The sequence below is a fragment of the Macrobrachium rosenbergii genome, chromosome 47 (genome assembly GCF_040412425.1).
Source record: "Macrobrachium rosenbergii isolate ZJJX-2024 chromosome 47, ASM4041242v1, whole genome shotgun sequence".
In the NCBI taxonomy this organism is placed as follows: domain Eukaryota; kingdom Metazoa; phylum Arthropoda; class Malacostraca; order Decapoda; family Palaemonidae; genus Macrobrachium; species Macrobrachium rosenbergii.
The window spans coordinates 24,267,204-24,338,441 of NC_089787.1; the positions used below are offsets into that span (position 1 = coordinate 24,267,204).

At 35.8% G+C, this 71,238-nt stretch overlaps 5 protein-coding genes and 1 long non-coding RNA gene across 13 annotated transcripts in view; 4 read left to right on the forward strand and 2 right to left on the reverse strand.

Annotated features, from left to right (window-relative positions):
* Positions 1-8,874: 8,874 nt before the first annotated feature.
* LOC136830665 (protein regulator of cytokinesis 1-like) lies at positions 8,875-26,181 on the forward strand. 6 transcript variants are annotated; one of them, XM_067090273.1, is made up of 15 exons: positions 8,875-9,005; positions 11,274-11,424; positions 11,977-12,075; positions 12,229-12,372; positions 13,401-13,514; positions 13,961-14,140; positions 14,434-14,571; positions 15,466-15,613; positions 16,585-16,694; positions 17,147-17,257; positions 17,630-17,788; positions 18,099-18,239; positions 19,846-19,947; positions 21,495-21,566; positions 22,970-26,181. In XM_067090273.1, the coding sequence occupies exons 2-14, from the start codon at positions 11,287-11,289 to the stop codon at positions 21,561-21,563; spliced, it is 1,653 nt and encodes a 550-aa protein (XP_066946374.1). In that variant the 5' UTR covers positions 8,875-9,005; positions 11,274-11,286; the 3' UTR covers positions 21,564-21,566; positions 22,970-26,181. The 6 variants fall into 6 exon arrangements, with proteins under 6 accessions (XP_066946374.1, XP_066946370.1, XP_066946373.1 ...); XM_067090274.1 differs by having other exon boundaries at positions 8,930-9,081; XM_067090269.1 differs by lacking the exon at positions 21,495-21,566.
* Positions 26,182-27,314: 1,133 nt separating this feature from the next.
* On the reverse strand, positions 27,315-35,035 carry Vha55 (V-type proton ATPase subunit Vha55). 2 transcript variants are annotated; one of them, XM_067090276.1, is made up of 8 exons: positions 34,932-35,035; positions 32,814-33,041; positions 31,918-32,089; positions 31,382-31,472; positions 30,455-30,641; positions 29,932-30,120; positions 29,128-29,278; positions 27,315-28,679 (listed from the first exon to the last, which is right to left on the reverse strand). In XM_067090276.1, exons 2-8 carry the CDS (start codon positions 33,036-33,038, stop codon positions 28,225-28,227), a joined length of 1,470 nt encoding a protein of 489 aa, XP_066946377.1. In that variant the 5' UTR covers positions 33,039-33,041; positions 34,932-35,035; the 3' UTR covers positions 27,315-28,224. The 2 variants fall into 2 exon arrangements, with proteins under 2 accessions (XP_066946377.1, XP_066946378.1); XM_067090277.1 differs by having other exon boundaries at positions 34,850-34,988.
* A 4,100-nt stretch (positions 35,036-39,135) lies between these two features.
* RpL9 (ribosomal protein L9) lies at positions 39,136-43,937 on the forward strand. Its single transcript, XM_067090278.1, has 5 exons — positions 39,136-39,253; positions 42,424-42,569; positions 42,709-42,834; positions 43,265-43,478; positions 43,816-43,937. Exons 2-5 carry the CDS (start codon positions 42,432-42,434, stop codon positions 43,920-43,922), a joined length of 585 nt encoding a protein of 194 aa, XP_066946379.1. The 5' UTR covers positions 39,136-39,253; positions 42,424-42,431; the 3' UTR covers positions 43,923-43,937.
* Positions 43,938-47,497: 3,560 nt separating this feature from the next.
* LOC136830668 (prefoldin subunit 3-like) lies at positions 47,498-52,610 on the reverse strand. 2 transcript variants are annotated; one of them, XM_067090279.1, is made up of 5 exons: positions 52,442-52,610; positions 51,137-51,264; positions 50,677-50,842; positions 50,218-50,330; positions 47,498-49,928 (listed from the first exon to the last, which is right to left on the reverse strand). In XM_067090279.1, exons 1-5 carry the CDS (start codon positions 52,511-52,513, stop codon positions 49,829-49,831), a joined length of 579 nt encoding a protein of 192 aa, XP_066946380.1. In that variant the 5' UTR covers positions 52,514-52,610; the 3' UTR covers positions 47,498-49,828. The 2 variants fall into 2 exon arrangements, with proteins under 2 accessions (XP_066946380.1, XP_066946381.1); XM_067090280.1 differs by having other exon boundaries at positions 52,284-52,535.
* A 1,871-nt stretch (positions 52,611-54,481) lies between these two features.
* On the forward strand, positions 54,482-66,203 carry Mtap (Methylthioadenosine phosphorylase). The gene is made up of 8 exons (XM_067090281.1): positions 54,482-54,673; positions 57,687-57,832; positions 58,969-59,136; positions 60,195-60,346; positions 61,707-61,810; positions 63,443-63,561; positions 64,411-64,501; positions 65,511-66,203. Exons 1-8 carry the CDS (start codon positions 54,659-54,661, stop codon positions 65,550-65,552), a joined length of 837 nt encoding a protein of 278 aa, XP_066946382.1. The 5' UTR covers positions 54,482-54,658; the 3' UTR covers positions 65,553-66,203.
* Positions 66,204-71,061: 4,858 nt separating this feature from the next.
* The window catches only part of LOC136830670 (uncharacterized), a 5,523-nt gene continuing 5,346 nt past the window's right edge, over positions 71,062-71,238 (forward strand). The window contains exon 1 of the long non-coding RNA XR_010850703.1: positions 71,062-71,121. This is a non-coding gene — a long non-coding RNA (uncharacterized lncRNA). The remainder of the gene's footprint in view (positions 71,122-71,238) is intronic.

The window sequence follows — 71,238 nt, forward strand, 5'->3', positions numbered from 1 at the left end:
CTGAAGACAAGGACTGGGGACATTGTGGCATTAAGTAGTTTTAACTAAACAGTCGTGTAATCACAAAAATCCTGTCACGAATGTGCAGCCTAGCAGGCCAAGAGCAAATTCAGTTACTAACAAACCTTCTAGCCATAGGCTGAAAAGTGAAACGAGAATGGCGGAATGCAATGATTATCGTAGACAAATCATCGATAATGAAAGGGACAGGTTTAGTTAATAGCCATCGAAAAACAACTGAATATCAAATAAAAATGTCTAGGTTGGAAATAGAGTAAAGTGTTGCATGACATGGCGCAATTATCTTTTGGGGGGTGGCCTTTCTGTCCTCATAACTGTTAGATAATTCCTATAGTTTTCTTGTATAACCTTTTCTTCTAGGTATTCACTGTTTCAGTGAAGGGAATGTCTTTAGTTTCACCCTGTATCTCCCTAATTTATATTTCTATTTATGTATCAATCTAGTGCTTTATCTTTTTTCTCATAACTGACCTCTTCTTTCTATATTTAATATTATATCTTCTGTAATTTCTTTCTAATGAACACCACATTCTTTGGAAGCTTGAATCTCAAATCAATGGCCCCTGTAGGCTTATTCTATATGAATAGGGGTTTATACTCTGAATAATAATAATAATAATAATAATAATAATAATAATAATAATAATAATAATAATAATAATAATGTAATAAAAATCCACAATTATATAGTAAATATATTACTATGTAAAAGAACCAAAGACTTTCGAGTACCTGAAAGGTGTTCCTCATCAGTGTTAACGTTAAAATGCAAAGTGAGGGTAGTTTTCTTATGAAATAGTTTTTAAAAATTGGGGGCGGGGCGAGAAGATAACAGCCCATCACGGAAGTGCTGGTTCGGGTGTTAAGTAATACCAAAATCCAACAGGCAGTTGCGCCAATCTCCTTGATCTTCGTACTTGCGACGTTGCACCTGCCTGCGCTGCATAGGTGCCATAGTCGGAACCATCCACAGGGACGTCGGCTATTACTTAACACCCGAACCAGCACTTCCGTGATGGGCTGTTATCTTCTCGCCCCGCCCCCAATTTTTAAAAACTATTTCATAAGAAAACTACCCTCACTTTGCATTTTAACGTTAACACTGATGAGGAACACCGTTCAGGTGTTCGAAAGTCTTTGGTTCTTTAGTAATATATTTACTATATAATTGTGGATTTTTATTACTCAGATTGTTTTTCACGAAATTGTGAATCTATTAGCAATAATAATAATAATAATTAAATCTAATATGTAGAAGGAGGAAAAATTAAGTATATCTTAGTTTAACCAGACCACTGAGCTGGCTAACAGCTCTCCTAGGGCTGGCCCGAAGGTTTAGATTTATTTTGCGTGGCTAAGAACCAACTGGTTACCAAGCAACGGGACCTACAGCTTATTGTGGAATCCGAACCACATTATACCTGCTGTTACAGAGACTATCTAGTTGTTCTATGACAGATACAGATGGCAGATTCTGTCACTACAAACTAATCTAGTTTGAATTTCGAGATGCTAATCCGATTTTTTCCTACCCCAGAGATGATTTAAGAATTTAGGTGAACAAAAGAGATTTAGATCTTATACATAGGCAACAAGCAATTCATATTTTGGTATCCAGGACGCATTGGAAAAATTCCCTTTATTCTACAGCTGCTTCTTTCCTTCCTGTCACGATTCTGTATTGAACTGAATATAGAATTTAGGCCAAAGGCCAAGCACTGGGACCAATGAGGTCACTCAGCGCTGAAACGGAATTTGACAGTAAAAGGTTTGAAAGGGGTAACAGGAGGAAAACCTCAAAGCAGTTGTACTATGAATCAATTGTTAAGAGAGGGAATATGAAGGGAGGTACAGTAAAAAGGAACGAAAGGGGTTATAGCAGCTATAGGCGCCTAAGGAAGGCACGCTATAAAGAATCTTAAGCAATGCCTACAGCGTCCCGCATGAGGTGCACTGTCGGCACTATCGCCCCCCTAGAGGAAAATTATGATTTTGACTTCACGTTGGTTTTCGTGTTTGTTTGTTTTGTTTGTCTTTTGTTTGTCTTTTGTTTTCTATGGTGACGAAAAATCAGGTAAATTTATGTAACAAAAACAAAGATAAAATGCACTACTACCCTAATACAATTCTTCTCGTATTTTAGTAATTTCCGTGACATTTTTTTTCTGTCTATTTATTACTCTGTTAATTTATTTTTCCTTTTTTGATAAGTTATCTCTTCTTCCCGTATTTCCCATTACTCTTTACTTCACTGTAATTTCCTTGGAAGCTTGAATTTCAAGTTACCCCTTTGGTGGGCTTGTTCCATATGAATACCTCATCTTCTGAATAATAATAATGAACACTGTAATATTCCTTGGAAGCTTGAATTTCAAGTCAGTGACCCCTTTGGTGGGCTTGTTCCATATGAGTAGGGTTCTTCTGAATAATAATAATAATAATAATAATAATAATAATAATAATAATAATAATAATAATAACAACAACAACAATAATAATAATAATAATAATAATAATAATAATAATAATAATAATACTGTAATATTCTTTGGAAGCTTGAATTTCAAGTCAGTGGCCCCTGTGGTGGGCTCGTTCCATATGAGTAGTGTTCTTCATCTTCTGAATAATAATAATAATAATAATAATAATAATAATAATAATAATAATAATAATAATAATAATAATAATAATAATTAAGCGAGCGCTTCAGCTTTTCAGTTGTAGTTTACACTTTTCCTGAATAACTTACTCTCTGTCATATTTGCTCATAAACAATGCCTAAGTTCAGGCGCTGAAGCCGGTCTCAAGTCCGAGTTAAAAAAGGACGATGGAACTCGGTGTTAACTGTCCTGCGTCTGAAAAAATGAAGATCGCGTTAGCCTATCTATTTGTAATTCTTTTATAGATTAACACAATTCAAAATGCGATTAAGATTCGGAGCAATATTGTTTTAATAGTGATATCTTTGTCTGTCTGTCAGTCTCCTAGTCAAGAAGCTGGGTGGGCAAGATTTTCCTCTTTGCAGAAGAAAGGTCCAGAATAGGTCTAAACACGTTTCTGATTGACTATAAACACGGTTTGAGAGCTGCAGCAAGTGAAATCATACATAAAATGTCCAGAGAGAATCCTTGGTGTCACCTCCCCCCAAACCCAAACCACATGGAGAAACATTTGAGACAGAAAATCACTCAAATAACTGAGTTTGCTCTCAAATTTCCTAAAGATTTCCGATTCAAGAAAGTGGCAGCAATGAGTGTATACTTAGCCTCATGAAAATAGATTCAGAGAATCCAAGAGGCTTATTTTAGACCTAGGTATCAACTTGGATGAAAAAAACAACAAAAATCTCTCAGGAGTTAAGGGAAAACTAAAATCGAATAAGCCGATGTACTGTACAGTCTCCAGAAAGTCAAGCAAATTCCCAAGAGCCATTATGCAAAAACCCGTCATGCACGGGTGCAGGAAATGCCGAGTCTCTTCAAAGAAGAGCTCTGGATACTACGTGGGTGTCAAAGTTAAAAAAAAATCGTAAATGCGTCTATGTATAATGAAAGTATGGTATTTAGAAAGCTTTCGAAAATCCGTTACTTTCAGAATTATCAATGGCATTTCAGCTTATATCAGTGTGTTTACCTGCGTTCAATGTGTTGCCACTGTAGCCGACCATTGTGAGTCGAATGGTTCACACTGTTTGCTGGGGGCGTATCTTTCACTTTGTTTGGTTTTATGTACAGCCCTCCACAGGGATAACTCCCTCTCTGCCAGGCCCTTGTACGTTTTCAAAATAAGGTCCTTCTTATATTTTATAATTGTCTTTCAGTGTTTTCTCGTCAACATCGTAGCTCCTGCAGAATAGGAGATTCTTTAGTTCTTTAAATTTGCTTTCTTCTTGTATCAAATTGCATAGAAGATTATTAGTCAAAGCCATGATCCGTATTATTTTTCACTTTTGACAAATATTCTTTATATACTGTGCACTTATTGCCATCATGTGTTTTATATTTAGTATCACTATGGCCTTTCTTTACACAAAATTTTTACACTTGAAGATACTGCTAGCACATTCATTTGATTTGTGATTTTCACCGCATCTGGGCCAAGCTTGGTCATTTCTGCAATTTGTTGCGCTATGACCAAATCCCTGACATTTAAAGCATTGATAGGGCATGTAATAGTCGTATACTTTGCAACGGATATGCAGTGTACACAATTTGTCACCTCTATCATATATAGCCTATGTGGTATTTGTTTCCGCAGATTTATGACTTGTTGCTCCCCCAGCCCGAGAAGCTTATTGGATTGGCAATACTGTATGGGACTAACGTTCGCGTTCTAATAGCAATAATGCCTTATCACCAACAATCGCGCTTTAAACTAAGTAGTTTTCCATAAACGACAAAAAAGCTCAGTTTCAGCAAAAGGAGAAATTACAGAGGTTTGCGTTATACGCCGGAGCACTTGTCATGCACATACAATCGCCACTGCCACTCTTACATCGACTAAATTTACAAGTGTTACCAGCTAAGAAACTCAGGATTCTCGGGCATTTTCCTACAAAAATGACACTTGCATAAACAACTGGACGACTATATTCTAGCGGAAAGTTTTAATTTGGTATGATATGAAAATAAGATTACTCTATTTCAGGGGCCGCCTCGAACGAAGAAGTTAGTTAGGCTGCTAAAATTCTACCCTTATTATTCCTCATTCACTATCACGATGGAAACTTCCGTTCAAAAGATAATAAAACGATATGAAGGGAAACTCATGAGACAACGCGACGTAAAAACCACTCGATAGAAACTCCCATTGCATGATGCCATTCAAGAAACCTCGTTGTAAGATACTGTCCTGACCTCTCCTTATCTTTAACCTCCTGCCGTTTTGGCAATAAAAGCCATCATGTCCAATCACTGATGTCAGTGCTTTATATTCATTATAGTTCTCCATGCGCGACATTACCAAGATGCTTTCGTGAGAGTAGGACGTGTCTGCGAAGTGCTCTGTGAAACGTGCCTGACTTACGCGATGTTCAGAGTGAATACGAAGAGGAGGTAGGGAAAAGAGAAAACAAATGCTGTACACATTAAATCAAGTAGAGGAAAGATCAAACTATCATACGAACATTATCTCATAATTATCGAGGCAGCACGTAAAGATGGAACACTAAAGAAAATACTGGAAGAGAATGAGTTATTCGACATCGAGAGAGAGAGTCAGCAACTCGCGGACATTGCTCTGAATTGAATTGAATATAGAATTTAGGCCTACGTCCGAGCGCTGGCACCTATGAGGTCATTCACCGCTGAAACGGAAATTGTCAGTAAAAGGCCTGAAAGATGTAACAGGAGGAAAACCTCAAAGCAGTTGCACCATGAATCAATTGCTAGGAAAGGGTGGACAGTAAGATGGAAGAAAGAGAATATGAAAGGAGGTACAGTGAAAGGAACGAAAGGGGTTGAAGCTAGGGGCCGAAGGCACGCTGCAAAGAACCTTAAGTAATGCCTACAGTGCACCGCATGAGGTGCACTGACCGGCGGACATCGCTCTGATGAAGTTGATGAAGAAGGAACCTGCCGTGAAATGTTCAGGTGTTGAGGACAAATACACACCCATACTTCAGAGTGACAACATATTGTACATCTGTAACAATTGCAAGAGGACTGAACAAAGAACGCGCAAACAACTCACTGAAGCTGATTTACGATTCAGGTCAGAAAACTAGTGACGTAATGATCAACATAAATGAAATTCAAAACAAAATTGACATTGTTGATAAAGATATAAAGACTATGACCAATATGGACAAAACTTATGCTGAATCACTAAAGACAAAGAAAAATGCTTCTGATCAAATCTACAAGCGAAGAGAGCACAGCAGAAAATTAAAAGAGACAAATTATGAGTAAAATAACGGCGCCAGTTGAACAGGTTGAAACAACAAGAGATGGACACTCATTTGTAAGATTTCCAGACAGGAAAAACTTAGAAAAGGCAAAACAAGGAGATTCAGGAAATCAGCAATATATCAGGGGAGGGGAAAACTTAAACCAAAAATAAATTAGCATAAGCCCCGAAGGACTAAGATGGCACTATCAATAACATTGTCAAGAAAACTCCATGGATAGGTAACCTCATTTCTGAAAATGACGACCTGAAGATTGTAAAGGAAATGAAAGCCAAAGATGACAAATATAAGCACTATATCATCAAATGCACACCACAAATACGAAAGGCGATCTATGATAGAGGTGACAAATTGTGTACACTGTATAGCCGTTGCAAAGTATACGACTGTTACATGCCCTATCAATGCTATAAATGTCAGGAATTCGGTCATAGCGCAACAAATTGTAGAAATGACTAAGCTTGCCCCAGATGTGGTGAAAATCACAAATCAAATGAATGTGCTAGCAGTATCTTCAAGTGTTAAAAATTATGTAAAGAAATGCCATAGTGATACTAAACATAAAACATATGATGGTAATAAGTGCACAGTATATAAAGAATATGTGTCAAAGGTCAAAAATAATATGAATCATGGCTTTGATTAATAATCTTCTATGCAATTTAATAAACATACAGTCCGTAGGAAATAAAACTAGCATACAAGAAGAAAGCAAATTTAAAAAAAGAACTAAAGACTCTCCTATCCTGCAGGAGCAACGATGCTGACGAGAAAACACTGAAAGACAATCATAAAATATAAGAAGCACCTTATTCTGAAAACGTACAGTGGCCCGCCAGAGAGGGAATTAAACCTGGGGAGGGCTGTACTTAAAACCAAACAAAGTGAACTTCTATGTGGGGTCGATGTTTCCGACAGCTCTCCTCCGCCTGGCTTGGTCAGACGCGTCGTCCTCTGACAATTGTTTGTCTCTCAGATCTTCTCTAACTACTTCCATCCACCTTCGCTTCTTCGGTCGTCCACTTGCTCCTCCATCTGCATCACTCTCCTCCCCACACTGTGGGGGTGGGGTGGGGGAAAGCCAGTCCAACTTAGTGCCGGTCTCAAGCCTGGATAAATGAGGAGGGTTGGAGTCAGGAAGAACATCCGGTTATAAAATCCACCCAGTGCCAAGTACGACAGTGGACTTTCCTCAGAAATCGGATAGCGAGCGACACACACACTATCCGGTGGTATATTTGTACTGTTCCTTTCCTGTTTAAAAATGACTTTTCTTCAGGCAATTAATGATCAGTTGCCTAAAAAAGGAAAACAGAGAAGATATATTATGAAATTAATTCTGTATATGCATACATTTTGTATAATAGCACTTTTAACATTTCTGATTAGAACTTGAGGAAGTTTCTGATGTCGTCTGACCCTAAAATGTATTGCAATTTTTTTTCAGCAGATGATGCTCTCAGAGCCATTTTCATTGTGTTCAGTATTAGAAAAATGTTCAAGAACGACCTAAAAGATAAAATCACTGACTTAAAAGAAATTACAAATTTGGACTGAAGTTAGATCCTCATCTTTTAGCATATTTTCTATGTATTTTAACGCATGCATGTAATATAATTTTTTTTAAATGTTCATCTTGCAAAAATTTTTTATTTTTCTATGTTTCGCCCCCAAAAATTTTTGAGTAATTTTCATTGAGTCATACTTTTATAAAAATTTTTGGTGGTCAGTCACCTCGTTGTATAATCTTTCAATTGTCCTGTCCCTGCCTCTGAACGGTTGAGCCTAACCCTTTGTAAAACCTCTAAAATATTTAACCCTGTTTTGGCAGTTCTACTAATACTTCAACTGTGCTGGATTCCAGGTGTGTATTTTTTCCCTTGTAATCCCCATCTGTCATTTATATGAGCTTTCTTTGTAAACTTATTTTTATATTTCTTCAGTCTGCTAAGTAAAGGACGATAAGTCGAAAGGCCTTGCAGCACTCCATTGTTTCTCTTTCCTTCATGGATTTTGTCTTTATATATTCATCTCATTCCATATCTTCGTGATTCACATATATATATATATATATATATATATATATATATATATATATGTATATGTGTGTGTGTGTGTGTGTGTGTGTGTGTGTGTGTGTGTATGTGTGTGTGAACTATGATGTGTGTGTGTGTAATGTTTAGTATAAAAGAACAATATGCTGAAGAATATAGATATCTGCTGTAGAATTATAGAAAGAGATCAGGTTTATATATATATATATATATATATATATATATATATATATATATATATATATATATTTGTTACATCTTGGATTCTTTGGGCTATTTTTATCTATGGAATTTTATCTATGGAATTTTAGTTTCACGCTATTTATTAAAACGTAGGTAAAATAAAACGTTTCACATCTCATTCTTAGCCTTACAGACCACTGGAACCAAGATATACAAAAATAGTTTCACTTTGATTGGTTTTATGTACAGCCCTTTCAAAATAAGGTGCTTCTTATATTTTATATATTTTATAATTGTCTTTCAGTGTTTTCTCGTCAGTATCGTAGCTCCTGAAGAATAGGAGAGTCTTTAGTTCCTTTTAAGTAAGTCTAAACACATGGCATCCAGCTTATTCAATGAGATGTTTCACAAATGAAAAAGATTCGAGTATAAGTAGAGGAATTCAAGTAAAATTGCCTGAATACTCAGAGTTGGGTAGTAACACCGAATTCAAAGTTATCAAAAAAGTATACTAACAAACAAAAAGATTCTCTCTGATAGAACAAATAAAATAAAAACAGATAGTAGGGAATAGAAGATAAATAGAGACCTCAACGCAACGAGAACTTATTTTAACACTAACAAAGCATTTCTTTGTTAGTTGCCAGGCGTCCGTAGAAATTCGAAATTCGCAAGAAGAAGAGCTTGCCTTGTACCTCTGGCAGTCACGCCTTCCTTTGCTCTCGGTGACGTCAGAAAACTTTCCTCCAATCAGCGCCGCCGGTTTCAGATGTAAGCACGTTTTGAAACAAGGAGGGCGTTGTGTCCGGTCGTATTTTAGTGAAATATTTGTGTTTATGGTTTGTATTGGCGTTTGTTTTCGCTCTGGAATGGTGTACTTGCTTTGCGTTGCATTGCGAGTCGTTAGGTGTCATTGTAAGTTCATTATTTTAGGCGTAAAACGGCGTTTTATGAGTTTGTTTTGGTGTGTTGTCTTTCTTAGGCCTGCTGGTGTCAGTTGGGCAGGAAAGGCGTTTGTTTTTTTTATGTTGGAGAAAGACGTTTAATTATTATTTCCGGTTTAAGAAATAGCAATGGCTTACGATTTTATTAAAACGTATAATTTTTTGGAGAAAGAATACTCGTACACGCCTTTTGGTCCTATTTATCTTACTGCTTTAAACTAGGCCTGTTCAAGTAGCGTATGCCTACCGTTAGGCCATTTGTTTATAATCTACGTTAGGTCCCGAACAGGCTATTATTACTTAAGCCTGCTGGTTAGTCTGTTCCTTACTAGCCTGACCTACGCTGGTTTAAAACGACGAACGAGACTCGCCATAGACCTTAAACTAGCCTAATCTTGTCCTGCTTAGGTTATATAGGTAATAATACCCTATGCCATTTTCTGGGTATTTTATAAGTTGCCAATACATGATATGAAATTGTACATTTTTTAAAAGCTCTTCATTTTCGTTATTTTGGATCCCATAAACACTATGTGCAGATGATAAATAGAAAATCAAAATTGTAACCAGTAAACACCCCTAGGTTACGTGAGGTTGGTATTTTTAGGTCCTTTTAGTGCCCTCTCATTTCCTGGCCATTTTTGCATGAAAAACCAAAAATTGTTTTTCATGCCAAAATGGCTGGCTGGAATCTTATTGGCAACTTATAAAATTTTACTATTTTTGTAGGCTTGTAGGCCAAGGTTTGCCTAACCTCACATAGGTAATCCACATTAATTTTTTATCTATTGATAGCCTAAACTGTATTTTAAAAATGAATGAGCAAATTATCCACATTCAAGTAGTGACTAGCCCACTGACGTTATTTTACTGCCAAAACCACACTATCACAAGCTGACACTGAGAATAAAGTCTAATCTCTTCTGAAAATACCTCTTAAATATTTTGATGTAAATGTAACTGAGACGGCTGCACGAAACTATCATTTATTAGTATTAATATAATATATTTTGACTGAAGACTTTGGAAAAGGGTTTATATAATGTGCAGTTGAGATAATTTTGAAATTTACCAAGATGATGAGAAATTTGCTTTCTTTTGTTTGTCAGTTTCATTCCTGAGTGGCTGGTACTAAACACAGTGTCCTGCGGGGCATCCCCTATGTTTAGTACCATCCCCTCAGAGATGAACTTAAAAACAAAAACATAAAATTTCTCATTATTGCAGTAGATTTCTCAGATTCTCACAAATGATATGTGACTGTTCCTTGTACATTTAAACATTTTGAAGTGCATCTTGGCTCGAGTAACTAATCCCTCTGTGGTAAAATTGCAGACTGCTTCTGTGGCCTGATTCCCATCAGTTGCCAACTAAAATATTTACTGGCTTTTGTGTATGTTTTTACATTCATCTTCAAGAGGCCCTTATTAACCATGACTCCCATTTTGCACGTAAACTGGTAATTGCCAAAACCAGAGGGACGCAGTAGTATTCTGTAGTTTTTCCCTCTGTAGCTAGTCTTGTGTTAACACTATTCATTGGCTGTATTGTGTGCAGCGAATTTCGGAAGTACTTTGGTCATACAAGTTGACTATTATTCAGTAATCTACCTCATACAGTACACCAAGTTGAATATTATATTAAAGTTAAGCTAATGGTGGTAGTTAACAGCTGGGGTGTCACTATGATGATGCAAGTGACCTATTTGTAGTGCAGAAGTGTTCTGCCTCTCACCTTATACTGGTATAATTGGCGAGTCACTTACTGGCCAAGTATGTTTGATACCCTAGTGTTAAAAGTTGCTTATATAATACGATGCAGTACAGATACCACCCTACTTAACGAACATTCAACTGACAAACATTCAGAGATACGAACAAATTGTGTTCAGAGCACTTCCTTTGCCACCCTTAAATTCAGATTTTGTCTTGCACACCCATTCTTTACAAACAGCACTGTATGTACAGTGTATCATATTTTAGGATAAAAAAACATAGAGCACTGTATTGATTTTATATCATAATGTACTTCAATAGGATTGAAGAATACAGTAACCAACTTACAAACAATTCAGCATGCAAATGGCTGTCCAGAACGTAACTCGTTTGTAAGTAGGAAGGTGTCTGTAACTCAAGTATTGAAAATTTTATTGTTTGTTTCCAGGTAAACCTTCAAAATGGAGAGTTCACATGAAGAGGCTCTCATAACAGAATACAGGAAAACGTCCCAACAGTTGCAGTTAATATGGGATGAAATTGGCTTCGATCCAGAACATCGTGAGGTTCGAGTGAACCATGTTAACGAAGAATTAAAGGTGAGAAGGGTTCTTTCAAATTAATTTTTGTCATAGAGGTTCTGGGATATGTATTTCATGCTCCATCATGTAATATTCTTGCCTGGGTGACATTCTGTATTTCACATTTTTCTGGATGTTTTGTTCCACTTCTTACCAAATGGTGGATTGATCTTAACTATGTGGTTTAATCATTTGAACATTGCAAGCGCAGTTTTGTTGAGGATGCTCAAATGACTAATTAGTTTGCATACTGGTTATGACTTACTTGGTTTCTCTATGATATTGATCTTGTTTTATGTAATTACTTCTTTGACAGCTTATTCACAGCATTTTAATTTTTCTCTAAAGGAGATAGCTGCACGAAGATCTTGTATATTAATCAAAATTCACATCAATGATTGATATCTTTACGTGTACCTTGTACTGGGCTTCCCTACTGGTTACAGTTTGGTCAGTAATAATTGTGATTAATATGGTACATTAGTTTTCTGGGATACCTTTACGTAGCTACATAACCCTTTGGATGCTTGAGAATACCTAGCTGAACTCCTGTCAATTTTTTTATTACAGGTTCTTTTACAAAGCATGGTTGAAAAAGAAAAACAGTTCAAGAAGAAGATGAAGTCAGACATTGCAAGATTAGGGCAGCAGTTTTACAATCTGAATAAAGTGAGTTTTGATGTATGAGCAGTTGTGTTATTTTGCAATGTGCTTCACTAAAATAAAGTGCAATATGCTTCATTGAAATATGATGTGCTTTTTCGTGTATTTTTTTTTTTAGATAACTGAAAAATATCTGAATCATTTTTACAAACTGAACAGGACCTACACACCAGAATTGCTGAACCAGCCGAGAACTTTAGTTTGTTGGACCTGGAGAACTTTCTGCGGAAGAACGTTGAGACACTGATGAAAGAAGTGAGAAAACGAACTGCCCGTCTGAAGGAATTACAAATTGTTGAGGAGGTAAAGCAAACTTTACGAAAGTAAATAAAATGGGACTGTTGTGTTGTTGTGGCTGAATATATTTACTAATGTTGTATTCTGATTTATTGTACCAGCAGTCCAGCAATCTGTTTTTAGTTCAGTTAGTATGTTGTTGCTCATTTTTTTATTATCCTCTCAACTGGTCCATAGCCTAGCGGCTTCATTTAAACTTGCACACTTGAGCACCTCTTGTGATGCTATCTGTTACCTTTGAGAAATACTGTAATACAATATTATATTTCCTGTCACAGTTTTCTTACAGCATTCACACCCCAAGTTACCAGACTTATCTTCTTCGCATCCTTTCGAATGAAATTTTCTGCCAGTTTTCTGACACCATTTACTTACCCAGTTACCAAACATCTCTTTCTTCTGTACATTCTTTTGGATTGCCAGAATCTTGGTTGTGTTTATGTTGTTGGTGTCTTGATGTGATCACTTTCAGTGCCTTGTCCTTTTTGTTTGATTGTCAACACCAAGTAAACCTTGCGCTCCTTCATCGCTGTCCCCATTGCTAGGGCATCTGCCTTTTATTACCCTTGTAATAAAGTGGTATTCAACACCACAGATGTATGAGACAGGTATCTCCTTTTTCGTATGATAATTTTTACCATTTTTGGTGCCACACACTTGCAGTTTTATTCCAGGTATCACATTCTTGATTAGTCTCTGTGCTCTTGAGAATATACATTTATGTGCTCTTAGGAATATTCATACATTTACCTGTATACCTTTTGTCGCCTAAGGAAGTCTATATGTTGTCACCATGTTTTTGTTGGTATCTAAATATGTTTGGTCAGTTGATTGCTTTTGCCAGTCCCTTTAAGATATGTAATTAGTGTTTAATGAGGTAACCCACTGATTTGATTGCAGAGGGGATGTGATAAGTTTATTCATTTACTCACCAACACTATCAGAATATCTTAGTGATAAAGTTTCTTAGCTTATATGTTATTGTGGATTATGCTGTTAGAATGTTGAGTCACAGAATTTTTACTTTATTATAGGAGCTGTGTAAAAGGCTGGTAGAAGAACCATTAGAAACTCCTAATTCAAGAGTTCCAGCACTAGATGATATTGAACACTTGGAAAGAAGAATACGGACGTTGGAACAAGAAAAGGTTGGCTTTGTATTTAATCTTTTTATTCTACAGTATTCTAATTGAGGTTGCATGTAAGATAGAATAGTGTTTTCTTAGAATTCAAAATGTTTATCTGTAATGTAAAATTGTATTTTCTTTACTGTTCAAGGCAATCTTCTCATCAGTAGGATTGCTAGTACAGTTAAAATTGTACAATTTGTAGAAAGTAGGACTTTTGAGCTTGTCAAGCGTTTTTTTAATGGTTTGGCCTTCGGTCAAATATTCGAGATTCAGTTGTGAAGTTTTCAACAATTGATTAGAAATATTTTTATTTATTAACAAATGGAGTATGTGAGGGTTTGTGTCAAATGCCTTAAAGTGTTGAAAGTTTCTTAGTCAAAATATGCTCTGAGCGGCTCCAGCACATAGGTCCATTATTTTTTTATTGATTTTGTAACTATTTGCGCTTCGCATGTCATTTGCAGGTGAATCGGGAAAAGAATTTTCAGCATCTCCAGAGTAGAATATCAGAGTTACATGAGGCCCTGGAACACAAGCCAAACTGTACTTTTGAATTTGACATATTAGCAGGCATGGAGTACTTTGTGCTGAGCCAGCGAAATCTTCAGAAAATGAAGGAGATGAAAGCAGACTTGGAACAAAAGGTAGGTACTGAGAGAAACACCAAGTTCACTGTGTGGTTACAAAGTCCTCAAATTGGTATAAAATAGTTTTCTGAAGTGACACTGATTTATTGATTAATATGTTTTTACTATTTTACTGTTATTCAGGAGATGAACCCTATTCATCTGGAACAAACCCGCAGGGGCCATTGACTTGAAATTCAAGCTTCCAAGAATATGGTGTTCATTTGAAAGAAATGACTGAAGGTAATGGGAAATGTATTATTTCTATGCATTATTTCTTTATCTAACAAGATGGCCATTGTATTTTACAGTTGGAACAAAATCGGGAAGAGAGCATGGACTTAAAAAATCAGATACAACGTCTTTGGGATCAGTTGGAAGTTGAGGAGCAGGAACGTAATGATTTTTTGGCAAGTGTTGAAGGCCATGCCCCGTCTACAATGACAAAGGTATTCAGAATACTTTTTCTCGTCATATTAGGCCATGTAGTTTAGATTTCTGAGGAACTTTTCTTATTTCTATAGAATGATAGATGCTTCTAAATTGTTTAGTATTAATAAACAGTACTGAGCTGACAAATATACAAGATTTAATATCCCAAGAGAATTGTATTTTGGAGCTAGTTTTGTACAAGTTGCAGGATTAACAATGTGATGAGGTTACACTAAAGGATAATCCTCATTTATGCATTACAGTACAAAGTAAAATAAGTGCTTAGAGCCCACTGGAAAAGGAACACTTCTGATACCAGTGGGAAATTTTTAAAAATGCTGCTGGAATACCCCAGCTAAAATCGACCAAAACCGCAAAGTGCAAGACATTTAGTCAGATATTCCTGGTTATGATTATACTGATTGTGTTTTAATATACTGCCGCAAAAGGCCAGCAATGTGAATGTTTTTAAAAAGGACAAGAATATCTTCATAGAATCAGTGCATTTAATTGTTAAAATCCACAAGGTCCAAGCAACCTCTATTCTAAGGGCAGGAATTGAGGGTACCACTCCACTTTGTTGTTGGCAGTATTTCAGGTTCTTGCGGTGTGCCATTGGTAATAACTGTGTTGCTTTCTCCCTTCTTTTCATAAGCTTTCTTTGGTCTATTCCTTTTTAACTTTGTCCTGTGCCAGTTTTCTCAGCTCATGAAAGAGCAAATTCCTTGGCCATTGTAATGAACCTGGAGAAGACTGTGATCGGGTAAAACCACTAGTAATAATTATAAGGATAAGTTTGTAGATACTTGTGTACTTTGTTGTTTTCTGTACTTGCCATTATTGTTTGAAAGCCTAGAGGACTGTAATCTATAATTTTATTTAATTTTGTTGTTGAAAATTGTACTTCACAGCTTCGTGAAGAACTCGGGCGTCTGAAGGTGAAACAGCAACAGAATTTATCCAAATGCATCAACAAAATGCGCCGTGAGATTGAGGATTATTGGGAGAAATGTTACATCAGTGAAGAAGAGAGAAACAACTTCACAGATTATATCTCAGGTACTGAATGTCCTGTCGTTGTTTTGGACTGTTTTCATAAGGAGTTTATGTGATGGATATTTTTATGATATTGATGAAATCTCTAGGGATTTTGTTTTTGTGCAGTATCTCTTGACACATCCCAGTCATTTCCTGTACTTCTGTATTTGTGTTGCTAGTTAATATTTAGGTTGTAATGGCCAGGGTTGAGAGAGAGAAATTTAGGATTTTGAATCTGGTATGGTAAAATCTTAATCATTTGCAAATCTTTAGGTTAGAAATTTCATGAGATCTTCCCACGCCCCTCTGCATACGATTTTAGTAATTTGTCTCTTTCCTTGCTCTTGTGTCCTGTCATTCACATTATCCCCTCTGTATCATTTATTCTTTGGTTACTCATCCCATTGGTCCTTGAATGAAAATGAGTAGACTCTTGTGTAGACGTCTGGTATAACATTGCATTCTCTTATTTTTATGTACTCTTCATTGTCATGAAATTTGATGCATAATTTCTCCATTAATGTTACTAACTTTGTTTACTCCTTAAACATTGTAGTTAGAATCTTCAATCCCTTTCTCTGGCTCCATTATACTTTGCTTATACACTTCTTCACTTGAAAACGACTTGATCAAAACTAACTCTGTCAGCTTAAGCACAAGTATTTAAGTCTTCTCTCAGTAGCATACCTTATTAATGTAGCAATTGTGTTAATCGTATGGTTATGATGCAGCTGAGTGATGTATGTACACTGTAGTGTATATTGTAATCACCATTTTGTTCAGTATTTGATAATATATTATTCAGATGATGAACCCTGTTCACATGGAACAAGCTCCACAGGGCCATTGAAAGAAGTAACAGAAGGTCTTAGGAAATACAGAAAAAAAGAGATCAGTTATTAGAAGAGAAAAAATTAATAAATAAATAGATAATTAGTTTTAAATTCAAGTTCTGTTATTAATTGTTATTACCCTTTCCATCTCTTCAACAGACGAATATTCCGAAAAAGTTTTGGAATCGCACGAACAGCAGGTTCGCAAGCTGACCAAGTACTATTATGACAACATAGCCATATTCGACAAGATTGAGCAGAGAAAGGAGGTAATATTCTTTGATAAATTTAATCAAGGATATGTATGGTCCATTTTGTTTTTCTTAGGTTTTCTGCTCTCTCTCTCTCTCTCTCTCTCTCTCTCTCTCTCTCTCTCTCTCTCTCTCTCTCTCTCTCTCTCTCTCTCTCTCTCTCTCTTTCAAGCATTGTTTGTTGTTGTGTTACTTTTCATACATTGCTGTTGTAACTTTTACTTATATCTGTGTTTTTTGTCTAAGGATGAATATAGCTTGTGGAATTCTACAAATTTGGAGTAGTGATGTGGTTCTACTATTGAGTAATGATTATCATAAGAATTGTAATTTGAAGGATTAGTATATTGGAAGATTCCATTGATTTGGAAGCATTGTTAAATTGCGAGTACAGTTTCTATTGTAACGAAATTGTGTTACTTTAGAGCTTTACAATTTTCAATTGTTTTATTTACCACTCTCATTTCCAGTTGTGGGAGAAGTTTGTTGATCTTGAGGAGCGAGCGAACGATCCCAATAGATACGGTAACAGAGGCGGAGCATTGCTCAGGGAAGAAAAGGAAAGAAAAACTGTAAAAAAAGTAAGTACAGTTGTCTTGTTTTGCCGTAGTGAAGAGACATTCCTAAACCATCTGTTGGTATGGATCACTTACATGGAAGTGTGATTTTGTTAGAGCTGTGAGTTTGTGGTAGTTTTGCTATTGCAAACCTGGACAGGAGTTTATGCTGTTTATTGATGTCTGTTAATCCTCACTTTCATTACCATGATTGTCTGTTTCATGTTAGATTACTCTTGCAAAGGGCTATTCTTATTTCCAACAATTTGCCGGTGTTTGTGTGCTCAGCCCACTTCACAGTTATAAGTTTTTATGTTTGTGTTTTTGCTGTTATCCATGTGAGATGGACAATTTTACATCTAAACACTTTTTTTTTTTCATAATCTCTATTACCAGGATTTACCACTGATCGAAAAAGAGCTCACCACCATGATTTTAAGTTGGGAGGCAGCTCACGGCAAGAATTTTGAAGTAATGGGCATGAACATTGGAGATTACATCGACAATGAATGGTGGCAGTATCGTGAAAGGAAGGAGAATGAAAAGAAGAAAAAGGTGGGTATTTTTTATTTTAATTTTACCTTCCCTATACAGTGCAATGTAGCTGTCCCATTGACGAGAGAAATTCTTTAGCGTTTCGTGTAGTAGCTTTGACAGAGTGATAACACCCCATAGGGGGATAGTGCACTGTATGATTAATCAGTATTAAATGTTGATCTAGTGAGAAAAAATTAAATTATAAAGAAACTTATCTAAATAAATTTATAGGCATGACTTGTTAGAAATGGCAAAGGTCTATTCTTTGCTGATCTGTCAGTTGTTCAAGTTTCCTGCACCATTTTCATGCTGATTCACATATCTCTAGCAAACCGAGCGAGTCATCAAGCTTAATTACGAGAGTCGAATGGGGACAAGGCCACCTGCTGTGAAGAGGCGACTGCCATCCAACGACACATTGAGGACGTCAAAATTACAGCGTGTTAGCGAAGATCATCCCTTGAGCACGGTAAAATTTTCTTTTTTATATAGTTTCTAGGTTTGATTAAGACAAGTGTTGGTAGGAGAGATTATTATTATTATTCAGAAGATGAAACTTTTCATGGAGAACAAGCCCGCAGGGGCCATTGACTTGAAATTCAAGCTCCAAAGAATATGGTGTTCATTTAGGAAGAAGTAAGAGGAAGTAAAGGGAAATACAGAAAGAAGAGATGCCACTTATCAAAAAGAAAATATAAATTAATAAATAGATAAAAACGTATTAAAATGCAAGGAGAGTAGTTTTTGGGTAGTAATGCATTGCAATTTCATTTTAACTTTTGAAGTTCCAATTGCATAGCATCTTCAGGGCTGTTCCACAGTCCAATGGTGTGAGGGATAAAGGAGCTTGGGATCTGAGAAGTTCTATACCGAGGCACTTTTACTGCATATTGGTGCTTCTGTTCAGCAAGTCAGTGATGACTTATTACTTGCCTAACCTAAAACGGGAAAATTATCGTAACAAATGCTAGTGATATACTTATTATAATGTCTATTTACATCAGTTATTAAGCTCTTTAACTGTTTAGTACATACATGCATAGTGCGTATTTTATCTGCGCTATTAGGTATAGATTTGGACTGCTGTCATTTTAACGGGTGTCAGGTAAATATACAATCATTTTTCCACCCGAATACTTCCTGTATGCTTATAGTGGCCTTCAGAATTATAGCCAAACAATACCACGGTCTCCCCATCCCCCTTTCACCCCACTTTCCAACTTTCTGTATTGCCCTCTCTTGATGCATTGATAAGAGGAAGGAATGGAATAGGCATATAAGAAAGGTAGACATAAAAATAAGAAAGATAAATGGTAAATACAAAACAGTGATTGGCATAAGAAGCTATTGAGATGGAAATGAGTAAGTAGAATTTATGAGAATATAAAAGCGGCATAAAAATTTTGTAACGTCCAAGTGCATGTTAGACGAGCCTCAGATTTTGCTGATCATCTGGACATCCTAGATATTTACCTGGCACATGTTAAGTTGATTAGGGTGCCAAGATGCGGTTTACCACGGATGAAAGTTGAAAGGTTAATATGATACAAACGATAATCTCTGTGGATTCTTATAATTCAGTTTTTAATTGTCCCTGACTAATAATTGTCTTAACCATAAAGGAAATGTTGTTAACTAGGTAACGCACTGTGCACTTGTATGATGAGACCAATATTGTTTATGTTACTGCTATTCATAATTATTTTCACTACTTGCATTTTATCCCCCTTTATGAAATTGCTATGTATTGATTAGATTCATGCAACTTTTGCTATTCCTGATAGTTTGTTTGACTGTTATTTGAAGTGGCACATGAAAATAAAATTTAATGGACAGTGTTATTTGTTGATGTTATGTCATCTCTTAATGTTTCAGTCCCAAAGTGTTGGAATAGCATTTTTATGTGGAAGTCAGTAACATATGATCCAAGTATGTGAAGTCTAAAAGTCAATAAAAATCATTGATTTAAAGGCATTTCTGAGATACTGATTTAAGGAATCATCAGGTGTACAGGGAATGTTTCTGAAAAGTGTTCTGCAAGTCATTTTTTAATTTGTATGTATTTTTATCCCCAGAAGTCAAAAAACACAACTAGGATGGCTCTGCGAGAGAGGAACCAAAATTCTGTCAGGGAAGGACACAACAGCAGTGAGGTATCTACATATTCTCATTTTGCTGTAAGTATATATTTTTTTTAATTGCTCAGTGATGTTTAGTCTTCAATCAACACAGGGTATACAGTGGTTCCTCAGCATATGAATGATTCGTTATTTGTATTTTCGTTATACGAAGTAAAATTTTCGAAAAATTGTTTCTATGTATGAGCTAAAAATTCTAACTAACTACAAGCTGTTTGGTGGAATTTTGCGCGAGGCCGGCTGGGATTGTTGGGGGGAGAGACGGGATCCCTTTGGTCCTGGATTATATGGGGAGAGCCATGTGGATGTAGGGATGGAGGGATACCTAGTGGGCAGGCAATAAAATAAATGGGATGATGGTTCTCTTTTTTAAAATGTCAAAGTAGGTTCTGAGAAGTCCTTAATCGACCTCATTTGCCTCGTGTGCCCTGACACAAACTCGTTGATCTGCGCTAGTCTAAATCGTACCTTATGTTTGTGTTTGTAATTGTGGCTGAGACTTTCCATAACTTTATCGCATCATATTTTTGCAATTATATTGTGATTAATAATTGGGAATAGCAATGCCACACAGAAGAAGAAGCCTGTTAAGGAAGTGATGAAGAAAAAGGAGTATTTAACTGTTGAAGTTAAGAAAGAAATGATTGCCAAGCATGAAGCTGGCACACGCATGTTGGACTTAGCTCGAGAATATGGCGGATCTATGTCGATGGTTTGTACCGTTCTAAAGAAGAAAGACAATCAAACTGATTGACGAACACGACGAGGAGTTGACAGTGGTTGAATTGAAGATGTTGAAGAGGCAAAGAGAGGCGAGTTAGAGGAACTTTCTTCATCCGAGGATGAGGTGGACAGTGCTGACTTCGCCACTGTCGTCCACGGAAATCAGGAAGTGGTGTGAAACGTGGGAAAATCTAAAAAAAATTTTATACTTAGAAACATATAGCATGGCTTGGAAGGATTCCGTAATGGACCTGGACAAGTCTGCTGTTACAAACTAGGTACATAATCTCTATAGACCCTGTGGCGCATTCAGATTTGTATGGCTCCCTATTTTGTATAAAGTAGTTCAACCGACAATGTAGTCACACCTCTAGACACTCGTAAGACTGGAATGAAATGTTTGTTTAAGAATGGAGGGTGAAATTTGGATATGATTTCATCAAGTAATGTGATAGTGTTGTTGGAAGACATTGTGAAAAGATGGATGAAAATTATATGACAGAAAGCAATGCTGCTGGGGTCCAATGGAACAAAATGACCCGTGGTAGACCATGCAAGCATTGGATGGGTAGACTTATACAGGGCATAGTCATGGTAAATTATCACGTAATTGGTTGGGCCTTTGGGTACCAAGAACAGAATCTTGTGAGGGGACACATTAGTTTGGAACTTCATGTGAATAAACCAGTAAAATATGCAATCCTCTGAGAAAACTGTCTTTATTTGTTTTGAAATTAAGTTGATTTCAGAGAGACGTAACAACTGCCACAAGAATTACTATTTGCTTTAATTGTTTGAAATATATTTGTGTTTCAGAAGATGGCACCATTTCATGTAAATCTGATCTCATTGCATATTTTCAGTCGAGTGCAAATGCACGGAGGACCTGCAGCACTCCAAATTTGAGAGGGCCATTTCTTGGCCTCATTTAATTGGTTTGTTATTATACCGTCGTAACACAATTATTTTGGTGTGTGTAGTAATTTAGCAAGTAGCATTGGGGCCACTTTTTGGTAGAAAAATGTTTTCAATGTAGAAAGAAAGTTTTGCTGGTTTTGAGTTTAGTTTTGAGTAATTCCCGGTTATTTTGTATGTTCTCTGGGTGATGGGTTACAATTGCAGTTTCATTCTTTGTACACACATATACATCATAATAGCCATCATAAAAAATGTGAAAATTAAAATTCAATGGGAAATGTCTTTAGAGTATGTATGAAGTATATATATGGAGAATAGCTAAATACCCTGTGTAGTTTATATGGAGAATACTGTAGCTAAAAGTACAAGATTGTAGAAAGTGAGGAGTTAAGAGCATGTATTACTTTTAATGTCTCATGATTCCTGTTTATTCTGTAGTCATGAGCCACCTTCTTTGCTTATACAAATAATAGGTATGGAACCTAGAAAATTATTACATTAACTGTAAATCATGTGCTCTCGCAGAGGAGATTACGTAGCGAGACAGCTTCTCTTTGCGAATTTGGCATCAGTTTCATTTCCATCTCCCTGTAGGGATGCACTATAATTTGTACCTTACCTGCATCGCTCTCTGTCTTAATCTCGACCGTTCCGTCTGGGTGCTTCCATTCTCGTCTTCAGTTTTCCCCACTCACGTAAGAACGTAGGGGTCTAGAGATGTAACTCCATTGTCTGGTTAAATCACTGTAATGTTGATTATAAAATTCTTTTTGAATGCAAGGCAACCTAAGTTGTCTTGTAAAACCTATAATATATATAGGTATGTTTTATGATGAATGTAGGAGGGATTATGGGTACTTAAGTAGTACGGTGCAGTATTCTGTTGATGGTGTATGTCTTATGAATCCTTTAATTTTATGGTATAGCTGACCTTGACTTTCTCATATTTTGCCACTCATAGAGTTATAACCAAGTTTTTTCTATGTCAGACTGATGTAGTTAGATACCATTATGTTAAGAAAATGCTGCTACATTTTTAAAAGAGGCTAGAGTTTCTTAGTTTAACCTTACTTTGAGGCATCTCTTTTTAAAAGCAGCACATTTGTAGGGTGGGAAACTAGTTTAATTAGTCTGGACAGTGAGCTTTACTTCCTAAAGCAGAATAGGGTCAGTGAAGTGAAGAGAGAATGAGGTAGCTTGATTCAAACCAGAGAAATTGAAAGTACCAAGTCTTAGGTTTAAGTTGCAGTGCTTGAGGGTACATTCCTTATACTGTAATTCCTTATAAATTTCTGTGTTGTGCTTTAAGAAATATGTTTTATACTATAGGCATTTTAGGCAGGGTATCCTAGTTTATATTCATTTGCACTGTTGCATATTGCATGTAGATTTTTAAACACAGTATGCATTTTATTTTTAGGAGGGCATACACCGTCGAAGTCAGAAGGATAACATTAGAAGTTCATCTGTCAGTGGTAGCCACAAGCCCTCAACATCAATTTATCGACAGTCCCCACATCGTCTCCCACCGGGTCTTCCAAAAACTCCCAAGACTATGCCAAGAGTCTCCACACGTTGCTCTCCCAAGACCCTACCGAGAGCCCCTACTCGTCGTTCCCCTCGTCTGAGTGGGACTCGTTCAGCCAGACGGTCATCAAAGGCTATGACGTCATCTCGCATTCCATACTCCCCATCCAGTTTAGGTAAATCAAGAAACCTCTCGAGAGTAAATTTCTCCCCAGGAGCATCACCGTTATTCAAATCTCCTCACTCTAGAACCAGACAGAGCTCTACTCCCAGCAAATGGCATAAATTGACCTTCCTAATCTAGCCTAGCACAAGGTTTTAGGACATAGCTAATATTTTAGACTCTAGTATGATTATTAGAGCAGGCATGTCAAACTGAGGGTCCCCCAGGGATCATATGGGTCACATTCATGTTGTCATGAGGGCCACACACAACTAATTGAAGTCATTTGTGCTTTTAAAATCGATTAAAAGGTGGTAGACTATTTCCAAGTGTAAAACATTATGAATAAAAAAAAAACATGCCTTTTTCTGTGAACGACACACTTTTGTGCAGTTTAAATTATAAAAACTGCAATTTTGGCCATTAGATGACCAAATTACAGTATCCTTTGCGAGGGCCGCAAGTATGCTTGCAAAGGGCTGCATGTTTGACGTGCCTGTATTAGAGGGATTTTTTTTTATTTTCAGGATACTGAATCCCATGTGGGATTGCTATAATATGCAAATATGTTGGCCAAATATAGTGAGAAAATCAGGTCTTCAGCCATATTGTACAATTGTTTTGGGGGATTTTAGCGCCCTTCCTTTCTTAATGCTGAATGCTTTTCGGTGGTCACATATAATTAAAGTGTTAGTTATCTATTCGATAACATAGGTTAGTTCTAACAGCTTATATATCACTGAATATATCTTTTACAAGTATACTATAGTGAATTTCTTTCAGGCTTGATAAACTGTCCTTGATGTTTCTCATGTTTTAGGATGTACAAATAGCCCTTGACCTAGACTTGGTTACATTCCTGACTACTGGTCATAAGATAGAAAAATGTACAAACTGCATTTGCAAAGGTTGCAAGTCTGTGACAATCTGCTTCAAAAATTTGGGTCAATGTTAAGCTTATAATATTGTTAATCTTTCTCACTGCCCATTTCTTTGTCTGTAGTCAACAATTGGATTGGAAAAACAAGTAGTTGAGTATGTCATGTTGAGAAGACAATCTGGTTTTTGTTGTGTATGAGACACAGTGACTGGATAATAGATAATGTGAACCTGATGTCTAGGGACCATTGTAAAGTGTTGCATTAGTGTCTTGATTCAGGAAGGCTAGAAAAGATGGGTGTTCAAGAAAATGTTTGGGTTTGTGGGGAAAATTATAAGTACATGAAGGATCTTGTGACTACATGTGTTAATTTAGAAACTATGTAAATAATGTATATAGGATTTCTTTCTTGCTTTTTAACTCATAAGTCCTGTTCAGAACTCATTGTAGTATTTCTTATAAATTTTTAGCAGTGGAAGATTTTTACTGTGGATAGTAACTCTTGTATACTTTATTTTTAGATATGCAATTTGGGAGGTGAGAGATGTACATGTGATACTACTGTACTTAGAAGTTTGGCTAGAAATGTTTAGAGAGAGAGTTGTCATGGCAAGGCCAAAGTTCAAAATTATTATTATTATGTATTAATAGTTTCATCACACCACTGATTTAACATTATCTGCAGTCGAGGCCTAAGGCTCAAGTACATTAAGAGTTTTCAAGATTGTAGTAAAGTAAATCAATCGAAGGTGGAATATTTAGGTAGATAATGATAATAGTTTAAGCAGTAGGAACTGAAGGCAACTTTTCTGCAAAGACCTTACTTTTAATACATCTGTTAAACCAAGTCACAGAATTAATTGTGACAAACATGATTTCAGTTATGTGGATGTGATTTCACAAAATTTTCAAAGGAGAAAAGTGGGTAATGAATATTGGTTCTTGAAGCAAAATGATTTGGTAGTGATGACTAATAAGTTTTGGTTTTGACGTGTAAAAATGATGTACATTTTGTGTACTGATCTTCTGTTAAAGCTGTATATATTTAAATTTCTAAATGTTAGTAAAAAAAATCAATAAAGAAACACTGAAAAGTGTGAAAGCTTTGGAGCTTATAAAAGGCCTTTATAGAATTTGAATGATATTGGTTAAAAGACTTACTTTTCCCATGTCCCTGGGAAAAGTGATTTAAAGAACTATAAAAGCCTTTGTGAGTGCTTGCAGAGGGTCCTGGAAAAGACCTTATGGGCTAATATATATGCTGTCTAAAGTGTCCCTTGTGAGAGGGTAGGATCCTAATCTTGGCCCAGCAAAGATGTTTGCTTTAATTCATTTAGGAAAAAGAATCATGATCCTTAGTTCTGGGGCTGCTTCTGAGCATTGATGGTAGCATTCCGGATGTCGTTTTTTATTTGTTGTAGATTTTCCTTTCTAATTTTGTTTGTCAGGTATCATATTATGTGTTAAATCCTCTGTTAAGCAAAAAGTACAGTAAATTTTTCTTTAGCAATAGCCCTTGTATCCTGGGTCTTTTTAAAAACAGTCATTGGCAGGGAAAATTTCGATGTAAAGTTTTAAACTTTCTAGGTAACATGTTCTGCTTTTTACAGTAACTATTTATCGTGTAAATAGCTTCATTGTACATAAAATTTTATTCACCTTAAAAGTTTGTTGAACTTTCAAGATTTATAGCTAGTGTATAATTATAACAATGTACATGTGTTTGGATTGGCCCATATTCATGGTCATTGAAGAGTGTGGATTTGTTAGGTATTTTGTCCTGTGTTTTCTCTTGAATGCTTTTTCTTTGAGTACTTTTCCTCCTGAAATTCATTCCATTTCCTCTACAGTAATTTCTGGAGTATAGTTTTGGTGTGACAACTAGGAGGGGCAGCATGCCAAATAATTCCCATTTATTGTACAAATTACAGTTTAGCAGGTCCGGATACATGTTAAGCAGCTGCAATTGTCGTATATATTTATAACTTTTCCTGTTTGAGCTTTAAACTCTAATCATATTTGTATTTTTTGTAACCAAAATAAAACTAATATTGTCCACTAACATCTGTTTTCTTTATTGTAGAAGTGGAAGTGATTTTGCATCAACTTGAAGGGAAGGGTTTTTTTTAAGGTGTTTTTGTCCTGAACTTTTACCATAGGATTTAGTTCCATTCAAAGCATTAATGGTTTGCAGTAATTCTATGAAAAGCAAAGTATCAATGACGGTGGTCAAGTTCCCATCAGTGCCTAATTGGTTGGGTTGTTTCATGATGGAGCAGCTAGAATGAAGACATTGTTTCCATATGGGTGCCTTTTACAGTAAGACTTGCACAGAATACTGTTTCATGATGGAGTAGCTAGAATGAAGACATAGTTTTCATATAGCTGCCTTTTACAGTAAGACTTTCACAGAATACTAGATAATAGCAAAGGCTGTATGTGGATTCCCTCATTATAATTATACTGTAGTTTTACCAGACCACTGAGCTAACAAGGCTGGCCTGAAGGATTTGTTTTCATTAATAATGAAGATTAAATATTAAAATTACAGCTTAAAAGTTTATTTCAGTTTGGTGAATTGAAAATGGAGAATCTGCAATTTAGTGAAAATGGGTTGTAGAGATGTTATATAGAATTTAATTTTCTGCGCAGTGGTACTGTATTGCATTTATTTTGAAGCTTGTAGAAATTTTTTTTTATTTTTACGTTTCCAGACCAAGTTACATTTCCGTACCTTATGACTTCAGTTATTCGCCACTTTCGTGACAGGCTTGTTTACCCAGTCTGTGGTAATTTTTCTACACTTAAAAGTAGATTGTGGTTCCAGCACTTGTAATGACTCATTAAATAATTAATACTGGCAATAGAATATTCTCTTCATTCCCAGGTGGTCCACTGACACACTATACATTACAGTATCCTAGTTTTTAACAGATTGAAGATCCATTCATAATAAAACACCTATACTGTAACAATCAGAACTTGGAGGGGGATTCCTTCTAAATGTATTGCAATGAATGTCACAAACAGCACCTTTTAATCCTCTACTTGAGTATTTACTACGAAAGGTATTGAAAGAAATTTGGACTCTCCACATCCTCGTGGTATGAGTCGACTTCATTATCAAACAAGGCGCGCAGTTCACCAATGTATAACAACTTTGAAAAGTTAAACCAGGGGAGGTAAATGGAAAAGTCAGTTTTCACATTTTTATTGACCATGAATGAGTCAACTGTTCATAACTTTACACTATTACATACACCAAACAAAATACATTTCCTCCAAATACTATACAATTTACCAACAAAGAAAATACTATACAATAAGGAAAAGTATACAGTAACCTCAAAAGAAAATGGAGCAGTTGGCACAAGTCCTTGGAATGTAACATTACTGTAACCTCTATCCTGACTCTACTTTAAATAAGCATATGACACATTTGTCTTTATTATGCTCACAACACCTGTAGTCGATGAATATTTTATGTACAACTGCACCATAATTCAAGACTTGTGCTAATCAGCAAATATTTCAATGCACAGACTACAACCTGCTTAAAAACTCGGATACAAGATGTGGTGAAAAATGTAAACGTCCCATTACCATTATACTCATTTCCCATAATTTACTTCTAAAGACTTAAATTTTAGTGGCTGGAGCTCAGTTTAAGGACAGCTATTCTTAATACTGAAGGTGGTATGTGAAAAAATATCACTGACCTGTCATAATTACACCGGGGTTTAGTACTCTGAAGCTGCAATGATCTAAATTCATATATATTACAGGCTTAGATTTTGCATCCAGCGTCAAATCACGTACGAAACCTCGGATAAAGTCTACAATTAGTATTATGGTGGAAATGGTAATGGACTACTTAAAAACGCACAGCAGATTTGAACATCTCAGTACATACGATCTAGCTATGGACATGCCACACCTAAAAATGAACCACTTTGTAATTATGCCTTTAGGTTTATTTATAAGTGACTTGTGTTGCGTCTATGCACCAAGGATACGACTCCAGATCAAGCTGACAACTGACATACAACCAGTTAACAGGTTCGGAAAAAAAAAATTACAACAACAATGTGCAGCGCTTGTATGTCTACTGCGGTCTGTCTCTGGGATAGAATTCGGCAAGAGTCGAGGCTGGGATACGTTTGAGCATCTCTTTGGGGAAGATACGCAGCAGCTGCCAGCCGATGTCCAAAGATTCGAAGATGGTGCGCTTCATGTAAGGACCCTGCGAAATGAAAGTTTTCTCAAACTTGGCGAGGAACTCCAAGTACAACAAGTCATCGGCCGTCAGAGCCTCCTCACCCACGACGGCCTTCATGGCCTGGAGATCTTTGCCTATGGCGTAGCAGGCATACAGCTGGTTGGACACATCGGAGTGGTCTTTCCTTGTCATGCCGTCGCCGATAGCAGATTTCATCAGTCGAGACAAAGATGGCAGCACGTTTACGGGTGGGTAAATCTGTCTGTTGTGCAGCTGACGGTCGACGTAAATCTGGCCCTCGGTAATGTAGCCCGTAAGATCGGGAATAGGATGGGTGATGTCTGAAAGTGAATAAAATATATAACTGAATGCTACCACAATTTAGCTGAGCCTACCTCTTTTCAATTAAATATTAAAAAAAAAATTATGTGCATATTATTAATAGAGGCTAAGCAAATGCTTAATCTACTGGTAATAATTTCAAGTAAATGTTTGAGCAATGAGATTATATTACTGTATTCCCTTTCTTGTTTAACTTGGGATTACTTAACAGCTCCATGTGGGATTTACTAAAACAGTTTTGAAGTAAAGTAAGTACAGTACTGTAGTTTACCTGAAGACATCTGGATACTGTAGGCCCTTGTGTTTAGTTAACTGTACTGTAGGTTCATTCCTTAAGATCAAGGACTGCATAGTATAAATTTACTACAAACTGAAAAACAATTACTAATAATCTTGCAAAAATCCTATTCTCATACAGTAACGGTAACATGCTGAGGCAGTAATTACCATCGTTAGGCATAGTCAAAATAGGAATCTGTGTGATGGACCCTTGTCTTCCTTCTACTCGACCGGCACGTTCGTAAATGGTGGCCAAATCGGTGTACATGTAACCTGGGAAACCACGTCTACCTGGCACCTCTTCACGAGCAGCTGATACCTGTGAAAGGTCAAACATTCGTTAAACAGTCACTAAAAACCGTACCTCATCCATTCTTTCAATAGTTACTACATTTGGATGTTTAATGACTAATTTTATTTAAAGCAGAATTCTGGTGTCATAAGGAAACCAAACATGAGCTGCTAAAGTTAGCACCAAACATACTACATTAATAAAGAAATGTCTTCAAGACTTATTGGACACAACAATCTTATCAGTACTATTCAGAATTTTTGTATACCACCTATCATGAAAAAGGAACTGCAAGGTAATACTTTATGAACACACAAAACATATACATTTTTTTACCACTGCCGGATTTACGCTATCCAATATGTGCAATTTATCAGTAAAAACTATGCATCACAATTTTTTTTGTCTTGCATCATAAGTTTGAATTCCTTGTATACTATAAGTTAATATACTGTAAAACCATTTCTCTTATTTACTCCTTGGCAACTGTTTCAGCTCTGCATTTTCTTGTCTTATAAATACTAGAATTAATAATATTAATGTATGTATAACACTGCTCTTGTTCTCCAGGACTTTACAGACTTTTGTCTCAGATTCCAATGTGTCAACCCTGAGTTACTCTTTAAATATTATAGCATTCCTAGCATTGTTTGCTTGGATAAACTCAACCTTGAACTTACCTCTCGCAAAGCTTCTGCATATGAGGACATATCAGTCAGGATGATGAGAACGTGTTTCTCACACTGGTAGGCAAGATATTCTGCAGTCGTCAGGGCAAGTCGAGGAGTGATGATACGTTCAATTGTGGGATCGTTGGCCAAGTTCAAGAAGAGGCACACATTCTCCATAGAACCGTTTTCTTCGAAGTCCTGGAAAATAAGGTTAAAAATAGGATTGCCATTTCTAATAATTTCCAATGACAGCCATCAAAAGTTTCATATGCTAGGCATGTTATTAAAATCTGAATCTCTCAACAGTTATACTATTGATTAACTTATGTAAATTTAAAATGTATTCCTATATCTCATGACAACAAAAATCTATTACATCCAATGCACTGATATTTTGCAATCAATATTCTAATAGTTATTTTTGTAAACTGATGCTAACTCTTTTAATAAGCCACAATTCTTATATGGAAAATACAAACTCAAGTTTAGATACTGGATGAAATCTCTCCTTAACAGTCAAAACAATCCATACCTGCTTGAAGAATCGAGCAGTCTCCATATTAACACCCATAGCAGCAAACACGATGGCAAAGTTGTCTTTGTGGTCGTCCAACACGCTCTTTGTTGGAAGCCTGACCAAACCGGCCTGACGACAAATCTGAGCTGCAATTTCATTGTGGGGTAGACCAGCAGCTGAGAAGATAGGAATCTTCTGACCTCTGTGGGAAGGGGGCAAAAAATCATTCAGTGACTCATATATCTTGGCAATTCTTTCTAAGCATCTTACCTTTCGACAAAACTCCACGGTATGTAAATATGAGCAAGGGAAATTGACTTGAATGAATTAGTACAGTACTCTAGGCTCCTTATGAAGAGAGTCCCAGAAGAAAATATGGTAACTGGAGAAAAGTGTTGAAAATAACTGACCAAAAAATGCTCTTAAAAATATTTCTAGTTCCTGAATCATTTCATCTGCATCTGTTTACGAGTCTGATTTTTTGCAAACTAAGAAGGTGATGCCAATAACACATTTGATGTACTATAATATTAAACAGAAATAAGAGGGGAAAGATTCCACATCAACTACTGTACTTTTACAATATATTTTCATATACTGTACAGGCATATTGGAATTGAAATACAGAATTTACGCCCAAGGCCAAGCCCTGGGACCTATGAGGCCATTCAGCACTGAAAGGGAAACGGACAGTAAGGTTTGAAAGGTGTAACAGGAGGAAAACCTCGTATTTTTGCACTATGAAACAATTGTCGGAGACGGTGGAAAGTCAGATGAAAGAAAGAGAATATGAACACAGGTTCGAAAAAGGAATGAAGAGGTTGCAGCCAGGGGTCAAAGGAATGCCGCAAAGAATCTCAAGTAATGCTTACAGTGCACCATGTAATGTGCGCTGCTGGCACTACCCCCCTACAGGATATATAGGCATATTAAACAGCTTACCGAGCAATGGAATTCATCACATCGATGGAAGAAATACCAGTCTGAATCATCTCTTCTGGATAAGTACGGGACCAGGGGTTGATGGGTTGACCTGCAAGACAAAATATTATATTAAACTGTGGTAACATTCTTACCACCTGAGAGTGAGAGGGATCTCTATACTCTTTTGAAGGTAAAAATAAAAAGAAGCACGGGTACTTCTTAGTTCCAGTTGTCCAGTTTGTGAATACGGCTTGCTAGTCTATTAACAGTAATACAGAGTTCAACTCAAGAGTCATGCAAAATCAAATGTTATCTTCTGAATAATAATAAAAATAATAACACTAAGTTCAACTCACAGAATAGTGCAAAACCAAATGCTCTCTTTTTAATCAACATCATTAAGAGAACTAGCAACTTTTATCTTCAACAAATGAAAAATTCTTCGAAAGGAAACCAAATCACATGAGAAAAACTGGGAAAACTCCTCAATAACTACAATTTCCAGACACATACAACTGTATAAAGAAATATTTCAGCAGACACACAAAACTTGCCTTGAATGTCCAAGAAATCCTCAGCTAGCACAGATGGGCCCTGATCGATGGGCTTACCGGAACCGTTGAAAACACGACCCAACATGTCTTCAGACACAGGTGTTCTTAAAATGTCGCCAGTGAACTCACATACTGTGTGCTTTGCATCAACACCAGAAGTCCCTTCGAACACCTGAAAATAAATGGTCATTTCATGTCAGTGTATTGCGAGTCTTCACCAGTACTGTACGAATGTTAGGAACATGCGAGACAATGGAATGAATTAATACCCCATATAAATACGATGTACATAGCACTATGATTCCCCCTTCACTTGCTATACTGCTGTGATTGTTTAGTTGCAATACAGCAATATAGTAACCAAGGCTTCTTGTGTACCAGTTTCTAGCAATAAGAAAATGAACTTTGCCTTACACTGGATTTTGATTTCGAAAGACTTTTTCTACATTTTAACTAGAAAAGGTGTCGTTTATCATCATCAAATTATAATACTGTATACTCACTACATTAATTACAGTCCCATAATTTTGATGGGAAAAATTGTATTATTTTACTTTAAAAACTGTGCTATAGTACACAAACTACTGGTAAAGCCAACAAGATGAAATAATCTTACTTTTATTTTTAGTCTTAAATATCACTTCACAACACTACAGAAAGAAAACAAAGTGACATAACTTGAAAAATATTGCATTCTTTTCATTTAAATTTCATACAATATTTTGACACTTAATGCATCTATCTTACAGGGTTTCATATCTAAAAAAAAAATCAGACATTTCAATTATTTCAATGAGCACTTGCTTTACAAAATCTAATCAGTTACTTCTAACCTTTTCAAGGCAAGGAAGGGCTAGGCATTAGGATGACCCTGAGAGTTCAATAGACTATCTCACCTGGACAACAGCTTTGGAGCCACTAACTTCCAGCACCTGACCCTTTCTTTCTGTGCCATCAGCCAGATGTAAGTTTACAATCTCAGCAAATTTTGGAAACTTTACATCATCAAGAATAACCAGAGGACCATTTACACCGGTGACAGTTTTGTAACACAGACGTGGCTGCGCAATGTAATCGCGCTGCACTGCAGCCACATGCTGGAAATTCCCCAAGCTTGTCATTTTCTGGAAGAAAATAAGAAAATGTTAAAACCTGTAATGCATGACGATGAAGAGTAGGTCATTATCATCTTCTGTATATAAAAGCAAAAGTCTGCCAAGGTCTTTTTCACTACAATGTACACTTTTTATGATAAAGAAATTGATCTGAACACCTGTTAGAATAAACAAACAATTGTAAATTTAAGCATACTAATAATCAAAAGACTTAAAGTATATTCTGACTTACAATCCTACCTACCTTGTAGTATCAATGAGACAGTTTTTGGAATGGTAAGGAAGAATAGGCTGATTCATGTGGGAAGTTTCACTTTTTCTGACAAATATTGAAGATCAATTTTAAAACTGGGAAACCATACCTACCTTCCTTGCAAAGTAAGACTCAAATATAGGAGACTGGAACACCACTCTTAAGGTAAGTCCAGACGATGCGTTTTTCCAAGCGCTAAGAGCATGCCTTTTGGATTAAAATCAAATGTGAAAGTTGAAAGACGAATAAGGAATGTAAACGCATGCCTCTTACTGTCCACACATTGCTATTATTAGTTGCAGTGATGTTGGTGGAACCACTTGTTTGTGTGGGAGTTTGTGCCGCTTACTTAATTATTAATGTTTTTAGCAGAGATGAAAGAAACAGCAAAAAGATTATGGATGAAGGAATATTTTAAACAGAACAAAAACATTTTGCAAGATTTACATTGTGACATCTGTTACAAATTTTTCACTAAGTTTTTGAAGGGCATCTCCTCTGAGTAACTTGTTGGAATAGCCTTCTAAATCAGATTTCCAAAGCACCTTGTGATTTTGGTAATCTTCAATAAAATTAAAGTTAATTCTTTGCTGTCAAGTGACATGGCAATTGGATTTTACTACACAATAGCTTTCACAGTAAAAAATCACACAAAAACATGCACGATTCCCATCACCGGTGGGAAGCCTTGCGTTGTCGCATGCCTCGCTGATTTCTGAGAAAAAACGCATGCGCTAGGTGCTCTGTCGAATGCATCAAAGGCATGTCAAAAATTGAATGAAAAAATGCATCGTCTGGACTTAGCTTTATTAGTGCAAAGACCCCTCCCACTGGTGAAATACAATAGACATCGTACACACGTTCCTTACTTCAATACATATTCAAAATGCAAAAAGTAATGATATTACATAAATCTCATAAACAATGGAATTACTACACTATATGACAGACCATGCTATTATGCCTCTTTGACAGTCGATGCTAGAGCATCAGTCATACACATCCACAACTATGACTTACCAGGGATTTACAATAGTTTCATGCCATTCACAACCAAGTTATTCTCACTCTTTAAATTAAAATTTATGCAGTTGACCTAAAACCATTTGTGACAGCCTGAATTTTAATCTTGATTATATTCAAATATTTAAAAGAAGCCTACCTCTCTGAAAAATGGCAAGCCTATCCTACCAAAAATAAGGATTGCCTCTGTTCATGTTGATTTAAATTAATAATGAAATATTTTACGAAATATTAGGCTAGCTTGACCTACCGTACAGTTCATGGAGGCCCTAGCCTAACCTAACTGTTGGCTTACCGTAGTTTTAAAAATTTAAGTTTAATGATGAAACAAGTAGTAAGCCTTCAGATGTAGTTTCGTTACAATAACTTAGTTTAATATACTCAAATGAAGATCTGGGCATCGGGCACCCTTCAGCTACCCTAAGGTAGCTTTGCATAGAGAATATGACGAGAAATCCTAAGATTATTTACAAAAGTTAAAGCACCCTGGAAGTACTTTACTATCAAAAGCAAAATACATCGAAGAGGTGACGCCACTTACTTCCTTTATAGTGTAAAAATGAACAGGGACAACTGACGTTCACTGTACACCATAAAACACTCGAATTGGGGACAATACTCACCTATACGGTCACCGATTACAGACACAAAACAACTGCCGCTGCTCCTACTGTCATGTGATGTCAGCTGATCAATGATCGCCAGTGTTGCCAGATTATTTCAGGGATTTTCCCTAAACTTCCCCCAGTCATGTGATTGTTTTATCCCTATTTTACCATGAATGCACCTCATTCGGTTAATTTTATCTGTTCTTTTTTCATAATAGAATAGTATTGTTACTTCAGGCTGGGTTGCATAATAATTTTTTCTTCTAGTAAGGACCGACAAAGTACTGTAACGACGGTAGTCAAATTTCACTGTGTTAAGGACAGCAGTCGTACAGATCTGCTCTAGAATATATGAGTCTTATTAAATATGATACAGATTGAGGGCGATATATGATGACTCTAATAGCATCTTTTTCCCAAAGACATTATATGGTCTATAAGGGCCCTAGTTTCATTACTCTTTCTTCAAATGGAAGGATGGCCCCCATTTCCAATATATTGGTGACTTCCCCTTTATCCCTTATGTTTTTATTTCGTGTTATACTTATCATGAAATTAATTCTCCTTAATATCCCTACACGGTTTCATAGATGCTGTCTATTTGTTATGATATCTTGAGTCAAAATCTTTTTTCCCTAGGTTGATCACGGGATGCTTATATCAGGGACATTCCCCTAGCAATGGCAACACTTGCTTCCGCGTTCCATATCAGAATCAAAAGTTTTAGTCGGGTCTTTTCGATTCGTATATGGAACGAATCTCTCATTTCATTGTTTAGATGATAGTAAAAATGAAGTTACATTATCTATAAAGCTATAAATGCTATTAAATAATTCGAATCTTAAAATACGCTTTTTTTGTTGGCTGTATATACCTGGGCCAACAAATATAAAATTTTCATATATTTCAGCACATTGCGATATCAATTTCACGTCTAATTTTCTGCCTCTAAATTCATCCCATTTGGTTATCTCCATTGCTTTGGAGCGCTGTTGTACTTCCCTCTGTAAAATACTCAGCTGAGGAAATGCAATTTTATATTGGGTTTCAAAGAAGTATTTTATTGTCAGCAAAACATTAGCATGGACGCTCATTGAACAACTGAGCTGCCAGGTTATCTTCAATATGTAAATTCAAGCATTGAAATGTTTTGTAATGTACTCGAATTTTAAGCAAAAGCCGTGCAGGTTGAAATACTGCGATGCAACAATTGGTTTCCTATGTAAAGTATTGTATTTAAGCTGTTTTATACTGTTATCTGCCGCACCTTCCTCAAGTGGCTGGCAATACGCTCCTCCCTGATAATTTCCTCAACTTATCTTTACCAAAACTCGACTTTTTCAACAATCAATGGCCTTCTGCCTTCCCCCTTCGTCAGATTCTAAAACTTTCTCTTAACTTCTTGCCACTGTTACCTGCGTTTATTTTATTATTATTTTTTTTAATAATTTTCCTGGTATAGGTCTCCTGACTTCTTTCGCCATCCCCCGGAGATTTTTTTTCTCTAGCCCAGGCCGAAAAGTGAGCTCAAGAAGGAACTGAGAAGGGAAAAGAGAACAAGTTTAGCCCCAAACAAGGCATTAGCCCACATCCTGAGGGATGGTAATTCTTAAGAATCGTAGAGAAAAGAGGTAGGGAGAGAATTCCAAAACTTCGCGATAGGGGGTTAAGAAACCCAACTGAAATGAGCAACGCTGTTCCTTGAAACCTCACTTGGGGTTCATTAACCCCAGAATTGATTTTGACACAATTCTTTTTAATATATTCAATTATTATTATCATTATTATTCAGAAGCTGAACCCTATTCATATGGAACAAGCCTACAGGGGTCACTGACTTGAGATTCAAACTTCCAAAGAGTATGGTGTTCATATAGGAAGTAAGAAAAGGCAAAGGAAAATGCAAAAAAGAAGAGTTCTCACTTAATAAAAAATAAATTAATCAGGGTGTTTTTATTCGTATGATAACTAAAATGTTTCTTCTCAGCTCATTCCGAATGACTCAAGGAACGAAACTTTCTTATATATTTTTTTTTTAATGATATCTAGGCTAGGTATAATTAAGCCAAGAATGCCAATAAACATATATTAATATCTTATGGTTATTAACTCGTGGAATTTGCCATAAAGTCCCTTTAAATGCTCACAGAAGATTATATTGTACAGTTCTGGAGATGTCACACTGCCATGTACGATGTACTATACCAGAGGTCATTCACATTTGCTGTTAAACTGTCAAACAATTACTTATTGTTTTTTTTATTGATGATTTACATATTAGTCACTATTTATCTCCCGTTAATTTGTCTATCTGTACTCATTTGTCTTTTAAGCTTTATATTTCTCTGCTTCTTTTTCCTGTTCTATTTATTTATTTATTTTTTGGCTTAAACATTATGAATACTGGAAGCTTTCTTGGTTGGTTATTTAATACTTTTTTTTAACTTCTATGTATAAATGTTCATCTTGAATAACAAAAACAATAACAATAATCATTATTACTACTATTTACATAAGTGTGGTATGTGTGTGTTCATGGGTGTAGAAGCAGTTAATTTACTCCATAACACAGCATGTAAAACTGAAACAAATTCTGGAAAAATAGTCGACTTTCTGATTGATCTTACCTTACCACAATAAGGACAATGCAACTGAAAGGAAATGAACAAAATCTTGAGAGTTATTTTCAAGAATATCTTTGCAAATACAGAACATACCGCCATACCTATTGGAGGAAAACGTAGAACGTGGGTGTAATAATAAACACCATTGAATTTATCACTTAAAAAGCGTTTCACCTCAGCTTAATTGCCCGGTTAGTTTTCATTTTCCTTTATTATTATTATTATTATTATTATTATTATTATTATTATTATTATTATTATTATTATTATTATTATTATTATTATTATTATTATTATTATTATTTTCTGCATTCATAGTTCGTAAGGGATTACTTGAAGGTTTTGCATCCAAAGGACAAGTGAAAATTCTGTCTCTCAAATTCACCAGTCTTCATTTTTATACTTTGTTATTAACTTGGCTACTTGTTTCGGATAATATTTCTCTGCGTTTCTTCAACGACAATTATAAGAGAACGCCCTTCCTCTGGCACAGAGCAAGATGACTCTGGTTTCGAAAACATTCGTAGTCGGTTGGTTACCTCACGATAGGCAAGAATGTATGCTAATTCCGCAAAACTGTAGGAGCAGCTTGTCACTTTCCTTATGGGTAGGAATGATAGAAATGACTGAAAAAGTAACCATCCAACAGAAATATACTTTGATTTTCAAAGCTGATGATTTAAAAAGCCGTGAACAACTTTGAGAGACGGTTTACCCTTGATGGATATAATTAAACTTTGTTTTGTATAATTAATAAAAATAAAGAAAGGGCAGGTGGAGTGTATATTATAGCTTTATGTCTAACGTTAAAGTCTGTTAGACTGCATTAAAAAATAACTAGATTGAAGTAGAATATACCAAGCTTGTGAACTAGTAAAACTATACCATTACATTTTTGAAATTGGTAACGTTTGCACAAAAGCTATCTAGTTAGTGAAAATGCTAGGATACTTTGACACAAATACCAATGACCCAGGAAAATAGTACTTAAATTTTTACATATTCCATCAAGTAATATATAAAATATATACCTATACCAGTACACCAAGTAAATTGCGAGAATATCAGTAACGCAAATTACCAATATATACCTACATAAGCACAATAAACCATTGGTAATATTGCATGTTCAGCTATAGGATCGGTTGCATAACCTTAAATGTTAATTTTAAAGGAAAAGAGAGCAAGAGTAAGAGAGAATCTCTAGTACCCTTTTGAAAGAAAAAGCAAAGCAAGTTACGATTCGTGATGAGGCATCAGGATGCAAAACTGAAACAAAGTACATTCACTGCGATTTGATAATTACAAATAAAATGAGTAAGGATTCGCTGTTTATTCTATTCATATATTTCTTGCCCAATTACGATGGCAGCAAGTATACGTTCCTTATGAAAGCATTGTTTTGTCAGTTAACGTCTTGTAGTCTAGCCGCAGTTTTGTTTACATTTATAGACAGACTGAGAAGCGTGTTACATAGAAGAAGAATAGAGTGTCATCTGGTTGATATATAAAGAATAAAATTAAAAGTTCTTACCAGAACATTTCATTTGCAATTAATTATGTTTATAATAATACAAAAGTTATAATTAAAAACTTATATACCTATAATATTCTTATTAAAATAAATAAAAACTAGTTTATTGAGGAAATTTATTTTCATATCCCACAGATGCGCTTTTAGTAGTTCTTTCTATCAACTTGGTCCGGCTGAAGGTAATGACTGGAGTAGAACTTTGTATATATCTAATTTAATCGTGTTAATCTCAAGCCATTTAACGAATATAATGTAGGGGATCTGTAAAGCATCCCATCAAGTATGACGCTGCATTGTAAATTTTAGAATCTGATAATTCTAAAGTGGTGAATTTTATGTTCTTTTTACCCGTGGTTTCTGTACGATGTAAACAGTGGTTCGTTGGTGTCTGAAAGTTCTATGTATTATTAGTTACTAATTGTTTTGTAAGTCCTTTTCCGTTATATTTACAGTTATTTGGGTATGTCTTAACGGCTTTAGGTGTTTCGATTGTTATTTTTACAGGGAAAATGTCCGATTAATACACGCTGTACGACGCTATGGTAGTTAAAATTTTGTCATGGGGCCTGACATGGTGAAAGGGAGCAGGGACGTAATTTTGTCGGGCGATTGCCATTTTATTTAAGCTGAGCTAAACCTGGTAATATATATATTAAATGAGAATTTGCCCAATTTATCAGGTTTTTGGTGGGATAGCCAGGGTATGGCAACATTTGTAGTCCCTTCTAGCTATTTATACGTTTGCTATTAACCAGTCTATTCTAGTCTAGAGGATTCGTTATTTGACACGTGGAATTAAAACCAGCTGTCATTTGGTTCAGAAAATGGAATATAATAAACTTTTGGCCGCACTGCCTTTTCTAAGTCGTTTAAAATGTGATGCAATAACTTTTTAAACAATATGCTTCATTTCTTACGAGTATATTTGGTCCACTGGTGTACATAATATTAAACTATATATATATTAGTCTTTGATCTCTGTCCTAGAGCTCTAAATTGTTGGGTGAAAGTAAGTGCAATAATATTTAAAAATTCGAGGAAGGAAATTCCGCACCAGGCTAATATGAAGTGTACACCATTAGCCAATTGTGTTTTGGGTAGATCTAAGTAGCAGCTCCGCGGCGGCGATTTCCTCCTAACTTGACTTTTTCTACGGTTTTTTGGTTGCTAATTATGGATTTACCTTCAATTTTTGGTAAATGTTTAGAAAGAGGAACCAGCCCAAAATGACATGAAAATGTTTTTCTAGGTGATTTTGATGTGTTTTAATATCACCTTCATTTTCCTCGAAATTAATGGTTTTAGACTTTACTCGAGCACCTACAGTTTCCGGGCCCATGGATTAGGAACACCAAAACCAATGTTTGATTATGTGTGCTGTCAGTAAGGCCGTTAATCCGCATATATTCTTGGCAAGCACGACATTTTCTGGCAAGAGGTAATGTAATCCGTGAGCCACAGGTTACAGTAAGGTCATGGAACAAGGGGTTTTGGCAAGCACATGTTGGTTTTGGTGTTCTTCCGCCAACTTCGTCACCAATCGAGTGGGCCCGGGAAACTGTAGGTGCTCTGAGTAAAGTCTAAAACCGTTCAAGGAAAATGAAGGTGATATTCGTGCAAAACACATCAAAATCACCTAGAAAACATATTTTCATGTCATTTTGTTCCTCTTTCTAAAATAATACCCAATTTTTGTTGCACGAATGTAATTAATCCCTGAAGTCCATCCAACAAGGGGTTTCCATATGCAATCATCACAAGACAGAGCACCGGTACGTCTAGGTGGAAAGGTTCATGCCCCTTCCGGCAAGTGCACAACTTAACGCATGGGTAAACCCCGCCCAGTACTAAACACGGCAAAGGGACATTCCATTTGCCCAACAACAAACAAATGCACTGCCAGTATCAGTAGCCCTAAAAGTGTAGAAAAAACCAGTTTCCAAGTTAAAAACGGGCGGAGCTAATACTTAGAATTACCGTATTTTGGACTTGAAAATATTTTGCTATGTTTTAATATGTTTTGAATTTTTATTTGTTTTCAAAGCAAAGGAGTAGTACTTTTTAGATGTAGTGGACCACACTTTTACAGTCCTAGCGTACAGTTTTGGGGACCACATGAGAAGCAGGATTTCTGGGTTGAGGAAACAGTGAAAATAGAAGGTTATTCCTGTTGGTAGTTCTCATTCTGGTTAGGATAAATTATAAATTGTGGAATGTTTTCTAACAAATTTATTGTACTGGGATTAGGACATGGTACCTTAGGTTAGGTTAGGATACGTGTTGGTGTTTTGGTCATTTGCCAATGAAATGGACGTTAGAAACATTCAAAGCACATTTTAAAATATAGGAAGATTATATTTTCGAGTTCAAAATGCATTAGTGGTGTAAGGTAAAATTTTACCACTTCGCCAAACAATCCTTGGTCTGCTGGTCTACAGGCCATAACCCAATGCACTGACAAGTCACCGTGCTAACTTACTTTGTATTGTTCAGACAGGCTTAGGCTATCTGTCATGGCTTCCATGTCGGTCAGAACAAAGTCATCTTAACCACATGCTCCCTACCTAATCAAACCTGAGTTCTCCAGATCTTAGTGACGGGCTTAACTAGAACGTCCTTCAACCTTGGGTTGTGGATGGGGCTAAATTTTTTATAGGAAGTAAACAAGTGGTTGTTTGTGATGATATTTATAGCATTACCACCCATGTCAACTATGTATGTGATTGGGTTATTTTCAAACCTCTGTGTGATTGGTTTATTTTCAAACTTATGCACATACGCATTGGTGATGTAAAAATCTATCTAACATGCATGTAAAGAACTAGAGACTGAGTGGTCTTTGGCCACCATTCACGTCACTAACAGGAAAATTATAGTTCACTAAAAAAATAAGGGAAGAGTGGAAAAATTTGCAGAGCCAGTTAGGGTTCGCATGTGAATGGTGCTGCCAATCATTCTTTCTGGGGTTTCTTTTTAAATAACTACTGTATAATGCTAACATAGGCTCATTTGTTACCAAATAATGATTAGTGCCAGTTTTGTCCGCTTTCACCCCTCCGTAGAACGACAGGCCAGCAGAATTTAATGTAAAAAATGGCAGCTAAGTAAATATAAAATGGTAAAAAGGTTATTAAATGAAATTGAATCGTTATTCCAAGCCATTAAAATGTCCGTTCTGCATTTTTAGATTCATTGATTTCTGCATATCTAATCAAATGGGTGACATTTCAGCAAAGTATTTTGTGAAATTCACTTTTGAAGAATGAAAGATTTGCCCTTTAATGCAGCTACCTATTTGTTGTGAGTACGCAAGGGGAGACATATTGATATTGACCTTTTATTATTACAGTTGCCACCATGAAGACCATCATTACTTCACAAACCGTTGACATCCCCATGGCGGTTGACTGCCGAGTGAAAAGGAGGGTAGTCACTGTTAAGGGACCCCGTGGTATGCTCACGCGTTCCTTCAAGGACATGAAAATTGACATGAAGGTAAGATTGAAATTCTTTACGAATATAACTTGCAAGTTGTCAATAATCATCCTTTACGATTTTATGAGGCTGTCTTTGCTAAAATATATTGTTTTCTCTGGTCAGTAGTGGAGATACTGTTCAACCCTCTATTTTTCAGGCGGTCACTTCAAAGAAGGGTAAGATTACAGTAAACGTGGAAAAGTGGTACGGAAACCGCAAGGAGGTAGCTGCTGTCAGGACTGTTTGCAGTCACATTAGTAACATGGTTACTGGTGTCACAAGGGTAAGGGCGTGGCCCATTTTTTATTATTTATAAACTTTTCAAAGGGGCCCCAGTTCTAAACCTTATTCCATAAGGCACGATAAAATTTCTTACAATGGTGAGATTAGCATCATTTCATGTTCAGGTTGTGGAATACCTTAGCTACTTCAGGTAAAAATTGGAACTGATAAGCTATCAGGGATGACCTTTAGTAGATCCCAATGAATTGATTAGCCCCTTGTGTTGATGGAATGTATTGTCTTCAGAATTTATGCAGAAGATTGAGTGTGTGGACCAATTGAGAGGTTCTCTATAAAGAAATTCTTTAAATTAATTCATAGGATTGAGATAATGTGACATTTATGAGTAAGTTCCCTTAACATTTTCTTAGCAGTGTGGAGATGCTAAAAAAATTGATTATGTTTTAATGTGGTTCAACTTGTGTTTCCAGGGCTACCAGTACAAGATGCGTGCTGTATACGCTCACTTTCCCATCAACTGCGTCATCTCCAACAGCGGGAGCACCGTTGAAATTAGGAACTTCTTGGGTGAGAAGTACATCCGCAAAGTAAACATGGAGCCCGGTGTCAGCATTGCAGCTTCTCCCAAGCAGAAGGATGAGTTCATTGTGGAAGGCAATGACATTGAAAAGGTTTCCTTGTCTGGTGAGTGCTATGTGACATTGCTTTTGAATCTTGTCCAGATATTCTTTAGGGTAAGAATGGTTTTTTAAACAAGCTGCCTTATTAATAGGGCAGTGATTGCAATGCAAGCCAAGTTTCAATGTGTAGATACTGGTTATAGTGACTTGACTGGTAGTTAGTGTCACAGTAGTCACTGATAAGCATTTCCTTGGTTTTTGTGCATTATGTTCATAAAAGTTTGTTTTAATCTTAGTACCTTGTCTAGAAAAGTATAGAGTACTTTGCCCAGGAGAGGAATTAGTCTTAGCTTCTTCTTCGGACACTCCTTTTTACTCATGAAACTCCTTTCTTATTTCAGCTGCCAAAATCCAGCAGAGCACAACTGTCAAACGTAAAGATATTCGTAAGTTCTTAGATGGTATTTATGTATCAGAAAAGGGCAATGTTGAAAGTGCTGATGAATAAAAGAGACGTCAGTTACATGCTTTTCATAAACCACATGTGAGTTAAGTATTGTTTTCCGTTGCAGTTTGCGTTTCATTGAGAAGTGAAGTAATGCATTTTAGATGTAGTACCATCTTTATGGTTTTAATATTATAGAATGAAATGAGGAAAGGTGCTGTCTGGAAGCCTAAATTAAAGACGGAAACTAACTGGCCCGTAATACATGATCTTGCCATCTCTTGGAACTGATTACTGATTGTGTTGAATCATAACAACTATCCTACTGTTCGAAGATGAGAATACTGTATAGGTTGACTTTTCTTTTGAGGTGGGTTGGGTGGACTGTAAACAGGAAGAAGTTTTGATAATGAGGATAGGTGCGTAATGTGTGACGGTCCATCATTGTTCAATACGAGGTCTGCCCCTTAAGGGGATAGTGGTGACAGTGCACCACATGATCTTTGCAGCTTCCCTATTGCCCTTAGCTGCAACACCTTCCTTTTACTGTACCTCCATTCATATTCTCTTTTATCTTTCTTCCCTCTTTCAAATGTTTCATGGTGCACCTGCGAGGTTTTCCTCCTGTTACACCTTTCAAACGTTTTTCCTCAATTTCCCGTTCAGCTCCGAAAGACCTAGTAGGTCCCAGCGCTTGGCCTTTGACCTAAACTCAATCTGTCATCAATATGAGATCTGAAAAGAAGCCCCAAAAAGTACTACACTAGCAAGCAAAAGGTCTCGCCCACGACTTTGGTCTCAATAGGCCAGCATTCTTAAACTATGTACTGATGATCAAATAATTTTCTTCAATGGTTATTGCTATATGTTGTAGAGTATAATGAATACTGTGTACAAGTATTAATATAAGAGAAACTACAATAACTAGACTGGCCAGTCGTGAGCGGTAGTATAAATTACACTAGACTGCCCTATTCTTTACAATTTGTGGTGCACATTTTCTTTATTCGTACTGTGCAATGATTGATGTTGTAACCCAACAGTATATACAAGCTGGCTGTTAAGTCAAATTTTAAGTAGGTACATTTAAAATAAAACATTTGGATGAAGTTAAGAGGCCATCGATTAAAACTGGGAAAGCCATAAGACCAAGAACAGCAAGCACTTGCATAGAACCTAAGAGAGAGTTGGTTCTCAAGGAATTTTCATGAATATGAAAACCTCAAAGAGGAAGTGTGGGGAAACCCCCTTACATTAGTTATGTACAAAGAAAAGGCAATGCACTTCAGTGGAAATTTGAGGAATGTAAGTGTTGAGGTTCTTCAGTGTGGCAGAGAGAAATCGTTGAAGTTGACAATTGTCATGTGGCCTTTGTACCAGAGGTCCTGGAGCTGTGTGAACCTTAGTAATGGAGTAAACTACAAGCCAGTGCAGAAAAGCAGGCACTTGAGAGCAACTGTCCACAAATGACAGGTGACCCGGTGTTACCAGCATCATCTGAAGATTTTGTTGAAATCCTTCAAAGGCAGAAGGTTGGAGTGGAGGCAAGAGGGCTGAAATCTGTGTAAGCAAAGCAGTCCTTATGGTGAGTGGAAAGAAAGCAAAGGTTGAAGTGCAGTCAGGAAAGGTGTGGTTGTGAACTCTTTACTAATATATCAGATGGTGTTTAGTGTGCAGATAAGTTGACAAGTTAATTGTAAATGTTCTGATGTCACAAATACTCAGGGTCACAAAGTATACATGAAGGAAGCTGGTCTCATGCCTTTGGGACACTATGAATAAAGCAGGGATTGAGAGTGCAGTAAATTACTTGCAGTTTCAGTCAACTAAAGAGATAGCTAGACTACTGGTTAAGAAAGTGTCCCCATACATTTAAAAATTTAAATGTATGCATAGTGCCTTTTCCACTATATGCAGCACAAACATGAACAGACAAAGATACAGTGTTGGGAGATTTTGAAAAGGGGTAACCATAATATTATGATATTAAGATTTGGTGTCTAGTGTGGTGGTGTTATCAGGGATCATCTGCATCTTGTAAATCGCCTGACATTTCTCCTTTTGTAGTATATTTATTTTACCATCACTGTAAAGCCATTCATATTTGTTTTGAAGGAGTTTTTTTCTATGCATGCAACACTAGTATTGTCACTTGATTCCATGCAGTATTTTCAAGTGTATGCCTAATGTATATCATCTTTATATGTCTCCAGGCCTCCAGAGCACCTGTTCATTAGCTTTTACTAATAGCACTTTAGTATTTTATATCCAAAATAATGAAGCCATTTAATATTAGCAGATAATTTTCTGCCTTTACAGTACTTGGTTTTGAAATCATTCTCGAGACTTCCTCAGGGAGTCATTCATTCTGACATTTTCCTTATGATGGAAATTGCCAACACCATCAGCATGAAATTTTGTTGGTTGATATGAATATTTAATGGCATTGTGTAGAGTCTACTGTTGTCATTGAAGTACAGTTGACTGAATATCAATCAGGATTTTTTGCACTGATTTGTCATTTCTTGTTTATAGGTTTAGTATTACTTGAATCATTTTGGAGATACTCGCCATGTTGCTATGGGTTCAGAGAAGTAGTGTTCAGACCTATGATAAAGCTAAAATGAAGTGCCAATCCCAAAATGCAGAATAACGGTTGTACATATACGCACTGTCCGGTCTTCAATCAACCATTCAGAAGCTTCCACATTTTAATTTTATTCACTTGCTAAATTTTGTAAATATCGTTATATGTATTTAGAACAAGTCTTTTTGGCCAGTTTTAGATACAGTAGTTATTGTCTTTAACCTGAGGGATTGCTTGCAGAGTTAGACAGCTAAGTAGAAGACCCTTTATAAGGCAGAGAGTGCAGTAGTTCTCTTAAGGGTCTGTGAATGTGCTACAAATAACATTTAGTATGTCACATTATAGGAGGTAACTTTAACAAGGCCAAGATACTGTATGGGGTGTTCAAGTTAGCAGCGGTTTTTCCTTTTCCACAAAATGTTCTGGTTTTCTGTAACTTGAAGAGACATTAGGGTTACTAGCAAATGACCTTTTGAAAATTATTGGTAAGTTCAATAAACTGGGGTATTAATGACCAGGAAAAAATGGTATTCTCATTATTAGAATCTAAGGAGATTTTTGGTGCCAGTTGAAACATATTGGTTGGAGAAAGCCGAGAAAAATTTAGTTAACAGACCCAGCTGTTACTCTAAATGACTGCAAATATTTTGGATAATGGTGTTTGTAAAATCACTTGAATTAAGTTCCATATTTTCACTTTATATTAGTGCAAGAAAAAAATGCCCCAATAAATATTTTTGTTGGAAAGTCACTTGCCTGAATCATTATTTTTGTGCTTGAGTACTAAATTACAATGATTTTGGGAAGGCCTTGAATATTCTGCTTTAGATTCTGACCCCTTTGTTATGAAATGGATCTAAAGCTTAATTATTTTGTCTGATGCTGAGTCACATAATGGCTTTCACATATGTATTGATAAGTAGTACGTCTCCCTGAATTATCAGTTACAAGATTCTTTTGTAATGCATTGCGGCTTGTTCCTTAAATTTCACATAGCATTTTGGTCACAGTTCAGAGCAGAAATTACAAAAGGCAGCTGAAGAAACATCAGTTTTTGTATTTTTGAAACTTTATTGTTAGAAGGGATGAAGTACTAAATGGAAGGTTTCCATCACACAGCTTTTAAGAAGTTACACTGTAAATATTGTTTAGCTTATGGTTTTTGTATTATAGGTTTGTCACAGTTTTTTCAAGATCATTAATATTTATCCAAGCTGAAAATTATAGTACACAGCAATACTGTTTTGAACTGTTCCAGTGTTCAGATCACAGTTTTTTTTAATCAATACCTGGAAAAGTTACAGTGTACAGACTCATCTCTCAATACACTATTGCCACAAGATTTCAGGACACATTGGAGGGAGGTTTTATCTATCTAGTCAGTCTCAAGGCAGAACACAACTGTTTTAATGGTCATGGTTCTCTGATGCCCACCCCTCATGCAATGACAGTTCATAAAGTAACATTCCTTTACACACAACTAAATCACAATTTGGTTTAGAAAATTACATGGAACATCAGAGCACTTTTATTTTTTTACTGGAGGTTGTAACAAATTACCGTGGATCTTTTTGAAGGCAACATAGTGTTTCCCAGTTTCAAACATCTGCAGGACAAGCAAAACTTAAAAACACAGATACTGTACTCTGGAGTGTACAAGAGTAATGTAGGTGATTAAGATATATGGTTATTTGTTTATAAGAAAGATATTCTTGGAAACACTTAGAAAGGAAGAGGGTAAGCTAACATTTTAGCAGATAGTCCCATCAATTAGTGACAAATAACCTTCAAATTTGTATGGTGCCCACACATCTACGGATTGACTATCATAATTTTGAGCAATTTAAAATATGGATTTTGCTTACATTGCTTCACAAAGGGCCCTTGGAGCACCAAGTTTACATTTAATGCAGATGCATGTAGCTAATGATTATAGTTCACCATTTACTGGAACTTCCTCATTAAAGCCATCCAATAAAAAACAAGCTCGTCGATGAAGTTTAATGCCACTCGAATGACTTTTAATCAGATCTTTTACTAGTACACAGTCCATGTAAAAGGTGGATATAATGTTGTAAGAATGGGAAAGATTCGACATGGGGTAACCATGCTCATCATGGTACAGTTTGAAATGATGTTATGTCAGTGGCACCTCAACTTAAGGAAACTCCAACTTACTGGATGTGTGCGAGGCCTGTGGTTAAAAGAAGCGTAATTGCACTGGTATGTGTACTGCAGCATTGGAAATCATTGTTAATTGGATGAAAACAGTTTATTACATAAATCGTTTTCAGATTGATTGCCCCATGCATCTTATGTTTCATTATTTGGGTATGCACTCTGAAATTCTAAGATTTTGGGTTACAAGAAGTGCAACTGCCTATACACCTCAACTTTGAAATATTGCCTGTTTACTTCATTACATACCAATGGAATTTGACAATTCCGACTGACTAAAATGTCAAGAGTCTCCTCAACCACACTGAAGCTTCACTACACTTCAGTCATCATCTTCAAGGCAAGATTACACAAAATTTAGCGTACATTATCTAATACAGTTTTGTGTTTTGATTGACATGTACTGTACTCAATGCACTGCTGTTCATTTTTGTTGTCTTCAAGGTAAGATTTTGTGGTGTATGTAATTATCAGACTGTACTGGGGACAGAGTGAGTTTCATAACTTGTTAAAAAACAAAGATGTTTATGTTCTTTTTTTTTAATGCTGTATGAGTTTTGTGTATTTTAAAGATCTTAGCGTAAGTAGATACAATGGTACGTTTTTGTTAGGCTATATTAATATAGTGTAGTACTGTCCATATTAATTTTTAGAGGCAATTCATTTTGCAGGTGCAGTATATCTCTTGAAACTGAATGAGTACATATTTCAAATTGAATAATAATTACAAAATCCTGGATACGATGGGGAGTAATTATTACTTAAGTTATTGAAGTACACTATTAAGCTATGTGAGTTGGCTCCAGTGTATTGTATATTCTATAAGTAAATCTTTGTTACTTATCAAGAGGGGAGACCCCTCAAATGTCCATTAAGCAGAGATGCCACTTATTGCCTAACTATAGACGCTACCTATATTCATGAATACTCACTGCACTGGGTACTAAAATGGCTTTCATATTTATAGAAGGGAAAATGGCAAAACAAAAAGACATCCTTCACTGGTCAAGAATTTTTTGCAACATCTTGCAAACATCAATGTAAATATCCACTTCAACACAATCGAAGTATAAGAGAGTAAACACAATACAGTACTTTTTTTTTTCCTTTTGAAACTCAAGAGGAGAGCGCTATATCCTGGTATATGTTAAACCCTGCCCTCGACATGATAAAAAAAAAACGATTAAGGTAGAATGCTACTCCTTTAGGCCTTTTCCTCCTCTTTGGCTCTTTGCACACGACGTCTTTTAACGTCCCAGTTGAAGATGCGGGCCATTGTGACTTCCGTTGTTGTTCCCTGGTTTCTGGAGAGACAGAGAAAAAAAAAATGTACGTGGCAGTTTTTGTGAAAGTCCTTCACTATCTGGAATATAATTTTATTTTAAAACAATCTGTACTTCATAAACTGCTTTCATAAATTATTTATATCAAGGCATTAACTACTGAAAAGGTATTACAGTCAGAGGGGAAACAATGGCTAAAATTTGTCTTGAAATAATAAATATATAATTACACAAGGCAATATGAAATTTCTACTATGTATGGTCCATTACAACACAAACAAGCAACTCAGCTATTGTTTAAACAGCTTACCTAAGATAATCCAAATCATGTTCAACCTGTTTCAAATTCTTTGAGGCATTACTTAAATTTTTTGATAATAGACATTCTGCGTCTTCAAGATCATACTCCAACATAACATTAGCCTGGGGAAGAAAAAAAAATTATACACTAAACAAGTACAATACCATTTTAAAACAAACAGTATATAAGCAATTCAGCATTATTTTCTTGTTTTCAGTAATTGTGCAAGTTAGCTTGGCCTAACTTTTTTACACTGAAATATTACCATACTTTTATGGTATGTGCTAACAGACTCACATATAACAACACCTATTCAAATTATTAAAATATGAACCAATATAGCAAAATGATTAAAAAAATAAAAAATAAAAAATAAGCTGACAGACATTTTGCCCTTACACCATTCCTCGAATATAATCAGGCACAATCAGGCACAGTGCCATTGCATACAAACACGGCAATACTTACACCAAGCCAAAGGCAAACGCGATCAGTGGGTGGAATTTTGGCTTTCATGTACACCTGGTCCGATAAGAGAAAGTTCGTTTCTATGGCATCTGAAGCATCTTTCCGTGACTTCATTTCTTTCACTATCTGCAAGGTACTTTTGATATCTGGTATTTGTGATTTTAACCTGAAATGACAAAAGATCGTAACAGTGGCATGATGCTGGACGCAATGTACAATATACAGCACTGCTTAAATATTACTGTAAAAATTTCATAGGGAGGTGACATACTGTACAACATTCAACTGAATTCTCTCTTTTCAGGCTACGATAAATTTTCCTTATTGCTTACCAGCAGAACTACCAGAAATTATTCAAACTATGCAAAGCAACTGGGAAGGTAACGACAGGTAATGAGCAAAATTTCTTTAAAAAATGTTTAAAAAAAATGAACTGTATTAAATTCTGGGAGAGACTTACTTTCTACGTTTGGCTTGTAGGTGCAATTCCATAAATTTATACTTATTTAGTTGTTCATCGAGTCTCTTAATTACAACCTGGGCATTGTTGGCGTTGTCCTCCTTGCTCATAAATTCATCCACATCATCCTGTAAAAAAAAAAAAAAGGTTTACTCGTACAAACAAACATCACAACATTGTGACGTAAAGTCTGCTTGCAGGGATACAGAGTGTTATCAAAATCTTTTCTGTGCTTGAACAAAGAACCACCCTATAATAGAATTACACAAAAACAGAGACGATTAGCCAAATCCTTTTACTCCACGGCTTCTTCTTTCAGTGTACCTTCGGACATGTTCTTTCTTCCACCTCACTTTTCACCCTCTCAATTTCCCTTTCAGTGCTGAATGACCTCAAAGGTCCCAGCACTTATCCTTTGGCCTAAATGTTACATTCCATCCTATTTGTTCTAGTATCCTTGGCATTTCTGTAATAGCAATTTAAAAGGATGATAACTTGACCAGACTTACTTTTTCCAAACCTAACCTTGATGCTGTTTCCTGACCAGGCTGGGAGAGGGGGGGGACTTCCCCCTCCCTCCCAAATAAATCGTGACCCCACATACCCCTCCCGATAGGTGTGGATGCAGAGTAGGGAGATAGTAGGCGTGAGAAATACTAACCTCTCGTAGAATGCTGTGTCCTGACCTAACCAGATCTTACCTTCCTAACGTAACTTAGGGCACTGTGCCCTGACCTGGCTAGGAGGACTTTGCCCCCCCCCCTCCAAAGTAACGCTGAATATCAGAAAAAGATCAGCATGACTAAATTTAGGCGGTGAAATCACCAACGCCTTGTAACCCTACTTTACATACTACCCAAAGCAAAATAAAGAACCATAATTATTATAAAATTAATGCCTGTTAAATTTAAGAACAACAGCCAACCTTAAAATATAAAACCTGAATTAAGGCTCACATATATATACATAAATATTATTACGATTCACCCAACGATTACGAACTATCCTAAACAAATAAGCCTCCTTTAGATTATGCAAATAACCATTGCCGGTAAAAGAAAAATACTACGACATTTCCCAAGGACTCTGCATTAAATAACCCAGGAAGAACTCAACATAAGCATCCACAACACCTGTCAAATCATACTTTCGGATTTCGTGGGTCCACACCCACTAAAGGAATGACGACGACTCCTGGCTCGGGCCAGGACAGGTGTACTTTCGGCCACCGTTTCCGACGTCAAGGAAGGTGTTTCGCCCGAAAATGGCAGGCAGGACATTCAAAAGGAACCGTGAAGTACTCACTACGAACTGGGCTTCGGGGATGCCCGTGTAACTCTTGGTTTCGTCCAGAGGTTTGTCTTCTTCCCCTGCCATGACGTTCGCGTTTCGGAAGGATGCAGTCAGCGACGGATGGAAGGCTATTTGTGATTATCAGTCGGGGTTTCGGGGCCTCAGGGGCGTTGTCGACTGGGGAAGGCCGAGTTTTTGTGGTGTTTCTTCTTGTAGCGATACAAACGCACAAAATTATCATCATTATCAAAAGTAAAAGTACGTAAAGTTAAGGTTTTAAAACTATATTCGTAAAGAAAAGATCTAAAATAATGTTCAACATAATAAAGAAAGGTTTGCAAACAAATGTATACGTAGGTTAAATTATCCGAATAGGGCAATGATCTAATTTGTAAAATATGTGCCAATAACCGTAACCTTTGCAGAAAATGAAACCTGCAGAACAATTCCCAGTTTTCTGATACCATTAGATGTATTATTAAAAGCGAGAAGGAAAATTTTCGGTTTTAAGTAACATTACAAAGTTAGATTTGGAGAACCACTTAGCACCATAACTCAGAAGCAATGGACTTTAGTTAAGGATATTCATGCGAACATCTCATCTTCCAAAAACTATAAATGTCCCTTGTCATTTTTCCTGAAGGATAGTCCATTATCCTCCGATACAAAAAGAAGCACTAAAACTTAGTAAGAATTAGTCATCCTGAGAAGTTTTCGACAAAAGGCGTTTATGAAAATAGTCACCAAATGCCCCAAAGATAAGACAAGACATAATAGGTACTGCAGAATTCCAGTAATGTATTTCCATGCTGTAGATTGAGAAAATTAATCAGATTACAGAAAATTTAAAACAAAAATTAATTTATTTATTGATAAAATTCGCCACATTATGAAAATTATCATCTTTTAACGCTTCTGGAAAAAGCAAAGGTTAGGTTTATTTCATTGTAAAGACCATACTTTATGCTGACGAATAAAAATATCACTAACCAAAACAGCATTGTCTTGCACGGCTCTGTTTACATTAGAGAAAAATTTTTTTTTTTTTATTTTTGTTACTGAAGGTGACTGAAGTTTGTAAATAAACAACTATAACTCTTTATATTTAGTTGACACTGAAGCTAATCAAACGTCATTTATGTATAAAACCTACCCGTGAGTCAAACCAGGTAATTTGGAACCTTACAGACAATAAGTGAATCGTAAAACAACTGTGAATTTCTTACACACTTGCCTGTAGGCAACATGTGGAAGCACAAAGAGAAGGGTCATACTTTAATCTCTCTCTCTCTCTCTCTCTCTCTCTCTCTCTCTCTCTCTCTCTCTCTCTCTCTCTCTCTCTCTCTCTCTCTCCAAACCCATAGGCACTCCATTTAAAATATCAGCCATTGTTCAGTTTTTATGGCATGACTGTTATAGATAGTAACAAAAAAATGTATCCTATTAATCTAATTGTTTTTCACTGGAAAATAACTCCTCTATTGTGAATTCCTATGTTCCATTTTGTGGTCATGCTGTGTGGTCACTGGTAAAACGAACAAAAATGTAGCATAGTATATGGCATGCATTGGAGATAAGAGATAAATATAAAATGCTAATGATATTTCTGTATAAGGTACAAATTATTAATAAATTTATGTTGATGCGGTCAAAAGCACATCGTCGTCTGGAGGGGTCGTATTCTTAAAGTTTTTTTTTAACCCTCAAACCATTGAAAAATTACCTCCTTCGAAATAATATTACGAAGGTAATGATTTACAAGATCCAGCGAATAATTTTGCAGCTCAAAAATTAATGGTAAGAATCGCAAATGTTTGCCGAGGATGAAAAGGTGGGAAGGGTACTTGAACGAGGTCTATGACGAGCCGTTACAGAGATCACTATCTTTTAAACCGATTCTCACTATACCTTTTTAAAAAGAATCTGTTATTTTCCCTTACAAATAACCAAATCCAATACATGAAAATACAGTGATTCAGGAAAATGTCATTAAATTTACAGAGAATAATTTTAAAAGACATTCCAGCTTAGGATTATCCAATGAATGAACACGCCCTGTGAGGTCGTCGTAGTCTCGTAGTAGTAGATGGCTGAACTCGTCATCGTGAACAACGCATACTCCCGGAGTTTAAATAAAGGCGGCCTCTCCAATTCCGTATCCTGTCACGTCGCCCCTGTTGGGCCTTTCGTTTCAGCCAGTGCTTTGACGATTTTCTTGAAGGATACAAAATGGTTAATGTAAAGGTATGTATAGATAAAGTGGGTCTTTATCTCGTGAATGGGGTTTGTAGCGTGTCGTAAGTTGATCATCCGGCCATAAACCGGTTGTCTATTATGATTGTCCAGCGCAGTAATTTCTAAATGTTGGATAATTTTGCGGTGGATGCAGAGTAGGGATCTGGCTGGGGAGCTTTGCCCCCCCGCCCCGAAGTAACAATGAATATCGGAAACAGATGGGCAGGACTTCATTTCCGTTGGGGCATGTGTTCTGGTACTCGACCTAACCCAACGTAACCTCAAACTGACCTTTCGTAGAGCGTCGTGCCCTGACCTAACCAGAACTTACTTTCGACTAAAATGACTAGGGGCTCTGTGCCCTGACCTGGTCAGGGGGCAAAGCCCCCCCTAAACCTCCCCAAGTAACACTTAACATGCGAAGAATATAATTACCCGAAGTTTTCGCTAGGAGGCGAAATTGCCAACACCTACCCATGTCTCCCTACTCTGCATACTACCCATAATTTTACTAATATAATCAAGGCTGAATATTTGTTTTAACAGTTTTGCAGTTTATGTAAATGTTACTGTAGAAGTGAGGCAGTTTCCTTAGGCCTGTGCTTACCAAAAATTTGTGGGTACTCTAGATATCATTTTAGATCCTACAAATTATGCCCAAAACAAACCCAACAACAAATTTGTATCAAGAATTATCAGTTACTTTAGTGATGTCTTCATTTTGGTAATCACAAGGTTGCTGCATAGTCTAGAAGCATGTATGATAACATATGTGATTGTTTTTTTTTTTTGTGAATATGAGACTGTTTATAATGCCTTGTGATACGTCTTTCGGGCTACACAAAGATGACTGGCTAAAAGTTTCAGAAAAGACTGTTTGCAATGCAGTATAGGTGAGGTAATCAGATATGTCAATCTTTGTTTATGTTTTTACATTCTTGGGATGAAAGTTCCAGTAAAAAAAAAAAAGTAAACATAAGAAGGTAAATTTCTCAAATGGTTTCGCCTGTCCTGCATCACGTACACCATTTTCTATTTTGTACAGCCAAAAATTTCATTAATAAACAACTGCAGAGCTCTTCCTTAGAATTACCCCTTTTTGTTTTTAACTTTAATTAGCAACAGGATTGTTAACCTTGAAAATAAGATTATTGTACTTGTAGATACTACTTTTCTTTTTCTAAATATTCATTCTCCCAAGTTACAAAATAAAATGTTCTGAAGCCTTAACAGATTTAGAATGCATCAGTAGCTAGTGTAGTCAGCAGCGAGAAGAGACTGAATCCCAGCAAAACTGAAGACCTTATTGATCAGCTGATCATTTTTGTGCTGCCACCAAATGATTCCCTGCAAGTATGTGACGTTGCATTTCATGCATAACGATAAGGCTTTCTAGACAAGAAAAACAAACCTCCCCTTTTTCTTGGTGTTGTCTTTGAAATCTGAGTCTGATTTTGCTCTGCGCTTACAAAGCAGGGTAGAATGCAGAATGATGGTTTAAGACTTACTTTGGGGGATGGGTCCAGGGGGAGGGTTAAGACCCCCCGGTCAGGTTAGGGCACAGCATCCAGGGTTAGCTGAGTCCAGTTAGGTAACATTCCCTCTGAAATGCTTACTACAGAAATGCTTACTAGGCCTACAGTAGTCCTGACTCCTCACTTTGCATTCACTCAGTAAAACCATATTTATTAGCTAAGGCTGCCAGAGAATCTGGCATACTTTCTAAGGCTTCCCATAACTTGAGAAGTTATATTTGCACCACTTGCTAAGTAAATTTTTATGTTGATATCGCTGAGATCATTTTCACCTTTTTGTGCATTCAGCTTCCTGGGACGTTTATCTCATTGATTAAGTTAATGAAAGTGGTGGGTTTTCATTACTAACAGAGGTAATTTTGATGTAGACAGATTGTTAGGATATATCCTGTCTAGCCATCTTTCAGGAATTTTTTAAGTAGGGTTTGTTATCACCTTCGGTTCTTGCATCCCAAGATGAGTGGATGCTCTCAGGCATACATATTCTGAGAGTTGCTATATGTCAGACTGGTAACTGAGGTATTTTATTTCTCTGTGCTCATTTGTTGCTTTAAAGTACCATGTATATTTTCAATATAATATTCCCAGCTTTTTATTTAGATTTACTTATCTCTGCTTTAGCAACACTGTATTAATGTACTTCAGTTTGCTATTGTAAGACATGTGCCCATGGTTTTTTGTGTGTGCTTTTAAAAGAAAGGCAGCTGAGAAGTAAACATCAGGTACCCCCATGCTAACTTTGATCAGAACATTCTCATCATGCTTGGTGAACAGTTGCTGTTATGGAGAGTAGTTTGCAGAGATCTATTAGCAAATGGTTCAAACTGATTTGGTGTCATAGCTATTTACAAAATAGTTGAATTTTTGTGGAATTTCGAAACCTGAGGGTTGTGGAATATCTTTTAAACCTGACGATTCTGAACCACTTACTGGGCTGCACTGACACTGAAATGTCATCTGCAAAGGACTTTTATCAACTCAGAATAAAGGAGTTATTGGTTAAATCTCATTTTCAACTGTTTTTGATGAAAGAAAATGATGGGTCTTAGAAAACCAGCCAGTATGGTGGAGGGACTACTATTTTCCATAGAGCAATGCTAGGCGATTAATATTTTACTTTTTCTGCACTCCAGGTGTTTAAGGAGCGGTTACATTGGTTGTCAAAGTGAATATAGTAATATAGTAACAGAGTTCTGGTTGTCAAAGCCGGAACATCGTCGAAAATCGTCAAAAATCATAGTAATATAATGTCTGGGTGCAGAAAACGTCTATTTTATTGAGTTTTACATCAAAAAACCTAAATTATGATTATTCTGCCATTTTGGGGCACTTTTTCCGTAAGAAACCTTTGGGTGAATATATTTGGTGGTCAGTGGAACCGTGTGGGGACTGCCTGTATACTGGTATCACTTTTGTGTTAGAAATCCTTTGGGTGATAAGGTGGATGAATTGTGCTTACTGAACTTATTTAAGGTGTTATTTTTCAGATTGGTATCATTGGAGGCTCTGGACTCAATAATCCTAAACTTTTCGAAGACGTTCAAGAATGTAAAGTGACAACACCCTATGGTGATCCATCAGATGTTTTATTGGAGGGGAAGATTGATGGAATTCCTTGTGTATTGCTTGCTAGGTAAGAAACGGTTAGCAAAATGTTTATTTTTTCAGAATATTGTAGAAGCTTGGTTTTATCTGAGAGGTTCCTGAGAGAAATTGACACCTGTCAAGATTTTTTAATTTATGCAGTAGTCTTTTTTTTTTTTAATGTTTTGACTGCATTTGAAAAATAATCTTTATTCCATAAAATGCATATGTGTAAGAACCTTTTCAGTGTAAGTTTTCTAGATTGTTTAGATCAAGCACCTTTATGCTGTATTTGTTTGAGAGGCTCTTCAAGGGCTTAAACTGCTGTTGGTTGACCTCCTGACTGCTATATAAGATCCCAGCTTTTCAGTCAGTTACCAGCACTCTGCTCATTTCAGTTTATCATTGCTAACTCTTGAGTGATTCTGTCGTGAGTATGTACGTTGCTCTTGGATGAGAACTGAGAGAAAATTCGTGAATTTGCATTACTGGTTGGCTTGGTGATACTGCAGTACATACGGCAGAGTCAACCTTCATTGTCTAAAGTGCACTGTGAATTTCCATAGCTTTTATTTTTGTAAAGAAATGATGTCTTGTGGTAAATATTTCTGTAATTTTTGTTGAGACAGGATTGCTAATGAATGCTGTGAATTACTGTATTTTGTGGAATTATCCTCAAAATAAATTAATCATATCAAACTCACAGTAAGGTTAAGGCAATCATCAGTACAAAAAGAAAGGCATAGAAGTAATATTGGATCTATGTATAGAGAATCTTATGGTAGAGTCTTTGTGACTGCTGTTTTCAGTTGAAAGAAAAAGCAAAGTTTAGACTTTTCTTGAGATTTTTCTTTCTTCAGCATTTTTAATATGATTATGAAGTTAACAGAAGTTGTAATAATTAAGATTTAATTCCTTTGATAGAAAATAAAACCGTTGTGGCCAGTCCTATATGATTTAAACTTTAACTTGCTCATCTGGTTATATAGTTTTCATAAACTAACATTTGATATCATCATTTAAGGTCACCTATGTCTTCTGTGAGAGTGATAATTGCCATTAAAGGTGGATTTGTAGTGCATTCACGCAGTAGTTGGAGGTTTTATCAGGAATTCAGTGAGTTTGCTATTTTTAGTTTGTTAACAGAAACAGGAGTTATTAACAATATCTCCCGTTTCATTAAAGGCATGGAAGACGTCACACCATAATGCCCACCAAGGTTAACTACCGAGCAAATGTCTGGGCTTTGAAGTCAAAGGGATGTACGCATGTTGTTGTTTCGACAGCTTGTGGATCTTTACGGGAGCATATCACTCCTGGAGACTTTGTGATTATTGATCAGTTCATTGACAGGTAATGTGAAAATCAGTTCTTTCATTTTTTTATTATAGTAATAACACTGGCAATAGCTTTCTTACATACAAATAGGAGAATAAAGATATTACAGTCACTAGTCTGAAGGTTTTAGGTTTTTAGGTGACTGTTGTTCATCTACTGACTTTTTCATATTTTTAATTTTTTACACATGTAACATTTCAGAAACAGGAAAAAATTTATGATGATAATTTCTTTTATCTTAATTTTTTTGGCACCACGGGTTGTAGTTTGAACTGCTAAATATTTCAGTTATTTTAATTTAATTGTATGTAAGCAATCCTTTACTTCACATGTGTATATTTCACAATGAATTCTATTAGTTGTTTACGGGTGAAGAAAAGTTTTACCATTTTCATATCTAACAATGGTATCACGTTTGTTTGTGGCTTTTGATTGGGCAGAATTACAGTAGTTAGTTTGGGTATTTTTCATTCCTGATTTACCAAATGTGTTGCAGGTTTTGGTGCTCTTAATTAGTAGTTTCCTTCTATTGACTTTTAAGCATTAGTTTTTAAGGGCACAAGTCTGGATGAAATAGTGGCATTAACAGTATTCCACCCTGAATATTATGGCACAGGAAGCACTAATAATAGTTTTAATACTTACGGTACCTTTAAATACTTTCTCGTTAACTTTAATTTTGTAAATGACTGGTTGGTGTCAGTGACTATGCCTTTAAAACTAGTCATAGTTATGTTTTCTTCCCAGAGAAAGTAGTATGAATTATTATAAGGTTAATGCAGACATAGATACCTTCATCAGATATGGAATGTGTTATTACATCTCTGTTGAATGCTGTACTGTAAGTAGTGTTGTGTATCCATATGAAACCCTCGCAAGGATGATTATGCTGTATTGGCTGCTTTGTTACGTTGCTGAAGTACAGTGTTGCTTTTAAGGCACTCAAATAATATTGTTAGAATATCAAAGATGTGAACATGCATTGTGGTTGCTCCTCTAAACTTGTTAGGTGTTTTGAGACAGTTACATATACTGTATGGTATATATACTAGTATGATTTAATATATTTATAGAACCACCAAAAGGCAACAGACATTCTATGATGGAGAAGATGGTCATCCTCCTGGTATCCTTCATCTTTCAATGGATACCCCGTTCTGTAAGGATACTCGGCAGATACTGCTGGATACCTGCAAAGAACTGGGATATTCCATGCACCCAACAGGTAAGCTTTTTGTCATATTGAGTTCAGGTGAATTTTGTAGAATGAGGTGAGGAATGAAGTTTTCTTTCAGGAAACATCATTGTATGGAGCAGGAAATCATCAATTATTTCTTGACATCACAACTAATAGATTTATTTTATCCAGTATTACAGTAGGACATTACATTCCTTTGACTAAAGGACATCCCTTTTTGACTAGTTCTGACACTGCAAGAGTTTCTGTGCTATATAAGGCTCAACAAGTTGTCACACCGTTGCTGTTACCTGTGACTGATGAAGGAATCATTCAGAGTTTTTCTTTTTCCTCATGTTGGATATAAATCAGTGACTAATGCAGTCTTGTTGGCTTAACATCTAATTTTCCTGACATAAAAGCAAAGCCCAGTGTCAAGGACTGCATAACAAAACTTCTTGCTACCTCTGCTGTGCATCTTTTCCAGATATGAAGATACTCAGCCTTACTTCATGAAACTTTGTCGTCTCCAGACTTGTTTTCTTGATGGAGCACCAGTGTGGTCAGCCTATTTTGACCTTGGGAGAGCCAGATGAAGTCATTGTAAAAAACCTTTAGACAAGTGGCAGAATGGGTGTAGGTGCAAGAGTGAGACCCTCTGGTTGAACCTTCATCATAAGCTCCTTTTTAACTACATTTTTGGCATCGAGAGAAGTTGCCTTCCTGGCTTTGTCTTTTAACATCTCGGTTTCATGCTTGGTTTTCATGCATGTTGTACAAAATTGAAACCAAATAGAATCGCTTTGTCTAAATGCTTTGGGTTGTTCAATATTTTGAGGAAACCGACATGAGTCCAAGAACCTTGGTCCCTGACAAACAGCATTTCCAAGAGCTGTCATGGATACTAAAAGTGCCCTTTTGACCTTCTTCTTAAGTAACAGTTGTCAAATTTATAAGCCTTGTTTCATCTGGCTGTCTCCAAGAGCTCTGCTGGACCCATCAGGTTATTGCTACAATCTGGGATATTCAACAACTTTCTTCTGCTTAAATAGTGATGAAACAAACTACTTTTTTTATAACTAAGTCCAGAAATTAGTGCATTTAGGCATATATAGTATGTGATAAAAATTTCTTGTTTTGAAACTTATTGTGCTATAAAGCTGTAATACTTCACCATTTTATTCCCAGTGATGGATGAATTTTTATAATTTTTGATTAACGAAAATTTAATTGATGAGGATGATGCTAGTCTGTTAATGTTGCTATTTCTTTGAATGGAAAGTGTAGGTGTATATTACAGATGATGAGTTATGCAGTACAGTACTGTATTAATGTACTTTTAATTGGTAGCAATAAGGTACTTAACTGTGTAGTCAGTATTGGAAAAACCATATATTTCTCTTGCCAGGAACAATGGTAACCATTGAAGGACCACGATTTAGTAGCAAAGCGGAAAGTTTGATGTTCCGTCTTTGGGGAGGTGATGTCATCAATATGACAACAGTGCCTGAGGTTAGTAGTAATGACCAGTTTTCCCTGGACTGAAGTCAACATCAGTGTTTCCTGTCTCGAATTATATTGCAAAAGTTCAAAAGTGTGAGGTGGTGAACATTTCTTTTGTCATTCCTCCTCTCCAATCCCTCCTTCAAACTGTTGCTTTTCGTGCATGATTTAGCAAATTCAGAATGAGTGAATGAAGTAAACAAAGTGAAAAAAAAGGCAAAACTGAAAGGGGACCAGTTTGGTTGAATAGACTTGAAAATGCTTTGACAAGGCATGAGTTTTGTTCAAGTCCTGGGTTTTCCAAGCATTTGGTTCTTAGGATCCCAGGAGTTCTAAAATATCTTGCATGCAAGTTTCTTGACCTGTGGGAATAAGCATTAATATAAGGATATGTTTGTGTTTATTAGAAAAATATCAGCAATTTCTGTTTTATTATATGGAATCTACTTCTGTTTTATGCTGTATTGAATTAACATACATTTAATACCCATGTTATGAAAATCTGCTTTTTTCAGTATTAAGGTTATTGCAAGTGACATAAATATTTCCTCGTGTACATAGGTGAAGCCATTTTTTGCCTTGCTGGTGAAGGTACTTAGAAGTAGCTTACGTTTGCCCTGCTGACCATAAGGTTAAGGTGAGGCCTGCTGAAATAAAACATTGTCATTGTAGACAAAGGCTATTGATGTTCTCACTCTGCTGTCGTTGATGGTGTAGAAAAGCAAATATATCCACATAGGCTTACTTACCAGAGCCGTTCTTATAATTGATGTATTGCTATAATGTATGTGTGTATTTTGGATATGGTAGTTTTCTTTAAAATCTGACCATTGATGAGGCACAGCAGTTAGTGACTTGCATAGAGCACAGGGGCAGTATCCAGGTTGTAATCTGCAGTTGCCCTGTCATGATCAGCTCCGTTACTTATGCACTTTGCTTTTTGTACTGTTACTTGTGCACTTTTTGTTTTGTCTTATACTTTTTCCTTCCATGTGGATGTTAACATTGCACTTTATGATGTTTTGCACAGTGAGAGTTAAATAGAGTACTGTATTAATTTTCTGTCATATCTAAGTCATTCTGTAATACAGTAGTATAATTTAACTATGAAGGTAGGAAAAATTAACAGAGGTAATAAGAAGATAGAAGCCTTGGTTTTTGTGAAGTAAGAAAAATAAGATGTAGTTGCTGGTAGTGGAAAAGTAGAAAAAGTATATACTGTAAGATAAAAATGGTGGAAATTATATTTCTAAAGTCTTAACTTTGAGAGTGGTGAATTGTAACACCTGCCTCCTGTAAATCTTATCTCAACTTGAAAATATATAACAATAATGGTAAATGATTTTAAGTATATTTATTAAAGCCAGATCTATGGTTAGGGTTGCACAGTGTGTGTGTAGTCTGACAACTTGAGAATCACCAAGTTTGTGCTCTGTACTGTACCCAATATTCTTTACACTTTAACTGCTCTCATGTTGGTTAGGATGAATCTCATGTTTAGTAGTTTTTTCCACTTATATTAAGTTCTGATTGTAAGCACAATTATTTATTTTTATTTGGTATCATATATATTTTACTATTATTTTGATGGCAGTCGTTTATTTGACTTGGTGACTGATTCGAAAATCTTCACATTTTCAGGTTATTCTTGCCAAAGAGCTTGGATTATGCTATGCAGCTGTTGCTATGGCGACAGACATGGATAGCTGGAAAGCTGGTGAGGAACCAGTAAATGTGGAGAAAGTGTTGAAAACAATGAAGTAAGTAATCTTTGTTTATGTTTTAATCCACAGGGGAAAGGTAAATGTTCTGGTTGTTAACTCAAACTGAAAATTCAAGAATTTTACAAATCTTTATCAGGCTAAGTGCTCAAGCTGTGAATGTTAGACCTACAGTACTGGTCCTACTTGTTTTCCCTGAATGGTGATATACACTTGCATTTGCTTAACTTTTCTATATTCTACACATGCACTACCTATCATGACAGCCTTCAGAAGGTAGTGTTTGGTGCCTCCATAACTGCTACTTCTCTGGCTGAGTAATTTAAACCAAAGAAGTTGGACAGCTAAGTAGGAAAATTAAATTGCAGAAAGCTGTACAACTGAGCTAAAGAGGTGCTGCTAGCAACCTTTAGTACCACTAACAGTGTACCTTAGAAGACACACAGCAAGTGAACTACCTATTGAATATTTTCTCCCTCTTCTCCCTCTTCCCAGCTTCTAAAATCACTTGTGTTCTCTTGCCCTAAGTGCCTCATGATGCCATTTATTAAACTCAAATTTAAGTCAGTCTAGTAATTATTTTATATAAGTTGATTATCAAACGATTTGTGCTGTACAGTACTAAGTTTTCATCAAATGCCATTTTACAATCTATAATTTAAGTGAAAGTTACATCATTGACTTAGTGTAACTTATTTACTTGTGGAGATAAGAGCTGTTTTTAATAAAAAAAGAGTGATGATGGTCTTTCCTTGCAAGTAAAAGTTGTTTAAGCACTAAAATTTCATCTTGCTAGACAGAATACATGAGAGTTTGTTTTGAGATAATTATAATTTGAGTAATTTAATTTTGAGTTACTTAAAAATGTCAAAATCTTTCTACTTGCAGGCAGAATTCCGAGAAAGTGACAGTGTTATTGAAGACTGTAATATCAAAGATAGCTGCAGAGGACTGGGATAGTAGGATTAAAGCTTATAAGGTAATTACTGTTGCTCTTTTTTGGATAAAGTAATGTTTTTCAATGGTATTGAATTTTTACAAACAATTAATGTAATTGTATTAGCCACACTGACTTCTTAACTTTGTGTTTTCTGTGCATTTTTTGGATACGCTTATTGCTACAAAGCGTAAGACCCAAATGAAGAAGCAAATGGCAAAATCTGATGCCCATGGCAGGATTTAATCAGAACCTGGTATGTCAGAATGAGATAAACCTTAAGCACCCGATCATGATGAAAGATATGAGTCTGTTCTCACTCTTCTGTCAAATTCAGATACATTTACCAGAGCTTGAATAGACCCAGTGTCACCCTCATAGCATAATGTTTAAGCATTTGTTGCCATTTAGGCTGAAATACATATATAGAATCTACTGTTTATTTATTGACCAGAAATTCATTTATTTGTAATAGCCACAGTGACCATTTAACTTCATGATTTCTTAACATTTTGGGTATGCTTGTCGCTATAAAGTGTAAGACCCAGATGAAGAAACAAACAAACAACTCCTGTCTATCATGACTGGATTCAAACATGCACCAGTTATGTTACTGGTGCTGAATTACTGGTAAGAGAATTCAGGAGAATTCTGCTTATGTTACAAAGTGTCTGAATCTTTTGCTAAATGAGATGGTTTGATGTCTGACTTCCTTTGACAAGTTCTTCAAATTCTGTAGTCTCCTGATGGAAATCTTTAACAGGATTGAACGAATTGTCATAGCTGCCTACCATTTAACCAGCTTCTAGGTTTTGGCAAAAGTTAGGGACTATCAAAGATGGTAGGAAGAATGCATATGCAGAATAATCGGTACATGGGTACTTTGAAAAAAGTTGGGATGTCACATTCACATTGTAACAACTGTATTCTACATACTATAATTGAAGCTGAAAAAAATAGTTGTAGAAAATAAAAAATTGAAGGTATTTATAATCTCTCCGCTTATCTAGCAGAGAAAAGCGTGACTAACCTTTTTAATTTTTCATTTCAGGAGTGTGTTGAAATGAATATCATGTTACCGCTTCCTCTCTAGTGCTGTCAAGATGAAAAGCCATGTAACCGAACACAGGGATGGTTTATAGTACCATCACAGTGTTGTTTTTTCTGTATAAGTATTATACAAGTAAACAGTAATTTGGTGCAAGTGTTGAGAAACGCTATCCAAAGAGAAGTTGTTATTGTTTCAATATTTTTGATAGATGTGATAATATTTAAGGAGTTACAAATAACTGTGATATACAGTTCAGCGGTTCAGTATTAGTACCAATTAGCTTTTGTGCCTTGCATTTGGTTATTAAAAAGTTGAAATTTTTTAGCATATGCCTTAGGTGAAATATTTAAAAGCAGGAATGTACTATTTTGGTGCCTTAGTAGTTTATACAGAATTGTCCTGATAGTGTATAAAGAATGATATAGTATTACTGTACGTGTATTCGTTGTCTTTTAATGTTGTAATTATATGAAAAATTTTCTGAGATTTTTTTAAATGAAGAAATTATTTTGCTAGTGAAAGTTATTGTTTTTATTACGACCCTTGGTTCCAAATCTGTTAGTTTATAGGTTTTTTAAATGTTGTTAAGTGCAAAATGTTGAAGAATGTTGAGTTACTATGAAATATTGACTATATATATATATATATGGATATATATATATAATATATGTTACTGAGTAAAGGGTACGAAAAGAATTTTATTGTAGTGATTGACCTTTTTTTACTTTAAAATAATTATGAATTAGAATCAACCTTAGCAGTGCATAATAGTATGAATATTAATGTAATTTTAAGAAAAATAATGTAAATTAGATTAATTTTATAATTTTAATGATTACATAGGAATTTTTTGTCTACCTTTCTAGATCCTCCAACAACAAATTACATAAATGACTATTTAGATTAATTAGCAATCTGAAACTCTAGTTTCAAATTAAAAACAAAAAGGCCTTTAGAAGTCAAACTGTAGCTTTGAAAGTGTGTGCTACTAGTAGGCACAGCTTCTTCAGTATGGTATATGCAAAATAGTTAGGAAGACCTTGTGAGGTCTTCCAGTTCTGGACATGTATGGTTGGAGCAATGAGTAAAATCTCACTTGTGATGTAATATTACCCAGTTGTGAACTGTTTTTCAAGATGCCATGCACTGTTTAAATAATCAAACATCGTTACTGTGTTTTCTCCACAACACTTGTGCCATTTCCACTGAATCTGTCGAGTTACACAAAAACTGGATGATGAAAATTTAATGCTAGTGCTTTTCCTGGATTCAGCTGCTCATTACATTTCCTTACAGGGATCGTGACCACCTAATGTGCATTGAGATAATAGCAGAAGGTAATATAGTGACATTATAATGTTAAATTTTCCCTCAGCTAGAGTTCATATACCATACATACCCAATAGATTAGAAGGTACTCAGAAAAATAATCAATGAAAATGTCTTCCTTGCTGTTGAAGGAGCAAGATGAATCTAATATTTTACTACAGCTCCTTGTCAAAAACAACCTGGCTCCCTAGAGATGTCTTCAGAGAAAAGTAGTGTTATCTAAGAGTTCACATGGGGGTGTCCCACCACTCAAAGCATCTCCCCTTCCATCTTCAAGAGATGACCATGTTCAACCATTGCCAATAAGATCTAAATAAAATACCTGAAAGGATTTCTTTAGGACTAGTAGTCCTGTTGAAAATATTTTAATTCCAAATATGTTTATGAAATATCCAAAAGTCCTCTTTTATTTATCGTTAGAACTATAGATGAATAGGTAACCATAGTCATGACATGGACCAAATTTTGTTTATGCAACGAGAAACTGACTGTAGATTTGTATAACAAAAATTGTTTCTTAAGCTTAAAGTAGAAACCCAAGAGAGTCGCCAAGTTTTGATAAAACATTCTCTCTCTCTCTCTCTCTCTCTCTCTCTCTCTCTCTCAGCTCAAGTCACCATTGCACCAAAAATTCAGTACTGAGTAGACCAGTTTTCATATCCCAGACAAGGAAAGATGGTATGAGTGTGTACCCTTAAGAAATTCAGTGTGTTTTTTTTTACCAATTGGTAACTGAAGCATGCATATGGCCATTATTTGACTGGGATTGCAGCTTAGATCCATAGGTTGTCAAAATTGTTCCTCTGGATGTGATTAAAAGGACAACCATCTTTAGTACCACCAACATCATTATTTCAACCTGCGCATTCCATGTAAATATGCTGGTTACTTATCAACTGTCCACATTCACCAGTGATCAGAATTAAAGCACTATAAATCGAAATAAATGTTTTTGTCTTGTTCATAGTCTTTTTGTGGGCCTTTTAAACTTCACAGATCAGTGCTAGGTCACAGTAAAAAAATACATGATTAAATATATGTCTTTTTGGTGGGGACATCTCAGAAAGAGATCTTGGCACTGAAGAGCAATTTTAATTTGAATATTTGTCTGCTGTCTAGAATAGAGTGAAAACTGCTTTTTCCAATGATTTCACTAGTGAAGACATCAAATTCTTTTTATGAATAAGGAAATGATTGCGTCATGAAATATAATTTATTGCTTCAACCTGTTTTTTTAAAATCAACATTATACAGTAAGTGTAGCTTACTTCTGTATATAAACAGCTTAGATGAAAGGTAATCAAGGCTGGAATATTTATTTTTAAGAGTTCTGTATGCAATGACTGACAGTTTTCTTTTTTGAACTTTATTACCAGGCTTTTAAGTAAAATGAAGACATACGTATCATGCTACAATATTTACAATAGTTTCAATACTCATATAAAACAATGTCAGATTAAATACAATAATTTGCACAAGCTGTACGATAATTTGAACTAGTGTACACGATAACACTCTACAGAATCAGGAGTCTGGACTAGTGACTAGTCTCGTTCAGTCTGACTTTTGACTTTGAGTGACGTGGATGTGGAACTGAAGTGATCATAGGAACTGGGATCTGAAAACGCAGAAGGTAGGCCAAAACATACAAGATGTATTAATCGATTAACTATAGGATTATGAAGGAGAGGAGGAATCTTTATTTTTCTAATATCATTTCATGGACACAGGACTTGTACCCTACTATCTTTTTGTTACATGGTTTAAAGATGCCAGTTTACAATTTCTGCTAGACAGAACGAAATACATACTATCTCAGAGGTATATAAGATGGATTTTGACAAAACGAGACAATAGTTTATTTTAAATATTTTCAGTAGATTTTAAGCATGTGAATTCAGATCTCATGAGGCACCAGAGTTATTACTTCCTTGTAAGCTGCTGTGTCTAACCATGGTGAGTGTGTGTGTGTGTGTGTGTGTGAGAGAGAGAGAGAGAGAGAGACTGCCCATTCAAACCCGAAGACGTTTTGTTTTATTCTCTCTCAGTTTTCTTAAAATTAAGACAGGGAATAGGGCTGCAAGGCTTATGGCCCTGCCAGTAAAGGTGAGTTTCACATCAGAAGGGGCAAAAAAGATAGGATAGAAAGGGGTCAGTTGCCATTTAGGGTACATTTTCCCCTACCCATGGATCCACAGCACTTTATTAAACATTCCTTTGACTTGAGATACACTAAATCTGTATCCAGAACTGCTGACACTTTCTACAGCAGCAATGTCCAGGGTGTACTGCTTACTACACCCTTTTTCCATCTGATGGGATTGTCTCCAGAAGGTGTAAGTCTTCCAGTTCTTAGACAATCTTTTTGGGTGAGGTTGCTAGCCCAACCACACTTCCATGGACTTCCTGATACATCTTGAAAGCCTCCTATGATCCTATGGTACTAACTAGACCCATGTGTATGTACTTATGTATGTATGTATAAAAAACACCATTTCAGTTTATTTCATTGCTTTATCTAATGACAGTTAAGGCATAGCTTTGTTAAAATTCGTATACCACATCAGAAAGTTGAACGTTCGCGCTTTTCTCTTTAGCAGGTCGTCTGCTTGCTTCATGTTACCAAGACCAATACAGCAGAAATTCCAGAAATCTTCGTATATTGTAATTTTTCAAGAAAACACAACATTATTGGCAAAAAATTATTTATTAAAATAATTGATATTATAATCATAATTTATAATTAAAATTTGAATAATTCTAAATTACATTTTTAAAAATAAAGAGAATAGTTTTCTTAGTGATATGACAGCGCAGACAAATATTTTGCAGGGAAACATGCCTAAAACAAAGATATGACAAGGCAATGAAATAGGTAGTCTAAAAGTCATAGATATACAATTTTTCATGGTTATATCGCAATTTTGGTATATTTTAGATTTAATCTGTCTTATTTCGAAGGGCTGAAGGCGTTCAATTAGACAGTTTTCAAAAGTTGCCAATTGTCATTTTGACCTCCAATTCTCTGACCAATTTCCTTAGCTTCCAGTAGCTAACCATCATAGTAAATGAGACTTTACTCATTTATAGCCAATCCTGTATATTTACCAGGGCTAAATTTCGCACAACACCCTCAAAATCGTAGATGACATCCTACAGACATTTGTAATTAGCTGTCAGTTCCTTTGTTTTATTATTTTACGTAGATCTTTTAATTTTTCGGTTTTCACGCTCTTATATGCTTACCAAACCATTCAGACTTGTTTATATAAACAATATTTTCTATTCAATGAGAGGCTACCGCATTTTTTATACCAGTTTTTCAATGTTATTGCATTTATATTTTAGGCTTGTTTCCCATTTGAATGATGTCCACATCTTGTTTTACAAAACGACTTTACTGGAGCTCATATAAATGCCAATTTTTCTTCAATAAAAAAAAACTTTATAGCTCTTAATATCTTTAAATTTTAATTTATATTAAATAAATCGCTATTTAACTGTCTATTACACAGTTACTTAACATCATGTTATGTTTTACTTTAAGCCTTCAGTCAATTTTAAAATTTGTCAGCATTTTTGTTTTGCCAAATACCAATGACTAATCACCTTCAAAATTTTGTTATTTTAAGTAAATTATGCTGTAATTCGTGCTTATCAGGAGAAAATAATAATAATTTTTATAATTTAAAAAATTTTAAATGAACAATTAATATAAATATCTATATAACTGAGAGTAGAAAAGTTTAGACAATAGTTATTTATTGAAAAAAACATAATGTTAAAAGTTGCTAATTTATATTTTTATTTTTATTTATTTTAGCAATTTTTCAAATAATACTGACTAAAATTTCAACTCAAAGAAGACAATAGTTTATTTTTTTATCATAAAATATATAAAAGTTAGAGATTCTCTTATGTTTTACGCAAAATCAAAGGTTAAATTCTCGATGTAAACAAACATAGTTATCAGTTACCATTTTGTACTTTCTCATTTTATAGTTACTTTAATTGTCAATAGATGTCAATAACGGCGTCTCGACTGTGAAAAAAAACGAGCCTAAAATTAAATACAAAAGTTATAAAACGTCAGACATTGTACTAAAATTATAAATTTGAACATTTAATGATATAAAATTAATTAAATGAAGTATTTTAGATATATTTTGAATAATTTATACGATGATTTTTGCAAGTTGTGGTGATGCTTCGTTTTAGGTTTGTTTTCCCCTGTAAAAGCTGGTCCCCTTTGTAAACAACTTGACAAGATAGAAGAGAATTCGTAAGTTTATAGCAAAAATCAAGCTTTGTTTGTTCAGAGTATGTGTTTATTGTTTGTTTTAACTCATTCCAATGTTACGGCAGTGTTTAATTAATGGTTTTTTGACATATTTTGCTG

Bases quoted from the DNA above. Each gene is read 5' to 3' on its own strand.
- RpL9 (XM_067090278.1), top strand. From the start codon at position 42,432: ATGAAGACCATCATTACTTCACAAACCGTTGACATCCCCATGGCGGTT. The intron at 42,570-42,708 runs GTAAGATTGAAA...TCTATTTTTCAG, and splicing joins ACATGAAAATTGACATGAAG to GCGGTCACTTCAAAGAAGGG. The intron at 43,479-43,815 runs GTGAGTGCTATG...TTCTTATTTCAG, and splicing joins TGAAAAGGTTTCCTTGTCTG to CTGCCAAAATCCAGCAGAGC.
- LOC136830665 (XM_067090269.1), top strand. From the start codon at position 11,287: ATGGAGAGTTCACATGAAGAGGCTCTCATAACAGAATACAGGAAAACG. The intron at 13,515-13,960 runs GTTGGCTTTGTA...TGTCATTTGCAG, and splicing joins GGACGTTGGAACAAGAAAAG to GTGAATCGGGAAAAGAATTT. The intron at 17,789-18,098 runs GTGGGTATTTTT...ACATATCTCTAG, and splicing joins AGAATGAAAAGAAGAAAAAG to CAAACCGAGCGAGTCATCAA.
- Vha55 (XM_067090276.1), bottom strand. From the start codon at position 33,038: ATGACAAGCTTGGGGAATTTCCAGCATGTGGCTGCAGTGCAGCGCGAT. The intron at 31,473-31,917 runs GCAAGTTTTGTG...TTTGTCTTGCAG, and splicing joins GGATTTCTTGGACATTCAAG to GTCAACCCATCAACCCCTGG. The intron at 30,642-31,381 runs GTAAGCTGTTTA...CCCTTCCCACAG, and splicing joins GTGATGAATTCCATTGCTCG to AGGTCAGAAGATTCCTATCT.
- LOC136830668 (XM_067090279.1), bottom strand. From the start codon at position 52,513: ATGGCAGGGGAAGAAGACAAACCTCTGGACGAAACCAAGAGTTACACG. The intron at 51,265-52,441 runs GTGAGTACTTCA...TTTTTTTTACAG, and splicing joins TCCCCGAAGCCCAGTTCGTA to GATGATGTGGATGAATTTAT. The intron at 50,843-51,136 runs GTAAGTCTCTCC...TTGTCATTTCAG, and splicing joins CTACAAGCCAAACGTAGAAA to GTTAAAATCACAAATACCAG.
- Mtap (XM_067090281.1), top strand. The intron at 59,137-60,194 runs GTAATGTGAAAA...ATATATTTATAG, and splicing joins ATTGATCAGTTCATTGACAG to AACCACCAAAAGGCAACAGA. The intron at 63,562-64,410 runs GTAAGTAATCTT...TTCTACTTGCAG, and splicing joins AAAGTGTTGAAAACAATGAA to GCAGAATTCCGAGAAAGTGA.